This window comes from Phocoena sinus, chromosome X (genome assembly GCF_008692025.1).
Source record: "Phocoena sinus isolate mPhoSin1 chromosome X, mPhoSin1.pri, whole genome shotgun sequence".
In the NCBI taxonomy this organism is placed as follows: Eukaryota; Metazoa; Chordata; class Mammalia; order Artiodactyla; family Phocoenidae; genus Phocoena; species Phocoena sinus.
In genome coordinates this window covers 101838941-101911029 of record NC_045784.1, presented here as the reverse complement: position 1 = coordinate 101911029, position 72089 = coordinate 101838941, and the positions used below count along the sequence as shown (strand labels likewise).

At 42.5% G+C, this 72089-nt stretch overlaps 1 protein-coding gene and 1 non-coding gene across 2 annotated transcripts; one reads left to right on the top strand and one right to left on the bottom strand.

The window, feature by feature from the left end:
• Positions 1 to 4610: 4610 nt before the first annotated feature.
• Positions 4611 to 4754, bottom strand: LOC116748190. Its single transcript, XR_004348201.1, has one exon.
• Positions 4755 to 41623: 36869 nt separating this feature from the next.
• Positions 41624 to 60931, top strand: NKAP (NFKB activating protein). Its single transcript, XM_032621007.1, has 9 exons — positions 41624 to 42161; positions 45119 to 45199; positions 49434 to 49504; positions 49681 to 49818; positions 52342 to 52405; positions 54352 to 54461; positions 54559 to 54634; positions 55993 to 56142; positions 59196 to 60931. The coding sequence occupies exons 1-9, from the start codon at positions 41773 to 41775 to the stop codon at positions 59368 to 59370; spliced, it is 1254 nt and encodes a 417-aa protein (XP_032476898.1). The 5' UTR covers positions 41624 to 41772; the 3' UTR covers positions 59371 to 60931.
• The last annotated feature ends 11158 nt before the right edge of the window (positions 60932 to 72089 follow it).

Genomic DNA, 72089 nt, shown 5'->3' with positions numbered 1-72089 from the left:
TTTGAAAAACACTTTTTATCGTGAAAATATTCAAATATACACAACAATGGCAAGAGTACTGGAACGGACTCCCATAAAAACCATCATCCAGCTTCAGCATTTATCACGATCTTACCAAATTGTTTCATCTATCTTCTTTCCTTGCTCCCTCCCTCCCTGCTTCCCTCCCTCCCTCCCTTCTTTCCTCCCTTCGTTCTTTCTGTCCTTCTCTCTTCCTCCCCTCCCCACTCACTCTCCTCTTCTTGCTGTGCTGATTTAAAAGAAACTCAAGACAACTTGTGTTTTCATCCCTGTATCTTTATGTGTATATGCACTTTCTAAAAATTACAGTCTTTTTTCCTACATAACCAGAGTGCCATCCAGGCGCCTGAATGGTAATACTAATCCGTTGGCGCCATCACCCAGTCGCTTGTATTCTGAATTCCCTGATTGCCTCAAAAAATGACTTTTTACAGTTGGTTTTTTTAGGATATAAGTTTTTCTGTGTCTACGCTGATAAAATAAAAGGAAAACTTGAGGGGGTGGGCATTTGCATATCTAATCCCAGCCTTAGAAAGCGGAGGAGGAAATTAAAGACAGCCCTGGATATATACTACTGCTGGTGGTTGTATGTGGCAATAAAAGTGATTCAGTGTTTGCATTCACTGCCCTATCTCAGGACAGCATGGACCCTTTGGGTTTGTTCCAAATCATTTGCAGACTAAATCCCAGTCCAGACACTGGGACAGTGCATCCCTTTGCTGTAACCAGGCATTAAGGGTAAAATTGCATGATTTTCCTTTAAATTCTGCCGGAGATATTAGGCCATTATGAGCAGCAAGCTTGTAGAACCACCACTGTTCGTGGCTCCATGTGGTGAAGCATGAACCAGGCGTCTCGCTAAGGATGTCTTTACCTTAGGCAGCCTGGGCTCAAGCCTCAAGGGCTGCTCCCTGTAGCCACATTCTCTGCGGGCATCCTTCAGAGGGAAACCTTACATGACATTCTTGAGCCTTGCTAGGACTGGGAAAAGCTATTTGCTTTTTATTTATTTATTTATTTTGTTTGGCTGCATTGAGTCTTCGTTGCTGCGTGCGGGCTTTCTCTAGTTGCGGCGAGCAGGGGCTGCTCTTCGTTGCAGTGCGCGGGCTTCTCATTGCGGTGGCTTCTCTTGTTGCGGAGCATGGGCTGTAGGCACGCCGGCATCAGTAGTTGTGGCACGCGGGCTCAGTACTTGTGGCTCGCCGGCTCTAGAGTGCAGGCTCAGTCGTTGTGGCGCAGGGGCTTATTTTCTCCGCGGCATGTGGGATCTTCCTGGACCAGGGCTTGAACCCGTGACCCCTGCACTGGCAGGCAGATTCTTAACCACCGTGCCACCAGGGAAGCCCAAGCTATTTGCTTTTAGTCTACTCAATGGTAGAAGAAATGCAACGTGCTAATTCCTGTCAACTTTCAGATTTTTCAAGTTCTAGCTCAATCCCCATCTCTTGGAGGAAGCCACAGTACTCTCATCTTCTGAGCTCTTACTGCTCTTCAAATGGGACCAATTCATTGGATCCCTATCACACATTGCTTCCATTGCGAGTCAGTCTTAAATGTATGGAAGCATGAACGGTGTATGTATGTGTGTGTGTGTGTGTGTCCATGGGTGAATGTAGTATGTATGTACAGGTATGTGCATTTTGTAACTTCTCAGTTACGGTGTAAGCTGGCACTTGACACACTTGTTAGCATTCCCCATGCAGTACCCCAGAGCAGTGCTGTGTACATAGCAGGCATTCAGTAAGGACTTGTTGATTGGTTGAAAGTGAATATAGAAGAAGGGTGGATGGCCTTGACTAAGGCCACTGAGCCTGGGGACTTTTACTAGCTGAGCTTGTCCAGTGTTGGCTCCATTCTCTTATTTTCCTCCCAGCCCATCTGGCAGTCCTGAATGACAGACTCTGAGGTAGCAAAGATCTTCCCAGAAAGGCTCTAGCACTTAGCTGGTGGCCTTCCATGGGGGTGGAGAAACAGATCAGCAACGTGCTCTCCTCTGTGTCTGAAGCACTGTGTGTGGAGCTGCCCTGGAAGTCTGAATTGCAAAGGCTCTTCTCTCCTCTTTCTCTCTCCTTCCTCATAGTTATCATCCTTTTCCTCCCTATCATTAGTGTGTGTATGTGTCTGTGTGTGTGTATAATTTTTTAATTCATTGTCCATGTACTATAAATGAGGGCCAAAGAAAGACATAAGCAAGTCATGGAGAGAAAGAAAATACATGAGTTAAAGTCACATATATTCTGGAACAAGACAAATGCCACAGGTGAGTAACAAGCAGTAATATGGGAGTTCAAAGACGGTAGATGTTACTTTCAATACAAATCTGGAAGCATACTTGAAGAAGTGGACTTAAAGATGACTCAGGTGTGCGTGGGAGTTCTTATTTGCCTTCCCCAAAGAAACACTCAAGAACAAAAGTAACAGATTACCATTGTAATTTACATGGAGATGATGAAGAAAGCAAAACTGAAACAAATTAAACTGAACTATAACCTTGTCTAACATCCAAGGGTGATAATGAAAACTACCTTTTCAGTTTCTTATCCTATAATTTCTTTTACAAGTACTATATTCCACATACTGTAGATAGTGTGCAGAGTCCTGCTCTTTGTATAATTTGAATTCATGCTAGATTATCTTGGCACTCACAGGTAGAAGTTTAATTTCTAGGACACCAAAACTTCACAGACAGTAACTATACCCACCACTTAGCTCAATAGCTGATGGCGTGCAGGGAAAAAGGCTTTGTAGCCTGGTTCCCAAGCCCTGGGCAGCAATTACATAAATGTTGATGCAAATGAATATGAAGAAGGCATACAGACAATGAACTTAAAATGTTTGTACACCTTTTAAGGACCTATTCTTTTTTTTTTTTTTTTGCCTTGTACACTTTTTTAACGTTTTTATTGGAGTATAATTGCTTTACAATGGTGTGTTAGTTTCTGCTTTATGACGAAGCGAATCAGCTATACGTATACATATATCCCCGTGTCTCCTCCCTCTCGCGTCTCCCTCCCTCCCACCCTCCCTACCCCACCCCTCTAGGTGGTCACAAAGCACCGAGCTGATCTCCCTGTGCTATGCGGCTGCTTCTCACTAGCTGTTTTACATTTGGTAGTGTGTATATGTCCATGCCACTCTCTCACTTTGTCCCAGCTTACCCTTGCCCCTCCCCGTATCCTCAAGTCCATTCTCTAGTAGGTCTGCGTCTTTAGTCCTGTAAGAACCTATTGTTGAGCAATTGACTTCATATGTGCTTGAGTAGATGGATAGAGATCCATAATCAAATGTATGTATATAGGTATAGTTTATACAAAGGTGTATACATATATATACACACAGATATATATATGTGTGTGTATATATATACATATATGTGTGTGTGTATATATATATATATACATATATATATATATCTTTGTATAGACTCTACCTATATAAACTTATACATTATATGTCTCTGAATTCTACACACACACTCACACACACACGTTCAATTCCTTCTAACACTGGCATCCTTTAGGTACCACTTCTGTGTGGAGTCACACTGAGGTTAAGTCTGAAGTGGCAATTATTCAAATTAATGCACCGAGGAGCCCAACTATATTAAGTTATTTAAAACCAGGCATAAATGCTTTGCATAAGGAGTGAATATGTGAATACTTAGGCATTAGAGTGAGGGGATAATTCACACTCAGAACACAACAGACGAGCAACTGATGTATGTTTAGTGAAGGTGACGCTGATGCGGAGGGGAGAGCGTAGAGTCCAAGTCTGCTCCTCCCGCAGCTGTTCTTTTGTTATCTTTTCCACAGAGAGTGGTTTCTTGCTTTTAGAACAAAATAAGATGCTCTCAGAACTTTGGTTAGCAAAGAAAATACTTTTAGGTCTTTAGAATCTTTTAGAACTTTTGTAAAACACCATTTTGTCAGCTGATGAAGGAGGCACTTGAATGTCGAACACTTTCCAGAGGCGAGGGCCCGGGCTGGGTGGCACAGCTCACAGGCTTTGGGTCCCCGAGCTGTCCCACTGGAGGCAGCTCGCTGCCTAGGGCAGGGCTTGAGCTGCTGCCAGTGTGCTGAGGGGCAGGTCTGACTTCCTTGCCCTGACGCCCGCGGTGCCCTTCTTCTCCAGCACCCACTCAGGGCTCTTCCTCGCCACCCCCGCCTCACAATCCTGCACGGGACCCTGTGCAGGAGACACAGCTGGGGGCTGAGGGCTGGAGCGGCCTGGCTGGCGCCCAGGTCAATCCAGGCAGGGAAAACGGTGAGCTTCCCCCCAACTGAGGTGGCCTCAGATGCCCTTCTACAACAGCCTCCGTGCCTGGACCCCGTTCCAGGTGACATCCGCTGGGAACAAGCAGTTGTGTCTAGGAGGGCAGGAGGTTGAGAGGCCCCCTCACTGGCGGGTGTCTGTACAGTAGGTGATCACTTGTTGGGGGTGCATACGTCCTTGCCTGGGGACAACCTAGGCCAGGATCAGCCCATGAGAGCCTGGCAGTGTCCTGGGAAGGAAAGCCAGAGGCCCCATGCCCAGTGCTGCCACGTAAGGCCCAGCCTGGTGTAGACCAAGTAGGGGCTCCCAGCAACTACAAACGTCTGAGGTCGGAAAACAAGGCTGCCCAGCTCATGGCAGCCCCGTCAGGGATTCCCCCAGGGCTGATCTGCGCTTCCAGCCCAAGGGCTGAGGAGAAGAGGTCCCCTCCACCCCACACACAGCCCCATGGGAGAGAGGCCCTCTCCTGCTGGAGTTTCTAAGTGTTTGGTAAAGTAGTGGAGAGAGTGGCAGCCCTAAATCCTCATTTTCTGGAATTCTTTGATATGCCAGCCTGAGAGCGTTGCTAACATAGTAGGTTTTGCATTATAGTGGAGGTGGGAGGGCGAGTTGCAACCTTTGAAATATGTCTAAAGAACAAAACAAACTAAAACAACAATTTCAAACAAAGTTTCACCGACCTGAGAAAGGTGGAAAAGAGTTATACAGAGTGGAACGTACGCCATGAGGATTCCTTACAGCTTCAAAGTTTTGAGACAACCAAATGCATTCGTGAATAGTCTCTTGACGAATTTCTGACACCTGAGGCTTTTCTTCCTTTTCGTGGTACTGTTAGGAAGAGATGGGGTGTGTGGAATTTGTTGGTAGTGGAGGATGACTCTTAGCTCAGGCAGGATTCTTACCTGTGGTAAGGTGAAATACTTATGCTCTTCCAGTGATGAGTAGTTTGTGAGTCAAAGGATCAGGAGTGATTTTTTGAGACTATAGAAAAGCCTAAGTTAAATCAAAGGAGTATTTGTGGGGGGAAAGAAGAAGAAAAGAAAGAAAGAGAGACAAAGAAGAATCGGGATGGGTTCACTAGCTTTGCTGCAGAGAGCGTGTGTGAGGGCAGTGATGGACACGGGCTGCAGAGCTGGTGGTGGGGTCTGGAAAGCAGTGCTGACGGCCTAAGGCCACGGGCTGGGTTCACAGTCAGGTCTGGCCAGGGCTTGGGAGGCGCAGACCTCTGCTTTCTCAAGCAGGCAAAGCAAGCTCAGAGGAAAAGAAAAACTGAAGTTTTGGTGGCTTGCTTCTCCTGGGTTTACGTAGTGGTCTCTTAATGGAGTTCTGAAGGCAAAAGGAGCAACAAGAAACACATGAAGAAGACGGGAGAATGTTTTCATCTATTTCCAGACTCTACAGCATGAGCGTCCCAAAGAAACATTTAATGGACACCCTCCCTTGGTTTGCAAGGACAGTAGGAGTTGTTTTATGAAACCAGTATTGGAAATATGGAAGTAGTGTCAGCCTGAACCTCACATAGCCAGCTTTGCACATTGCTTATATTTATGCAGAGTTGACCATTGGTACACTCGAACCCCCCAAAGTGAGCTCTATTACACTGGCTTTTCTCGACTACATATTCATGCAGCAGAAGGACCCAAATACTAAGATGGGAGAGGGAAAATGGGGCGACAGAGAGAGGAGGCCCTTGGTCTCATGTAAAATTTGCCGCGTGGAAACATCCAGAAATCTAAATATGGCATAATTCCATTAACTGAGATGCTGAGGGAGCAGTGCAGCCCCCAGGACAGGTTTTACTTCCAGTTGTTAATAGTTGGCAGATGTTTAGGGGGGAGCCGTTTTGTGACCCCTCACTCACGTGGTTGTCGGCTGTCTTCCTAAAATGCAAGTTGCGCCCTCTTGACTTAAGCCTAAGGGACAGGATGGGGATCTCCTGGTTGATTAGCAGCTCCTAGAGGGCGCAACCTTGCTGGGCACCAGAGGCTCTGGTCCAAGGCCCTGCAACTGTAGCCAGAGCGGAGTGAGCTGACCTGGTCCTGAGCCCAGGAAGGTTTGGAGGGTGGGGCAGGTTGGAGAGTGCAGAATTGACAGAGGTGACAATGGTATGCCTCTTTCCCCCCAAACTCTTGTCTGGGCAAAGATGTTAAGAGTTTTAGTAAATTTGGGCTGAGTTCGTCTAAGCATTTGTTACCCCTATAGTCTAATATTAAGGCAGTGTCCAGGGCTTCAGTTCCGCCGGTGTCCAGCAAGACAAGCCACAAAGTCGCTGGGCCCCCCATGACCAAACCTCCCTCACAATACCATCTCCATCTTTTTAACCATCCCATGGTTCCAGAGGATGAATGACCCTTTTTAGACATCCTCGGGGAAAGCTTTTGTTTAAAAATCCAACCCACTCCTATTGATTATTTACTGTAACCAAAGATGGGTTTTTCAAAATGGGGACCATTCCCCTTAGTATGATTTTAACAGGCACCTACTCTTTCCTATGCTCAACTTCCCCCATAACTAAGGTGACACCTGCCCAATGAGTAGGGATTAGTGGCAGCTGGAGCTGACGGTCAGTTGTCAGGACGCAGACCTACCAGGCATAGTAATAACAGCAGGGACACAGCGCAGTTGGTCAGCTCCACCCGCATGTAAGAGTGGGGGAAATAATAGTAAAGGTGGGAGGGGAGAGACAAAGCCATATGCCAATCCAGAGCCTGGCACATAGTCGGTGCTCGCTCTTTGGGGGGGAGGGTGGCTGAAGGGAGCGCCTTCAGCTACATATCCTAAGATACTTTAGCAAGAAGGAAATAGCTTCTCCTGATGCACTTTCAAATCTTCAAGGCACCAAGAGCTCCCTGCTACAATTTTTCATGTCTGACATGAAATGCTCAATATACTAATCAATCCCTTTTTCTCTCTGCTTGAAGGTTTGGTTTAAGAGTAGAAGGGCCAAGTGGACACATCGGAGACATCAGTGGGCAGTAATGCTCAGAAACGTGCCCCACGTGCCCCTGGTCCTCCCTGCTGTCATCAGCCTGTGTGAACACTGCCGTGCCATTCTGCTTCAGGAGCTGGATTGGGTCCACGTTTTTGTGGAGCAAGTGCCGCTGGAGCTGCCTCTGCTGCCCATGCCGCCCATGCCACCCATGCCGCCCATGCCACCTAACCTGCCCGTGCCACACGTGCAGCCTGAGCCACCCAGGCCGCCCATGGCACCCTTTCCTCCTATGCTGTTGCTTCCTCCGCCCTGTCATCTTCCACATGTGCTTCACTGTAGGTGTCCTCATGTGGCATGGCGTCATTCCTTTCCATTGGAGATCCTTCAGCTGCCCCAACTTTCTATTGAATTGTGTCTGTGACAGTTTTTTCCAAAGGGCCTTTGAGGCAGTTTCAAATTCTGCATACCTCACCACCAAGAAGAGTTCCCCAAAGGCCTGCAAAGTATATTAATTAGAAGTAGAATCCTTGACCCACTGTTTTAGGGCATGTTTTTCTATTTTCAATAAAGTTGTGAGTTCTCTGCATAGTTGGTCTCTGTGTCACATGGAGTTAGTAAATTTGATGGAAATTGCTAAGCCAGCGCCATTCAGACCGAATGCCCAGGAGGCCTCCTTTCATGCAGTAACAGCCCTGAGTCACCATCATAGGCCATGCACATCTCAGAAGTTTGCCAGGTGCCCGTGAGGTGTTTACACAGACCCACCTGTTCTCTTCTACCCTCTCCCCCAGCACCCATGCTCCCCGCACCCTGCCCCATTGGGACCACCTAAATGTGCAAGACGGGTGGTGTGAGTCTCGAATGGGAGAACAGTGTGTTTCAAAGCAGGCCTGAGGCCCATTCATGGTGACCAGATCAGGTACAAGGAGGACTCCAAGGGACACTTCTGCAGTGACTACTCATAGGGCTTTACGGAAGAGAGGGAGTGGGGCATCGTCTTGTCTCTCCCAGTTCTGTTCACCACCTTCCCTGTTGTGGAGGGCACGTGTGGGGAGAAACCACGCTAGCCCAGGTGGAGGGGCCTACCTCTGAGAAGGTAACACAAGAGGAGACTGTCCAGGCCTGCATGCGGCTCTTCTCACCCCCTCTCGCCCACCCCCAGGTACGGAAAGCATATCGTAGCTCCTTCCGCAGCTCAGAGCTGACGGATGATGTGGCCTTCAACTGTATTTTGTCACCTTCAACATCCTTGGGAGAACCCTGGTTCCAGCTACTTCAACACTGAGAGGGAGCCTCTTGGGTGAGTGTTGCCTGAAGCCAGGAGGTGGTGGTCCCTGAGCACTGATCCAGGATAATCACTTTATTTAAAAGAAGCAGGTAGGGCTTCCCTGGTGATGCAGTGGTTAAGAGTCTGCCTGCGGGAAGGTCCCACATGCTGCGGAGCAACTAAGCCCGTGCGCCCCAACTACTGAGTCTGTGTGCCACAACTACTGAAGCCCGCACACATAGAGCCCGTGATTCACCACAAGAGCAGCCACTGCAATGAGAAGCGCCGCAACTACACAAAGCCCGTGCACAGCCACAAAGACCCAACATAGCCAAACATAAAATAAATTCATTTTAAAAATAAAAATAAATAAAAGCAGCAGGTATGGGAACATATGTATATGTAAAACGGATCCACTTTGTTATAAAGCAGAAACTAACACACCATTGTAAAGCAATTATACTCCAATAAAGATGTTAAAAAAAAGTAAAATGAAAAATAAAATAAAAGCAGCAGGTAGACCTTACCTTTGCTCATGGGGCCTTCTTCAAATGGAAGTGTCAGGTAGAAAACACACACACACACACACAGATACTACACAGGTATGCACCCTGTATCACATGTCTGTGATAGAAGCACAAACATACCCAGAAAATACCCGGAACACAAGCAGAATTGGCTTGTGTTATTAAAATAACCCTTCTGAAATGTATCTAGTGGCCTGTTGTCCTTGCCTTCGGTTATCTCAGCTTCGATGCTGGGAAAGAACGTGTGTCCTCGTCCACCCTGGCCTTGCGGACGGGGAGGGGCTCATGCGGAACTGAAGCAGTGTCCATGCTGCATCGCCAGTTTATTTACACAGGCACACACAACTCTTCTTGTTGGTAGGACGACCCCAGCCTGAGGAAGAATTTTTCTGACGGAACAAAAACCGTTTCCACGGCTAGTCAGGTTTGGGCCGTAGCACTGCAGAGGGTTCTTGGAACCTAAGATCTTCTCTGAGATCGGAATCGCCTCCTTCTTACGCTGTAGCGATGGTTTCAGCATCGTGCCTCCGGATGGAGAAAAACATAGCCTTTCTTTGAAGTTCCCCAAGCCCAGCAGAGTCGCAGGCTCCACGCTTAGGCAACACTCTTGCTCCCATTCTAACCTCAGGCCCGAGACCTGGATGGCCTCAGCCATCAGCTGTGTAGGCTTCAGCCCAGGCTCCCGAAACCAATCCTACAGCTCCTGCTCAAGGTGTCACTCTCAAGAGCTGTCCTGGGCACCATCTTCCTTTGTGACTCCAGGATACTTCTGCGCAAATGGCAAGTTTTGAAACTGCCTCTTGGTACGTTCCTTGATGGAGGTCTTGCTATTCTTTTCCTTTGTGCATTTTAATAGTCAGGTGCTAGAGGGAAACTGGCTATTTTCATTTATTTATTTTATTTGGGTGGGATAATGACATCTTTATTTTGGACTACCTCGTAAAGAAATGTAGCATTTCCTTCCTCCCCCCAGTTTTATTGAGATATAATTGACATACAACACTGTATAAGTTGAAAGTGTGCAGTATAATGATTTGACTTACATACATCATGAGATTATTAGCACAAGTTTAGTGAACCTCCATCATCTCATATAGATACATGAATACATAGAAAAAAAATTTTGTGTGTGATGAGAACTCTCAGGATTTACTCTCTTAACTTTCATATGTAACATACAGTTGTGTTAATTGTATTTATCGTGTTGTGCATTACATCCCCAGTGCTCATTTGGCTTATAACTGGAAGTTTGTATCATTTGATCGCCTTCATCCTTTCCCCACCCCACCACAAATCAGATCTCTTGTTCTATGAGTTTGTGTGTTCCTACAACACTCAGTTCTTCCTATTACATAGTGAGTGGCTATTTCTATCTATTTCAAAATGATTTCCACGATAATTCTAGTTATGATATGTCACCAGAGATATCACATAGGTATTGATTATATTCCCCACACTGTACATTTCATACCTGTGACTCATTTATTTTGCAAGTGGAAATTTGTACCTCTTAATTTCCCTCACCTGTTTCTTTCCTTCTTCCACCCCCTCCCCCTCTGGCAACCACATGTTTGTTCTCTGTATCTGTGACTTTGTTTCTGTTTTGTAATGTTTACTCACTTGTTTTGAAACCAAGCCTCTGCGTTGAAAGGCAGATTCTTTACCACTGGACCACCAGGGAAGTCCCCAGTATTCTCTCTTTAAGTTTTGCCATTTTTATGACAATCTGTATTGCTGTGGTCCTGTTCGGGTTGATCCTGTATGGGACTCTATGTGCTCTCTGGACCTAGATGTGTGTTGCCTTTCCCAGGTTAGGGATGTTTTCTGCTATTATGTCTTCAGATATGTTCTCTGCCCCTTTCTTTCTCTCTCTCTCTTTTCTGTCTGTGACTCCTATAATGTGAATATTAGTATGCTGGACATCTCTTAAACTGTCCTCATTTAGTTTTATTCTATTTTCTTTGTTCTGTTCAGCTTCAGTGATTTCCACTACCCTGTCTTTGCATTCACTGATCTGGAATGTAAAGACAGGGTAGACTGTTGATTTCTTCTAGTGTATTTTTCATTTCAGTTATTATAGTCTTCATCTCTGTTTTGTTCCTCTTTATATTTTCTAACTCTTTGTTAAAAAACTTCTAATTTCTCACAAACTGGCTATTTTGAATTGTAACAACTGGCTTCATTGGTCCTCTGGCTTTGATTGCCTCATGACTATCCTAAGGGATTTAACTACTGTGAGCCCTCAGAGGGAATGCTGCCATGACATAGGTCACGTTTTTAGTGCCCATTTAAAGCCTTACTTGCATCATCTGTATTAATTTCAGTATAAAAACGTAAGTCCAAATGTAGCATATGGTTTTAAGCTCTTACCTGACCTTGAAATCTGGCCATTAGATCTCCGTTTTCCATAGATAAAAATATCATCAAGCATCTCACAACTCAAAAGTTGACACAAATTTCTGAAAGAATTAAAAATATAAAAGGACTAATTACCTAATTTTAGATGTAGCCCCTTTATACCTGAAGGCTTTTCTTCTCAATATTTATTCTGCTATCACCAGGTGCATCCAAGAGGACAACAATAGGTGCCCAAACAAACAAACAAAAATAAGAGTTAATGAGAGTGGGATTGGGTTAGGGGAACACCAATACATAAAAGAGGCTTAGGACAGTCAAACTGACGCCTTGTCCCACGTCTTATTCCACTCATACCCTTTATCACAGTCTATCCACAACAATTATTTTCCTCTTATATCATTTTTTAGAATTGTGGTAAAATTCAAATAATATATAATTACCCGTTTTAAAGTGTATGGTTCAGTGGCATTTAGAACATTCACAATGTTCTGCCACCATCACCACCATCTAGCTTCAAAACATATTCATCGGGACTTCCCTGGTGGTCCAGCGGTTAAGCCTCTGCACTCTAATGCAGGGGGCCTGGGTTCAATCTCTGGTCAGGGAACTAGATCCCACATGCCCCAATTAAAGATCCTACACGCGGCAGCAAAGATCCCGCATGCCGCAACTAGGACCTGGTGCCGCCAAATAAAAGCAGACAAACGTATTCATCACCCCAAAATGATACCCCTATTTATTCAGCAGTCATTCCCCAGTCCTCCCTCCTCCAGCCCCTGGCAACCACTAATCTGCTTTCTGTCTCTGGATTTGCCCACTCTGGATATTTAATACTCGGGGAATCATACAATATGTGACCTTTGCTGCCAGCTTCTTTCACTTGGCATAATGTTTTTGAGGTTCATCCACACTGTAGGAGGTGTTAGTATCTCATTCTTTTTTTCTCTATGTGCCATTATATGTTAAGATTTATAGGTGACAAAAGAACTGAACGGGGCCCTGGGGATTTACAAATTTACAAAATATACATGTAAAAAGTATAATAAAATATTTAAGTTTAAAACCAAACCAAGCCAAATCATTCTAAAAGGAAGAGAAGAAAGTGCTTTCAAATCTCAGATTTCTCTTACTAGATCAATAAACTGGACTTGATTTTATAGTCACTAATGTTAAAAGAATAATATGGATGTATAATTTTTCATTTTCTGATAACATATCACTTTAAATGAAAGAACTGTACCCTACACCCAGGAGACTAGGGTCAAGCGATAATCATCTGGATCATTATGTAAGTACCTTCAGTGAGTCAGAGAACAGTAAAGTCAAGTCCTTTTTATAAAATAGCCAACATGTGATAGAAACTATTTTTTCCGTTCCACAGATGAGGAAGTTGAGTCTCAGGTGTGTAAAGCCATTTGCTGGGAATTCCCTGCCGGTCCAGTGGTTAGGACTCGGCGCTTTCACTGCCAAGGGCCCTGGTTCAATCCCTGGTCGGGAAACTAAGATCCCTCAAGATGCACGGTGTGGCCAGAAAACGAAACCAAACCAAACCAAAACACTCACTTGCTTAAATCAGTAGGGGAGCAGAAAAACCAAGGGTAGGATTGCAGGCTTGCCTCTGCATGTTCTGGGTGTTGGGGCTTGGAGAAGAGGAACTTTGGGGTTTTTCTCTGTATTATCAAAACTTTTGAAATAAGATGTACTGATGAATTAATTATGTCATAAAAAAAAACTAATTCAGCTTCTAGAATACACTTTGTAGATAGTGGGCCACAAAACAAATCTAAGCTATCACTCTGTAAGTAGCCGAAACAGATTTGGACAGGTGGCTGCTTGTACTCATGATTTAATCATCAAACAAGTACCTATAACGCATGATTACTGTTAGGAATTAAAATGATACTATCATTTCTCCTAACTAGCTATAATCTATTTCTAGATAGAGCATAATGTTACATGATTCTTTGTGGTGAAATACAAGTGAGCCAAAGATAAACTCTGTATATTGGTTCTATATTGTTTACTTCTTCACAGCAGACCAGGACCCGTTAGCTCAAAGGTACCTATCCAACTGGTGTAAATATAGCCTAAATAAGCAGACACTTATAATATTGTTAAAATGGCCACACGACACAAAGGAACTGACAAACAAGCCGTAGAGTCTGCTCCGCAGTTGGAGAACGCATTAAACAACCTCCTGCAACACGTGAAGGCCTCGGCTTCTAAAAATACAGAAACCAATCTCTCATGCTTCATGAAAAAGTTTCTGGATCAACAGACCAGGAACATAAGCTATCTGGAACACCAGCATAACTATCCCAAGGACTTAGAAAAGGCAGCCCAGAGTGAGGGACAGCTTGAAAAGGCTGCTAAAGCATCTGAAGCATCAGGTAAAGAGACAACATCTGAAGGCAACACAGCAAGTCTTCCCGCCCAGCAGGTCCCAAAGTCAGCTACTTAAGAATCTTGATCTTCTTCTCTGTTGGACAGAAGTATTGTTTCCTTTTCATCTTGGATCCTGATCCTCATAGTCGTGCATGCCGATAAATCTGTTTTGCATTATAAAAGAAAGGCAGTCTACAGATTCAATGCAATCTCTATCAAAATACCAACGGGATTATCACAAAACTAGAACAAATAATTCTAAAATATGCATGGAAACACAAAAGGCCCCAAATAGCCCAAATGACCTTGAGAAAGAACAAAGCTGGAGGTATCATGCTCCCTGATTTCAAACTATACTACAAAGCTACAGTCATCAAAACAGTACAGCACTGGCATAAAAACAAACACGTAGATCAATGGAACAGAACATAGGGCTCAGAAATGAACCCACACTTAAATGAGCAATTAATCTATGACAAAGAAGTCAAGAACATACAATGGGCAAAAAACAGTCTCTTCAATAAATGGTGTTGGGAAAAGTGGACAGCTACATGCAAAAGCATCAAATTGTACTACTCTCACACCATGCACAAAAATCAATTCAAAATGGATTAAATACTTAAATGTAAGACCTGAAACCATAAAACTTGTAGAAGAAAATATAGAAAGTAGTCTCTTTCACATTGGTCTTAGTAATATTCTTTGGACATTTCTCCTCAGGCAAGGGAAACAAAAGTAAAACTAAACAAATGGGACTACATCAAACTAAAAAAGTTTTGCACAGTGAAGGAAACTGTCAACAAAACGAAAAGACCACCTACTGAATGGGAGAAGATATTTGCAAACAAATACCTGATAAAGGGTTAATATTCAAAGTATACAAAGAACTGCCACAACTCAACATCAAAAAAACAAACAACCTGATTCTAAAATGGGCAGGGGGTCTGAATAGACATTTTTCCAAAGAAGACATACAAATGGCCAACAGGAACATTAAAAGATGCTCAGCATCACTAATCATCAAGGATATGCAAATCAAAACCACAATGAGATATCACCTCACTCCTGTCAGAATGGCTTTTATCAAAAAGACAACAGATAACAAGTGTTGGTGAGGATGTGGAGAAAAAGGAACACTTGTGCACTGTTGGTGGGAATGTAAATTGATACAGCCACTATGGAAAACAGTATGGAGATTCCTCAAAAAATTAAAAATAGAACTACCATATGAGACATGCCTTGGTATTTATCCAAAGAAAACAAGAACACTAATTAGAAAATATATACATACCTGTATGTTCATTACATGATTATTTACATTAGCCAATATATGGAAGCAACCTAAGTGCCCATCAATAGATGAATGAAGAACTTGTATATTATATAAATACAATGGAATATTACTCTGCCATTAAAAAGAATGAAATATCACCACTTGTGACAACATGGATGGACCTAGAGGGTACTATGGTACGTGAAATAAGTCAGACAGAGGACAACAAACACTGTATGAGTTCACTTATGTGTGGAATCTGAAAAAGAAAACAAGTGAATAAACATTACAAAACAGAAACAAAGTCACAGATTCAGAGAACAAACATGTGGTTGCCAGACGCGGAAGCAGGTGGAAGAAGGAAAGAAACAGGTGAGGGAAATTAAGAGGTACAAATTTCCACTTGCAAAATAAATGAGTCACAGGTATGAAATGTACAGTGTGGGGAATATAACCAATACCTATGTGATATCTCTGGTGACATATCATAACTAGACTTATCGTGGAAATCATTTTGAAATAGATAGAAATACCCAATCACTATGTAACAGGAACTAACTGAGTGTTGTAGGTCAATTATACTTCAGTTCTGCATGAGCCTCTCAACGTCCCCAAGACCAGGGTGGACAAGGACACACGTTCTTTCCCAGCATTGAACCTGAAATAACCAAAGGCAAGGACAACAGGCCACTAGATACATTTCAGAAGGGTTATTTTAATAACACAAGCCAATTCTGCTTGTGTTCAGGGTATTTTCTGTGTATGTTTGTGCTTCTATCACAGACATGGGATATAGGGTGCACACCTGTGTAGTATCAGTGTGTGTGCGTGTGTGTTTTCTACGTGGCGGTTCCATTTGAAGAAGGCCCCATGAACAAAGGTAAGGTCTACCTGCTGCTTTTATTTTATTTTTCATTTTTATTTTTTTTACATCTTTACTGGGGTATAATTGCTTTACAATGGTGTGTTAGTTTCTGCTTTATAACAAAGTGAATCCGTTTTACATATACATATGTTCCCATACCTGCTGCTTTTATTTATTTTTATTTTTAAAACGAATTTATTTTATTTTTGGCTGTGTTGGGTCTTTGTGGCTGTGCGCGGGCTTTCTGTAGTTGTGGAGCTTTTCATTGCAGTGGCTGCTCTTGTGGTGGAGCACGGGCTCTAGGTGTGCGGGCTTCAGTAGTTGTGGCACACGGGCTTCAGTAGTTGTGGCACACAGGCTTAGTAGTTGTGGCGCACGTTTATAGTTGCTCCGCGGCATGTGGGATCTTCCCGGACCGGGGCATGAACCCCTGTCCCCTGCATTGGCTGGCGGACTCTCAACCACTGCGCCACCAGGGATGCCCCACTACATGCTTTTTAAAAATTAGAATCAGATCTGAGTAACATAAGCATAATCCTCTGAAATGTAGCCTGTCCAACTATGCTTTCTGTCCAATCGATCTGTTAGATTCTAGCAATCTATGAAATGCTACCAGAAATTTGTTTCTTTCACTCAAACCATAGTACCAGATTGACAGACCATTGATGACATAATTGCCTGAGAGTTGCAGTAGTGAAATGTTGGAAATATTTCTACTAAAAGGCATATATATCTAAGTTGACTCTCGGATATCACCAAATTTTGAGCACTTTCTCTAGCTATCCCAAAAATTGAGCCTAAGCATCCTTAAATTTGGTGGACAATGAACTTAAAACATAATTTACTTAGGGACTTCCCTGGTGGCGCAGTGGTTAAGACTCCACGCTCCCAATGCAGGGGGCCTGGGTTCGATCCCTGGTCCGGGAACTAGATCCCACGTGCATGCCTCAACTAAGAGTTCACATGCCACAACTAAGGAGCCCTCGAGCCACAGCTAAGGAGCCTACCTGCCGCAACTAAGACCCGATGCAACCAAATAAATAAATAAAATAAATATTAAAAAAAACTTCCTATTAAAAAAAACCCAGAAAACATAAGTTACTTATATTTTACAATGAAAAAAAAACTAAAATAGAAATCAAAGACATCTGGGAGATCTATAACAAGTCATTAAATCTTCTTTCATGACATAACATACACAAGTACGTAGCACAATGTCTAGCCACAGAAGAAGCCCTCAGAAATGTTCACTACTGTTACTCCATAATATATCCTTATCATCACGGTGTATTACCTGTGGCATATTTGGCATAATGGAAAGAGGCCTGATTAGGAATCACACATTCTGGTTCTTTAAGAGACACACACTGAAATATTTACAGGTGAGATGATGTCTAGATTTGCATCTAAATAATCAAGGGGCAGATGCAAGTGTGTTGGAGAACTGGTTAGGGTGTTGATGAAACAACGTTGGTGATGGATAATTGTTGATACCGCGTGAGGAGTACATGGAGTTTATCCTAAGATTCTCTCTGCTATTATTTTGAATAATAAAAAAAATGTTTTTAAATGAAAGTCAAGAACTTTCTCTGCCTGGAGGCAAGAGAGGTGTAGCAGATAGAGCAATTGGAGAGTCAAAATGTAAGAGGAACTTGGCCAGCTCTTGTTGAAGGAAGGCCACATGAAAGGCATGAGAAGGGAGACTTCCCTGGTGGCACAGTGGTTAAGATGCTGTGCTCCCAATGCAGGGGGCCCAGGTTCGATCCCTGGTCAGGGAACTAGATCCCACATGCATGATGCAAGTAAAGAGTTCTCATGCCACAACTAAGACCCAGTGCAACCGAATAAGTAAATAAATATTTAAAAAAAAGAAAGAAAAGCATGAGAAGGAATGAGGGCAGTGTCTAGTAGCAAAAACTGACTCCCAATAGACGGACAACAAGGAAACGAGGTCCTCAGTCCCACACCACAAGGAACTGAATCTGGCTAACAATCTGAACGACCTTGGGAGTAAATTTATCCCCAAAGCCTCCAGGAAGGAACGCAGCTGACACCTTGATTTCAGCCTTGTGACACCCAACAGAGGATCTAGCTGAGCTACATTTTACCTGGGCTGCCAACCCACACAGAACTGGGAGAGAATAAATTTGTGTTACTTTAAGTGACTACGTTTGTGGTAATTTGCTATGGCAGCAATAGCAAATTAATACACAGTGTTCAGGAAGATTCTGAGGCTATATCTGGGTACTGTGGGAAAGTGCTCAATGACTAATCAAAGATATGCGCCAGGGAAACAAGAGAGAGGTGACTTATACGGTCTCCATCTGTGACCCATGATCTCTATGCTCTGCTCAGGGGTAGAAGTCACCTAGCTATTCCTTCTGCCTGCAACGCCTTCCCCCCAGATATCTGCAACGGCTTGCTCTCTCGCCCTCTTCAGGACTTTCCTCAAAAACAATTCACCAGGGGGCCTTTTCTGCCCACCCCAACTAAAATTTCATCCCCTACCCCCTTCCTGGAAACCTTTTACACCATGTCCCTGCTCCATTTCTTCTCTTTAGCTCTCCTCACTTCATAATGTCCTTATTTATTTTGCGTATTCCCTGCCTGTATCCCCACCAGCAGAATGAAAGCTCCATGCAGAGGTTTTTGTGTCTTTTGTACACTGTTGTATCCCCGGAGCCTAGAAGAGTGCCTGGCATATTAATCTCTGTTGAAATAAAATTACCATTAAAATGAAGAGGCTTTTATCCTGGTTTGTCAAGTTCACACATCCCAACATCTTATAAGGAGAGAATCTCCATGTAATTGCAGCTGGCACACATTCCCACGGTGGAGCCTGGCCTCCTATCACAGCCGGGAGCAAGTCACCACACCCCTCATCAGGTCCAAGGAGGACGGAAGGAGAAAATGGTCATAAGTTGCAGATAATTCTTCCTACACTAGTTCTTTAAACTAGGAGGAAGCTGAACAAATAACAAGGTTGGATGTCAAGTCATTTCAAATACACAGGAACAACAACGCCCTGGCACAACTTTCACCTGTATTTCAAAAATTTTTATATGTTGTCATATTTGCTTTCTCTGTCTGTCTCCTGAACCTTGCAAAAATAGTTACAGTTGTCATGACATTTATAACTCTAAAAAATTCCACTATACATCTCCTTAAAAAAGAGATGTTCCTACATAACCACAATGCAATTACATCTTAATAAAATTAACAATAATGTAATAATATTAGCATATATCTAGTCCATATTCCAATTTCCGCAATTGTCCCAAATGTATTTTATAGCTATTTTTAGAATAGGTATCTGTTTCATGCATTGCATTTGTTTTGCATTTAGATGCAAAGAAGCTAGTGTTGAATGATTTTACAACTTCCTGGATTCATCAGCTTTCTTAGTCACCTCTAGTTAACTCTAGTAAAGTAGCTGTCTAGGTATTACTAGTTATCTCTAGTACTAATATTTCATTCCAACAAGAAATATGAATTTAGGGTTGAGAGGATGGTGTCTTTCAGCTTGGGGACTTTAACTTATGTTATACAAATGAGCCAAAAATGGCCTCTGTCTATTGGCCGCTAGGTGTTTATTTCTTCACTGGAGGCTGAGACCCATTACCTCAAAAGCCTGCTGGAGCCAAACAAATTTTTACACATCCAATTGTTTAAAACATATCCAAATTAACCATATTTTTATCCATTTAGAGCCTGGCTGTTTTACCTTCCCCATGAAATTGTGCCTAACATCTGCTAGCTATCAGTAAGATGAGCCCTGGGCCAATAAGACCACAAGCCACTGCTGCCCTTTGGTGCTCTCTGACCCAGATACTCTCTATGGTGCTGCAAAACAACATCTACAAGTCATCTTTCTGGTTTAGTCTAGGTAGCTCTAGTTAACAAATTACCTAGATTCCACTGGATATCTGTACAATCAACTCGTTATTAGAACAAGGAATAAGAATTTAGACAGAAGATTGTGCTCTTCACCTTACTGGTTTGGACTGGTTATTCTAGTTATCACTAGTTATCTATAGCTAACAAATCATCTAGGTCCCCTTACATATCTATGGTACTGTGGATGAAAACTGTCGCCTGCCATATCAGTAAACAAGGGATGTTGCAGCCATCAAGCCAGCAGCCACTACAGCCCCCCATAACAGTGCACCCTGAGGGGATTCAGGATGGAGAAAAGCAGGAAACTGGCCCTAGATCGCTAAGGTGCCTATCGAAGGAATGACTTCAATGAGCCCAGACTTTTACATCTTCCCATACAGAGAGAAGCGCATCTCAATAACTTGCGATGTATGGTTTCTTTAATTAACAGTAATCTTTTGATGTTCTGACTACCTAGTTTTTGTTGCAAAAACCCCTGTATATCCTGGCTCCTCCCTTACCTCTTTGGAGTCAGTCCCTCAGAGCAGTCTGAGAAGCTGCCTTCTGGGCTGAAGTCCTCAGTTTTGTCTACCAAATAAAACATAATTCTCAACTTTTAGGTTGTGCATTTTTTTCAGTCAACAGTACTAACTCATTATTCCAAAAGAAAATAAGAATTTACATTTTAGAAGAATGTATTTTTCAGCTTTCTGACATCAATGAGTATTAGTAGTTATCTCTAGATATCTCCTGTAAACTAGTTATCTATGTACCACTATTTATCTCAGACTTAGGAGTTCTTTCAACACGAAATATAAAGTTAGATTGAGAAGGATATGTTTTCCAATTCAGGGCTTCAACTCCATATACTAATATTGTTTAGGTAATTAGTAACCTAAGTTCTATTATTTAGCTATATTATTAACTCATTAATCTACCAGGAGAAAAAGAATTTAGGGTCCAGAAGAACATACATTTAAGCTCCTAACTTCAACTACTTATTCTAGATATCTCTAAGTAACTAGACACCTAGTGCCAATGTCTATAGTACGAAATCATTACTGCAACAAAAATTAAGACTAATCTGATTCTACTGCAATAAAATACACATAAATAAAACTTACCGGGCTTCCCTGGTGGCGCAGTGGTTGAGAGTCCGCCTGGCGATGCAGGGGACACGGGTTCGTGCCCCGATCCGGGAAGATCCCACGTGCCGCGGAGCGGCTGGGCCCGTGAGCCATGGCCGCTGAGCCTGCGCTTCCGTAGCCTGTGCTCCGCAACGGGAGAGGCCACAACAGTGAGAGGCCCGCGTACCGCCAAAAAAAAAAAAAAAAAACTTACCATCTTAAGCATTTTTAAGTGTACAGTTCAGGGGCATTAAGTACATTCACATTGTTGTGCAGCCATCACCACCATCCATCTCCAGAATTTTTTCACCTTCCCAAACTCCATACCAAAACTCCCAAATACCACTTCTCCCAGCCTTTGGGGACTATTGTTCTACTTTCTGTCTCTATAAATTTGACTGCTCTGGGTATCTCATATAAATGGAATCATACAATATTCGTCCTTTTGTGTCCGGCTTATTTCGTTTAGCTTAACGTCTTCAAGCTTCATCCATGTTGTAGCATGTGTCAGAATTTCATTCCTTTTTAAGGCTGAATAATATTCTATTGTATGTATACATCACATTTTGTTTGCCCATTCATCTGTCGATGGACATTTGGGTTGTTTCCATCTTTTGGCTATTGTGATTAATGCTGCTATGAATGTGTATTCAACTCCTTGCTTTCAGTTCTTAGGGAACTGCTGTGGAATTGCTGGATCATGTGGTAATTCTATGTTTAATTTTTTTGAGGAACCACTATACCTTTTCTCATAGTGGCTGCACCATTTATATTCCAACCAGTAATACACAGGGTTTCAACTTCTCCACATCTTCACCAACACTTATTTTCTGTTTTGTTGGTAACAGCTATCCTACTGGGTGTGAAGTGGTATCTCATTGTAGTTTTGATAAGCACTAACAGTTAAGAAGAATGTTTTTAGCTTTCTGGCTTCAAATTTTTATTCTGTTTTTATATGATTATCTCTATTTAAATCTTACCTAAGCAACTGTCATTTTCTACATTACTAACTGAATATTCAAAACATAAGAATTGAGCAGAGTGCTTTCTAGCATCCTAGATTCAAACTGTTCTAGATATCTGGTATATTACTTACCTGGTTACTAATAGTTATCTTATTACTGATGCAGCATTTCAATGAGAAATGAGAAGTTTGGGTTGAGAAGATTGTGTTTTCCACATTCTGGCTACAAGTACTTATCTGTAGTTGTCTGTAGTTAGGTAGTTACCTCGTTACCAGTAGTTATCCATAGTACTAAATCTTTATTCCCACAAGAGATAAGACTGTGCTGTGAGGAGTGGTTTTCAACGTTCAGATTTATACAGATTCCTGGTTTTCTCTAGCTATCCATAGTAGGCAAATTACCTAGGTACCAATAGTTATCTATAGTCTAACTCAGTACTGCAACAAGAATTAATATTTAGTTTTGAGAGAAATGGATTTCAGCTTCGTGGCTTCAAATTATTCTTCTAAGGAATATCTAGTTTCCCCTAATTAAATAGATAGGTACCACTACTCACTGATAATACCCATTATTATCGTAAGAAATAAAAGTTATATTTCAGAATAATGTTTTTCTTTTTCTTTTTTTCTTGTTTTGGTCGTGCAGCATGTGGGATCTTAGTTCCCCCACCAGGGATCAAACCCGTGCTCCCCACGGTGGAAGTGCGAGTGCTAACCACTGGACCACCAGGGGAAGTCCCAGAATAATGTTTTTCTTAACAGCCTCATCTAAAGTATTTATTCCGCTTGTTTCTAGTTACCTTCATTTAACTAATTACCTAGGTACCACTAGATAACCATACTCTTTGCTCATTTTTCCACAAGTAATTTGTATTTAAATTAGGAAAAAAGATGTGTTTTCCAGGTTCTGGACATCTATAAGTTTTTCTACTTATCTCTACCTGTTTCTAGTTATCTAGCACCCTAGGGACACTCAGTTATCTGTAGCGTTATCTGACTTTCCCAACAAGAAATAAGCAGGTAGAGCTGAGAAGAATATGTTTTTCAACTTCCTGGATTCAACTAACTATTCTCCCTATCACAGTCATCTTTAGTTTACTTGTAGGAATCCTGGAAGTGAAATAGTGGAGCTAAAATAGAGTTCTTCACTGGATTTCCTGACTGGTAAGCCCAAGTTGGTCTCATTTGACTTCCCGTAGCCCATGACATGGACTGGGGTTCCCAAAACCTTGAGTGGACACCTCAGGAGTCAGTTGCTATGATAACATAAACCTCATGACATACCCCTCATCCTGAGAATGCTGTAAGACATTACTTTTATTTTGGGATTCATTTGAGACTTTCCACTCCCTCCCATTAAGCCAAAGCAGTAGGGTGTCCCAGTGAGAGTGAATCCTTACCTTCGCCAGCTCATCTTTCTTAGCAGGCATATTCTCATTTTCCTTTGTGGAACCCTTACACAAGATACCTTTATTCGGCAAAAGAGACAAATGTTCACAGACCCTGCAGGAAAAGGCTGGCAACCACAGAGAACCAGTCCCATTGGGTCATGTGGCTCTTCTAGGCAAAGTGCCTTTGTTTTCTGTACCTAGCTTAAAGGAAGAGACCACGGTGGTCTCCACACTGCAAGGGACTTTTGGGGTCATCCACTTCACACCCTTCATTTTACAGATTTGGGCCATAGGCTCAGAGCAGTGGAGTGGCCAGCCCAAAAAAGCACACAGAGTTCATCCCAGAGAAGACCAGGCTTTTGGTGGCCATGCCTTCCACTGGGCCTTGTATCATCCAGCTACGGGCAGTGCACATCAGCGCAGGTTCATCTCCTCAGCACTTAAACCTCCATCCTGCCCAAGAACTCTCTTCAAAGGACTGAAGACTCAAAGCTCCCACCAAAGCCTGATTACTGAGCCATTTTACCTGTAGGAAAAGGAATCAACCTCCCCTGCAGAGGCATTCGGCCTCCTGATGTCCACAGTTTCAGGCCCTGAGAGTGATGAAATTTATACCCTCCTCACAAAAGGCTGAGTGTGCTTCCATTACAACAGCCCTCATTTCTCCCAATGTCCTTGCAATGCCAAGTCTGCCAAGTCTGCCAACTAGTGGCATGACCCATGATCAAGACCCAGCCCTAAGCTTGTGTTGAATTCGCTTTTTTAGGAAAGGATGATAATGGAAACTGTCACTAGGCAATTAATACTCACTTTGAAGTTGATAATTTATGGTTTGCCTTGATCAATGTCACACTTGCTTCTTCTCAGATATCAGCATGAAGCTATGGGGCGGGGACCCTGGGTGCGATCGTGTAAATATAATTTTCAACTGCAGTGAGCTGTCTCCACCCACCCACGCCCCCCCACCATGCCAAGGGTAGGTCTTAAGGTAAATGTCTGAATTCCTAACATTTACATGCCAATATTTTAGACTCCAGACGTACAAAACACGTCTCCTACCCACAAGCTTGCTTTCAAAATCAAGGGACACAAGACACTGAAGTAGTGGCATTCAGGCACGGGTATGTAATTGATATGCCTAGACCCATTTGAAGCACGGCCCCAAGACAAAATTAGAGCTGCTATTGAGAATTGCAGGTTTGGAGCACCACCTCCTCCTATTCCAGGCCCAAGAATCTTGGTTTAGGAAAAAAAAATGGAGACAAGGTAGAGACCAAAGAAAAGTCTCTGTCCACCTCTCCCTTGAACAAGAGAGACAAAGGGTGAAACAAAGGATATTTTTTCATAGTAAGTGGAAAGGAGGCTCTAGGGGAAAAAGAAATCGATGTCAACAGCTGGGCCCAGAGCTATCGATCCAGTTTAGGGAGCTGGGTATTGAGGGGGGCTGGCAGCTCAGCACGTCCTCTGGATAGTAGTCGGTGGTGTACAAGGAGATGGCTCTGGCTGGCTGGGCTTTCTAAGAGTAAGGAAAAACAGGACTCAGGTTCATGTGCAGATGAGTTCCTTGCATCCCCTTCCACAGCCCCCATCACAAGGTCAAGCAACAGAGCTCTTTTTTCTTTTTTTCTCTCTTGCCTACCTTCCTTTTAACGCAACTGGTCACCTTAAGGGATTTCACCAGGACTGAAATATTCATAAGGAAGGAGGGAAAGTCAAAACGGGGGCGCTGTGGGGGCGCTCACTGTGACTGGCCCTAGCCCAGGTCCCCAAGCCCAGCACCTCAAAAAACATCCAGAATGGTCCTATTTCTTCATTTTAACAAGAAGAAATTCCTAAGAATATCCAATTAGGGAAGTCCCTGGTGGTCCAATGGTTAGGACTCTGCACTTTGACTTCTGGGGCCTGGGTTCAATCCCTGATTGGGGAACTAAGATTTGTAAGCCACCTGGCGTGGCCAAAAATTTAAAAAGAATAAAAAATAAAGAATATCCAATTAATTCTGTGGGCCCACCCACCACATCAAAACCTTAACTCCAACAGGGAGTCAGACAGAAATATTGCCAGGTGCTAAATCGGTTCTGTTACTTACTTAACATAGAAACTTAGACTTCAGGGGTCTCTGTGACCAAACCTGGCCTTCCATTAGATGAATGCATTCTATAGTTTCAAAACTCTGCTTAACACTCAGTTTAACAGAGTGTTGGGCTTCCCTGGTGGCACAGTGGTTGACAGTCCACCTTCCGATGCAGGGGACACGGGTTCATGCCCCGGTCCGGGAAGATCCCACATGCCACGGAGCAGCTGGGCCCGTGAGCCATGGCCGCTGAGCCTGCGCGTCCGGTGCCTGTGCTCCGCAACGGGAGAGGCCACAACAGTGAGAGGCCCGCGTACTGCAAAAAAAAAAAAAAGAGAAAAACAAAAACAACAGCTACAATTTTCTGAGGGCTTCACGTGTACAAAGTACTGTGCTAAGCAATATGCATGAATTATCATTGTTCTGTTTTGCAGAGGAGAAGACTAACGCAGAGAGAGGTTAAATCAGCAGTCCGCAACCTTTTTCGCACCAGGGACTGGTCCTGTGGAAGACAATTTTTCCATGGACTGGGGGATGGGGGCGGGTGGGCGATGATTCAGGTGGTAATGCGAGCCATGGCGGGGATGGGGAGTGGCAGATGAAACTTCCCTAGCTCACTTGCTGCTCACTTCTTGCTGTGGGCCTGCTTCCTAACAGGCCTCGGGCCGGTACCGTCCTCGGCTCAGGGGTAGGGGACCCCTGGGTTAAATAATATGCCTAAAGTCACACAGCTGACAAGTGGCTACAACAGAATTCATTTAATCAAATATTCAATTCATTTCATTAAATTCTTTGAATTTGAGAGAAAATGCACTAGGGCAGCGGTCCCCAACCTTTTTGGCACCAGGGACCAGTTTCACGGAAGACAATTTTTCCATGGATGGGGGAAACGGGGATGGCTCAGGCGGTAATGCGAGCAATGGGGAGCGATGGGAGCGATGGGCGGGGGGGGGGGGGCTGGGGAGCTGCAAATGAAGCTTCACTGGCTTGCCCCTCGCTCACCTCCTGCTGTGTGGCCCGGTTCCTAACAGGCCTCGGGCCTACCAGTACCAGTCCATGGCCCCGGGGGTTGGGTCTCCTGCACTAGTGAATGTTTTCCCATTTCTTTTTTTTTTTAATTGATTAATTTATTTATTTATATTTGGCTGAGTTGGGTTTGTTGCTGCGCACAGGCTTTCTCTAGTTGCGGCGAGCGGGGGCTACTCTGTGTTGCGGTGCGCGGGCTTCTCATTGCAGTGGCTTCTCTTGCTGCGGAGCATGGGCTCTAGGCGCGCGGGCTTCAGGAGTTGTGGCACGCGGGCTCGGTAGTTGTGGCTCGCGGGCTCTAGAGCGCAGACTCAGTAGTTGTGGCACACAGGCTTAGCTGCTGTGCGGCATGGGATCTTCCCGGACCAGGGCTCGAACCCGTGTCGCCGGCACTGGCAGGCGGATTCTTAAGCACTGTGCCACCAGGGAAGCCCTTCACATTTCTTTTCGATAGGACAGATGGAAATAGACAAAAACCATAGGTTCTGTGTTCATTCTCAGTTCATCATAACATTTCATCGACCAGAATAACCCCGTACCTTAGCCATTCTGCTGAATTAAGGATTCACTTTAATATATCACCATGCAATGCTTCTGGATAAAAATTAAGCAGATTAAACCACTGGGCATGAACCAGGTACTTCTCACTTATTCTTGTACCTGCATCAGTTAAATGAGTTCCCTTTACTTTAAACTATCGTTTTTTGTTATTCATTCATTCATCCATTTATTCTCTGTCTTAGGATTTAAGGCAACATATAAGACATACATACAATAAGAAAAGAAAAATGAAAAGTGGTGGTTTGTTTAAGTTAGTGGATTAAGCTGTTATTTTTCAAAGAAAACACAATGCCCCTTTCCCTATGTCAACGGTAAGCAGTGTGTGAACACACAATACCATGGAAATATAGAACTCTCACACTTCAAAAAGCAAGATAAGAACTTCCAGTGTCCAGCCCCAAATGTAAAGGGTATGGAAGTCATTCTCATCTTCACAACAAGAAAAAAGTGAACAAACTAAAAACATCTCTTCTTAGATCAGAGAATTGAAGTCACAGGGCACTGCTGCCCTGAAAACTTGAGAGACAGACGGAGAAAGAGAAACACAGTTGACCAGGAACAGAAGCCCAAGAGCAGAAACCCACAGTTGGAGCCAGTATGAGTAGGGACACATTACACTGTAATTGAGGAATTTCTAGAAGCTCGGTATGGACTACCTTGAGAGCTAACACTGAGGGCAGAGTTCCTTAAGGGGACTCCACACTCTCATGACTTTTACCTCTAGGAACCGCCACCAAGTGGTCACTGTAAAGATTGGAGAAAAATCCCCTCTGGCTTACAGCAAGGGGAGAGGAAAACTAACCTTCTTTTTTTTTTTGGCTGCACCCCTAGGCTTGTGGGATTTCAGTTACCCGACCAGGGATGGAACCCAGGCTCTCTGCAGTGAAAGCAAGTAATTCTAACCACTGGACCACCGGGGAATTCCTGAAAGGTAAGCATTTTGAAATATGTCCAGAGCTCTGTTTTCTTCAACAAAGACTTGCCCTGAAGGGAAGTTATTTTACCAGAGCCTAAGTGACTTGCCTTTCACCAAAGCCCAGCTGACCAGGGAGCAATGAAATACCCAATTCCAGCTCCTTCTAGCCTTCCTGTCTCAGCTAAAGGGAAGGGTGGGAAAGCTGAGAAGCACTTGTAAAGGTTAACAGCTGGACCACCAGGGAACTCCTGAAAAGTAACAATTTGGAAACATGTCCAGAGCTCCGTTTTCTTCAACAAAGACTTGCCCTGAAGGGAAGTTATTTTACCAGAGCCTAAGTGACTTGCCTTTCACAAAAGCCCAGCTGACCAGGGGGCATGGAAGTACCCAATTCCAGCTCCTTCTAGCCTTCCTGTCTCAGCTAAAGGGAAGGGTGGGAAAGCTGAGAAGCACCTGTAAACGTCACAGCCCAGGGAGATAGGCTCACTAAAAGACTGAGATCTAATCATAGGGCTATAGACTGCCTCCCCTCTCCACAACCTTACCACCACATCAACTGTGCTCCTGTATCACAGTAGATGGTAGCTGAAATAAACTGCAAGCATCAGACTCTATTTAAGAATTAGCCTTGAGGGCCTCCCTGGTGGCGCAGTGGTTAAGAATCCACCTGCCAATGCAGGGGACACGGGTTCGAGCCCTGGTCCCGGAAGATCCCACATGCTGCGGAGCAACTAAGCCCATGTACCACAACTACTGAGCCTGCGCTCTAGAGCCTGCGAGCCACAGCTGCTGAGCCCGTGTGCCACAACTACTGAACCCCGCGCCTAGAGCCCATGCTCCGCAACGAGAGAAGCCACCGCAATGAGAAGCCCATGCGCCGCGAGGAAGAGTAGCCCCCGCTTGGCACAAGTAAGAAAGCCCGCGTGCAGCAACGAAGACCCAACGCAGCCAGAATTACATAAATCAAATTAATTAATTAAAAGAAAAAAAGCAGAAGCCTCGGGACTTCCCTGGTGGTGTACTGGTTAAGACTCAGTGCTCCCAATGCAAGGGACCCGGTTCGATCCCTGGTCGGGGAAGTAGATCCCACGTGCATGCTGCAACTAAAGAGCCTGCCTGCCGCAACTAAGAAGCCCACCTGCCCCAAGTAAGACCTGGTGCAACCAAATAAATAAATAACTCTTAAAGAAAGAAAAGAATAAGCCTCTAAGGAAACTCAAAGATGACAGGGGAAACAAAACAAGGACACTAGTGGAAATTTTAGCCTCTGACACCTACTACTAACAGTAAACACAGCCTAATTCCTAGCCAGATAAACACAAAACCTCACACCAAAAGACCATCTACTTCAGTTCTTTTATCCAATACATCATGTCTGGCTTTCAACAAAAAATTATAATGCATGCTAAAAATTAAAACAGAAAACATATTCTGAAGAGCTAAAACAAGCATCAGAACCAAACACAAACATGGCATAGATATCTGGAATTTTTTGATCTAGAGTTTTCTTTCAATTTTTTTTTTTTTTTTTTTTTTTTCCACACCATGCAGCTTGTGGAATCTTACTTCCCCGACCTGGCATCCAACCTGCACCCTTGGCAGCGAAAGCGCAGAGTACTAACCGCTGGACCACCAGGGAATTCCCTGATCTAGAATTTAAACTAACTATGATTAATATACTAAGCGCTGTAATGTAAAACGTGGACAAAATGCAAGAACAAGTGTGTAATGTAAGCTAAGAGATAAAATCTCTAAGGAAGAATCAAAAGGAAATGATAGAAATCAAAAACACTGTGACAGAAATGAAGAATGCCTTTGATGGGCTTATCAATAGACTGGACAAGACAGGTAAGAATCAGTGAGGTAGGGCTTCCCTGGTGGCGCAGTGGTTGAGGGTCCGCCTGCCGATGCAGGGACGCGGGTTCGTTCCCCGGTCCGGGAGGATTCCACATGCCACGGAGCGGCTGGGCCCGTAATCCATGGCCGCTGAGCCTGCTTGTCCGATGCCTGTGCTCCGCAATGGCAGAGGCCACAACAGTGAGAGGCCCGCGTACCCCCAAAAAAAAAAAAATCAGTGAGGTAAAAGATATGACAATAGAAACATCCCAGTAGACAATAGAAACATCCCAAAATGAAAAGCAAAGAGAAAAAAGAATTTTTTAAAAAAGAGAACAGAGGGCTTCCCTGGTGGTGCAGTAGTTGAGAGTCTGACTGCCAATGCAGCAGACACGGGTTCAAGCCCTGGTCCGGGAAGTTTCCACATGCCGCGGAGCGAGTGGCCCCGTGTGCCACAACTACTGAGCCTATGCGTCTGGAGCCTGTGCTTCGCAGTAAGAGAGGCCACGACCGTGAGAGGCCCGTGCACTGCAATGAAGAGTGGCCCCTGCTTTGCACAACTAGAGAAAGCCCTCCCAGAGAAACAAAGAGCCAACACAGCCAAAAATAAATAAATTCATTAAAAAAAGCAGAACAGAATATGCAAGAACCGTAGACAATTTAAAAGGTATAACCTAGTGTAATGGGAATACCAGAAGGAGAAGCAAGTGAGAAAGGAATGAAAGAAATACTTTAATACTGGCAGAGAATTTTTCCAAGTTAATGGCAGACACCAAACAACAGATCCATGAAGTTCAAAGAACATCAAGAAGGATAAATATCCAAAAAAACTACACTGAGGAATTTCATATTCAAACTGTAGAAAATGAAAGACGAAGAGAAAACCCAGAAAGAAGCCAGATGAAAAAAATATTCCTATGGAGGAGCAAGGAGAAGCGTCACATCAGACTTCTTTTCTGAAAATATGCAAGCAAGAAGGGAGTGAAGTGAAATATTTAAAGTGTTGGAAGAAAAATACCACCAACTAGAACTCTGTATCCATCAAAATTATCCTTCAAAAGTGAGGAGAAATAAAGACTTTCTCAGACAAACAGCAATTGAGGCAATTTGTCACCAGTATACTTGCCTTGCAAGAAATGTTAAAAATGCTTCAGACAGAAGGAAAATGATAAGGGTCAGAAATTCAGATCTACATAAAGAAAAGAAGAGTGTTAGAGAAATAATAAATGAAGGTAAAATAAAATAATTTATTTTTCATAGTCTTAATTGATCTAACAGATACAGGTTGCTCAAAATAATATTAACAAAACTGTATTCAGTGATCATAGCATATGGATAAGTGAAATGAATGACAGCAACGTTATAAAGTACAGGAGAGAGGAATTGGGAATACTATGTATAAGGTACTTGCACTACCAGTGAAGTGATATAGTGTTATTTGAAAACGGACTTAGGCTCATTGTAAATGTATTTTTCAAATTGTAGGGCAACCACTAAAAAATTTCCTTAAGTATAACTGATATGTTAAGAGAGGAGAGAAAATTGAATCATAATAAAAAGCTCAATTAAAACCAAAGAAGGCATGGGAATTCCCTGGCGGTCCAGTGGTTAGGACTCCAGGCTTTCACTGCTGAGAGCCTGGGTTCAATCCCTGGTTGGGGAATTAAGATCCCACCAGCCTTGTGGCCAAACAAAACAAAACCAAAGAAGGCAGAAAAAGAGTGGAAGACAAAACGGAAACCAAGAACAATGACAATGAATAGGAAACAGTTACAAAAATGGTAGCTATTAATCCAAATATATCAATAATAATTTTAAAAGGGAGTGATGTAAACATGCTAATTAAAAGACAGAGAATGTCAGATTGGATTTAAAAAAACAAGACCCAACTATATGTTGTCTATAAGAAACCCACTTGAAATATAAAGACACAGATAGATTAAAAGAGACAGAGAAAAATATACCATGCTAACACTAAACAAATAAAGTTGGAATAGCCATATTGATTTCAGACAAAGCACACTTCAGGACAAGGAAAATTATCAGGGATAAAGAGGGGCATAGCATAACAATAAAGGACCTCAATTTTCCAAGAAGACATAATAATCCTTAATATATACGTGTTTAACAACACGGTCAAAATACATGAAGCAAAACCTGACAGAACCCCAAGGAGAAACAGACAAATTACTATTGTACTTGAAGACATCAACACCCCTCTATTAGTAGTTAACAAATACAGCAGGTAGAAAATCAGTAAAGATATAGTTGAACTAATTGCACCATCAGTAAACTGAATCTAATTGACATTTATAGACTACTTCATCCAACAATAGCAGAATGCACATTCCTCTCAAGCTCACATGGAACATTCACTAAGATAGACGACATTCAAGGCCATAAAACAGACCTCTAAGTAACACATGGGTCAAAGAAGAAATCTCAAGAGAATTTGAAAAAATATTTTGAACTAAATGGAAATGAAGTACAACTTGTCAAAATTTGTGGGATATAATGAAATCAGTGCATAAAGGGACATTCATCGTACTGAATGCATATATTTTTAGAAAAGAAGATCTAAAATTAATAATCTGAGTTTCCACCTTAGGAAACAGAGAAAGAAGAGCAAATTAAATCTAAAGTAAGCAGAAGGAAAGATATAAAAACCAGAGCAAAAATTAATAAAATTGAAAACAGGAAAACAATAGAGATAATCAATGAAACAAAAAGTTGGTTCTTTGAAAATATTAATAAAAGTGACAAATCTCTATTCAGGCTAATGAAGATAAAAAGAGAGAAAGTATAAATGGCTAATATCAGAAATGAAAACGGGGGACTTCCCTGGCAGCCAGTGGTAAGACTGCATGCTCCCAATGCAGGGGGCACGGGTTTAATCCTTGGTCAGGGAACTAAGATCCTTCATGTCGCATGGTGCGGCCAAAAAATAAATAAATAAATAAATAAATAACAGGGGAGGTGCTATCAAGTACTCTTACAAAAAAAAATAGAAAGGGGGCCATCACTAATGATCCCATGGATATTAAAAGGACAATAAAAGAATATTATGAACAACTCTATGGCCACAATTTGCTAACTTAGAAGCAATGGACCAAGTCCTTGAAACATACAATCTACCAATACTCCTACAAGGAGAAATAGACTATCTAATAAACCTAAATCTATTTTTTAAATTGAATCAATAATTAATAACCTTCCAAAACAGAAAGCACTAGGCACGGATGGGTTCACTAGGAAATTCTACCAAACATTTAAGGAAGAAATGATACCAATTCTCTTCAATCTGGTCTACAAAATAGAAGGAGAGGCAAAGTTTCCTAACTCATTCTATGAGGTAAGCATTACCCTAATACCAAAACCAGACAATAAATTACAAGAAAGGAAAACTGAAGACCAATATCTCTCATGAACATAGATGCAAAAATATTCAACAAAATATCAGCAGGTCAAATTCAACAATGTATGAAAAGATTTATATTCAATACATGATGACCAAGTGGGATTTATCCCAGATATGCAAAGCTGTTTCACACTCAAAAGTCAATTGTTGACTTTTGAGGCTAAAGAAGAAAAATCACATATTCATATCAACAGATGCACAAAAAGCATTTGACAAAATCCAACACCAATTCATGCTAAATACTCTCAACAGGGAATTCCCTGGCTGTTCAGTGGTTAGGACTTGGTGCTTTCACTGCCGTGGGCCTGGGTTCGATCCCTGGTCGGGGAAATAAGATCTCACAAGCTGCGCGGGGCAGCCAAGAAAAAAAAATACTCTCAACAAACTAGGAATAGAGGGGAAGTTCCTTAACACAATAAAGGACATCTATAAAAAACTAACAGCTATCATCATAATGGTGAGAAACTAGATGCTTTCACCTTGAGATCAGAAACAAAGCAAGAATGTCCCCTCTAACCACTCCTATTGAAGAACATACTGGAAGTCCTAGGTAATGCGCTAAGACAAAGTGAAATAAAACGTATAGGGGGCTTCCCTGGTGCCGCAGTGGTTAAGAATCCACCTGCCAATGCAGGGGACAGGAGTTCAAACCCTGGTCCGGGAAGATCCCACATCCCATGGAGCAAGTAAGCCTGTGTGCCACAACTACTGAGCCTGCGCCCTAGAGCCCACGTGCCACAACTACTGAGGCCTGCGTGCCTAGAGCCCGTGCTCCGCAACAAGAGAAGCCACCGCAATGAGAAGCCCACGCACCGCAACGAAGAGTAGCCCCCACTCACTGCAACTAGAGAAAGCCCGTGCACAGCAATGAAGACCCAACGCAGCCATAAATTAATTAATTAATTATTTTAAAAAGTTCACTGTTATTTAAAAAAAACAGGTATAGGGACAGGGAAGGAAGAAATAAAACTGTCTTTGTTCTCAGATGACATGACTGTCTAGGTAGAAATTCCCAAGGAATTGACAAGAAAAAAAAACACAAAAAAACCCTCCTGGAACCAATAAATGATTATAGCAAGATTGCAGGACACATTCAATCATTTTCCTATATACCAGCAATTAGCAATTGGAATTTGAAATTAAAGACACACCATTTATATTAGCATGCCAAAACTGAGATACTTATGTATAAACCTAACAAAATATGTGCAATATCTCAATATCTATATATGGAAAACTATAAAACTCTGATGTAACAAATCAAAAGATCTGAATAAATGGAGAGATATTCTATGTTCATGAATAGGAAGACCTGATATTGCTAAGATGTCAGTTCTCCCCAACTAGATCTATAGATTGAACATAATCCCAATCAAAATTCCAGCAAGTTACTTTGTGGAAATTGACAAACTGATCCTAAAGTTTATATGTAAAGGCAAAAGACCCAGAATAGTCAAATTAATACTGAAGAAGAACAAAGCCAGAAGACTGACACTACCAACTTCAAGACTCACTATAAAGCTACTGTAATCAGGACAGTGTGGTACTGCCAAATGCATAAACAAATAGATGAATGAAACAGAATAGAGAGTTCAGAAATAGACTCACATAAATATAGTCAACTGATCTTTGACAAAGGAACAAAGATATTACAATGGAGAAAGAAACAACTGGTGCTGGAACAACTAGACATTCACATCTCAAACAAACAAAAAAACAAATCTCACATCTTTCACTTCTAGAAGATAATATAGGAGAAAAATCTAGGTAACCTCAGGTTTGGCAATGGGTTTTTAGATACAACACAAACAGCACAATCCATGAAGAAAAACTGATAACTTGCACTTCATTAGAATTAAAAATGTGTGCCCTGCAAACGTTGTTGAAAGAATGAAAAGACAAGCCACAGACAGGAAGAACATGTTTGCAAAACACGTATCAGATAAAAGACTTGTATTCACAATATATAAAGAACTCTTAAAACTCAACAAAACAAACAATGCTATTTAAAAGTGGGCAAAATGTTTGAACAGATAACTCACCAAAGAATATAAAAAGTTGGCAAATAATATGAAAAGATGCTCAATATCATTAGTAATTTGGAAATTGAAAATTAAAACAAAATTTCACTACACACCTATTAGAATGGCTAAAATCCAAAACACTGACAACACCAAATGCTGACAAAGATGTGCAGCAACAGGAACTCTAATTCATTGCTGGTGGGAATGCAAAATGGTTCAGCTACATTGGAAGACAATTTGGCAGTTTCTTACAAAACTAAACATACTCTTACCATACGATCCAACAATCCCACCCCTAGATATTTACCCAAGTAAGTTGACAATTAATGTCTACACAAAAAAAATTTCTCTTGAATGTGTGTAGTAGCTATTCATAATCACCAAAACCTGGAAGCAACCAAGATGTCCTTCAATAGGTGAGTAGATAAACTATGATACATTCATACAATGGGATATTATTCAGTGAAAAAATGAAATGAGCTACCCTCCTACACTGTTGGTGGGAATGTAAATTGGTACAGCCACTATTGAGAACAGTATGGAGGTTCCCTAAAAAACTAAAAATAGAGCTACCATATGATCCAGCAATCTCACTCCTGGTCATATATACAGAGAAAACCATAATTCGAAAAATGCATGCACCCCAATGTTCATTGCAGCACTGTTTACAATAGCCAGGACATGGAATCAACCTAAATGTCCTTCGACGGATGAATGGATAAAGAAGATGTGGTACATATATACAGTGGACTATTTTAGCCATAAAAAAGAAAGAAATAATGCCATTTGCAGCGACATGGATGGACCTAGAGATTATCATACTGAGTGAAATAAGTCAGATAAATATCATATAATATTGCTTATATGTGGAATCTCAAAAAAAATGGTACAGATGAACTTATTATAAAACATAAATAGAGTCACAGATGTAGAAAACAAACTTATGGTTACCAGAGGGGGAAAGTGGGGGAGGGATAAATTGGGAGATTGGGATTGACACATACACACTACTATATATAAAATAGATAACCAACAAGGACCTACTGTATAGCACAGGGAACTCTACTCAATACTCTGTAATGATCTGTATGGGAAAAGAATCTAAAAAAGAGTGGATATATGTACATGTATCAATATAAGTGATTCACTTTGCTGTACAGCAGAAACTAACACAACATTGTAAATCAACTATACTCCAATAAAAATTAATTTTAAAAAAGGTAAATTAAATTTTAAAAAAAGAGCTACCAAGCCATGAAAAGACATGGAGGAACTTTATTTTTTTTAATATTTATTTATTTATTTATTTGGCTGCGCCGGGTCTTAGTTCTGGCACGGGATCTTTTAGTTGCAGCATGCAGGCTCTTGGTTGCAGCATGCGGGATCTAGTTCCCTGATCAGGGATCGAACCCGGGCCCCCTGCATTGGGAGCACGGAGTCTTAACCATTGGACCACCAGGGAAGTCCCGACATGGAAGAAGTTTAAATACATATTGCTAAGTGGAAGAAGCCAGTCTGATTCCAACAATATGACAATCTGGAAAAGGTACAACTGTAGGGACAGTAAAAATTTCAGAGGTTGCCAGGGATGGGGGGAAGGGGAAGAGAGCAAAGGAGTAAGAATGAATAGGTGGAGCACAGGGGGTTTTTAGGGAAGTGAAACTATTCTGTATGATACTGTAATGGTAGATACATGACCTTAAGCATTTGACAAAATCCATAGGAATCAGGACACAAAGAACTGAACCCTAATGTAAACAACAGGTGTTTGTTAATTACAATGCATGAATGTGGTTCGTCAACTGTAACAAATGTACCAATGCAAAATGTTAATAATAGAGGAAACTGGGAGGGCCGGGAGCTAGCTAGGGTGGAGTGTGAGTGTATGAGAACTGTCCGTACTTTCTGCTCAATTTTGCTGCAAACTGTCTAAAAAATATAAAGTCTACTAATTTTTTTTAAAAGCAAGACAAGATCAAAGCGTGAATATTGCTAGCATCTCTGCTTGTTTGAATCCAATGTTTTCAAGATGTGCCTATTTTGGATTTTCGGTTTCTTGGTGTAGTTTATCTGATAATAGATATAAAAGTACTTCGTGTGGTGGTGGTTAAATTTTGCAAAACCTCATTCTGGGAAACTCGTGTTCTTTCATTTTTAAAGCAAAGGAAGGAGGAAGGGAGATGTGGAGAAGGAGAAGGAAAGAAGAAAAGAAGACGGCAGCCGGAGGAAATCAAATACCATATTTAACATTTGCCCTTAAAGGAAAAGCAAATGTGCAGCACATTTATCTTTTAATATCATCACAACCAAAGTTTTATACCTTAAATGCCACAAAGACATCAGTGAATTGGAATTAAGCAATGCAGGAGTGGAGGGCTGTATCTTCTTTGCCTCTGTATTCAACCGTCTTTCCCTTTTCTCCTCTTTCACACAGAGATGTGAATTGATAGTTGTTTAATTTTATTTGGAATCTGTGATACCACAACCATTGGCTGTGCTTCAGGATCTGAGTTATTTGCCGAGTTTTGCGGCTTCCTCAGTCTCCACCCTTCTCAGACATTGAGGATGAGCTTTCCCACGCTCAACACTAGCCTCTAGCAAAGCTGGTCAACATCCTATTCCCCTAGGGGCCTGGTGGGCAGCAAAACACTCAAATTCTCCATCCAAGCCATGCTCTGTGCAGTGTATTATTCATTCTTTCCTCTATCTTTTGCATACACACACACAGACACTTTAGCTCAAATGTATCCTGCAATGGTCACATCATTCCATTTCATCCTGTGTTAAATTGGGCCATCAGAACACTCCCATAAGCTCCAGCTGCTTTTCTACCTGTTGGCAGACATAGCTCCTCCCAGTGAGGGTAAGCTAGAGATAATTGTCCATTTACGGCGCAGTTTTCCAATATGAAATTTATATTGGCTGACCCAAGAGTTTGATAAATTTACCATACATCTAGAGGCCTAATATCGTCAAACTCCTTCCTATAAATGGAGCATCAATTCATTATCAGAGAAGAAATCCTGGTGTTAGAGGGACTGACAAAGCTGGCACCATAGCAGAGTTACTAGAGACCACAAGTATGTATCAACCAAGAAGTATTTGGGAAGAAAAAAAATTTTAAGTACGTAGTTCAGCTTTTGAGCCTGTAAATCCTTTCAAAACAGATTAGTAATTTAAAACTTTGTTTTAGTCTTGGAACTTCTTAAACAATCGTTGGTATAATTGGAAAGCACCTACAAATTCAAATGGACGCAGACTACAAAAGAGTCCCCCTAACTTGTACCACCTCAACCCCCATTTCCACAACCCAGATCCCAGCCTTAGTGCTCTGGGTGGTAGTCATGAACCCGTCCAGGCAACTCAGATTACGAAGAGAAGTAGTTAGCGAAAGCCGAATGCCCTCACAGCCCATAACACACAAATGATTTAACTCCTGTAAAGAACGAATCAATGTGAGTGTGAATGATTCCTTGTCTTGGCTGGGCTGGGCTTCCACGGGACTCAACATCTGCCTGACTCCATTCACTACCTACACCTGCCTGTGTGCTCTGGCTTCCTCCTCACTTCCTAGTCAAAAAACACAGGCTGCTCCAAGGAAGCTGAACAATAAGCGTAACATGCAAATCAGAGGTGTAGGGGTAGGATTTCTCATTGGAACTAAAATGCATGCCTACCAGCCATTGGGCAGGTAGACCAAGCACTGTTCGAAGTTGGCTTTTACAGGTAATTGATGTGAAAGTGTACAGCCAGGTGTCACAAAAGTTAGGCATAGGTTTTCCACTGAAAACTGTCTTATTAGAAATTTCCCTAAATCCCCATCCCAAATAACATAACTTCTCTTACTCAATTCAGTTATTGGTCCTCACCCCATGGCTAAATGTAGTTACATAGAAGATATCCAGTAGTGTGGTCTGCTTTTTCCATTTAACATTATATTGTACATCTTTCTCTTAAATTCCAAAAAAAGGAGATTTCCAATAATCAATGGCATTAGTTTTCCTGGTCTGATAGGTTACTTCTTAAGAGGAAAACCCCAGAGGCCATCTAACTACTGATAGACTGGATTCAGACTTTCCACAGCAGTGGCAGGTGAGGGGCAGGGCAGGGAACTGAGTATAGGACGGAAGAAGACAGGGAGGGCGGAAGAGAGATTGATTGAGATTAGAAAAGGGAAAAATGTTCTACCACCTTTCACTGACCTCTAAGAATCTGGGCTTTTTAGATATCTTGGTTTGCACCTCAGCTCTGCCATTTACTTGATTTATGGCACATTGTCTCTCTGAGACTAATTTTTTAAAAACATTTGAAATGTAGAATATTAACTCTGGTTGTTATGCGGAATACAAATAATACATGTAAAGTGCTGTGCACATAGAATGTGCTCAATATAATGGTGTCCATTACTATCATCATTATTGATTTCCTACCATTAAATGTACTTTACAACTGGAAATAATTTTTTAAAAATAATTTCCAGAGCAAACTCATTGTGCCTTCAAAAATTAAGGTCAATAGAAAGGAAACCATCAACAAAGTGAAAAGACAACCTACTGAATGGAAGAAAACATTTGCAAATTATATGACCAATAAGGGGTTAATATCCAAAATATATAAACAGCACATACAACTCAATATCAAAGAAACAAACAACCTGATTTTAAAATGGGCAGAGGGGGGCTTCCCTGGTGGCGCAGTTTTTAAGAATCTGCCTGCCAATGCAGGGGACATGGGTTCGAGCCCTGGTCCGGGAAGACCCCACATGCTGCCAAGCAACTACGCCTGTGCACCACAACTACTGAAGCCCGCGCACCTAGAGCCCGTGCTCTGCAACAAGAGAAGCCACTGCAGTGAGAAGCATGGGCACTGCAACGAAGAGTAGCCCCCGCTCACCACAACTAGAGAAAGCCTGTGCAGCAATGAGGACCCAATGCAGCCAAAAATAAATAAATATTTTGGAAAATGGGCAGAGGACCTGAACAGACATTTTTCCAAAGAACACCTACAGATGGCCAACAGACACATGAAAAGATGCTCAACATTGATAATCATCAGAGAAATGCAAATCAAAACCATGAGATACAACTAATATAATATTGTAAATCAACTATATGTCAATAAAATTTTTTAAATAAATTTTAAAAATTAGTATAATTAGTGTCTTAATGCTCTTTCATTTAAAACAGTATAAAATGAATAGAAATAATGACCATTAACCATGTATTGCTGAGCTAGTATATATCGACTGAAGAAAAACACACAACCCAAAAGTTGCCAGTTATGTTTCATTTGGGGACCTTACTGAGGGCTATAGCCTGGGAGACAGCCTCTCGGAGAGCTCTGAGGAACTGTTCCGAAGTGGTAAGGGAAGAGGCACCATTTATAGGAGTTTTTGCTGAAAAACAAAAACAAAAAACCTGTAGTTGAACATCAAAAGATTACTGCTAATCACAAAACAACCAGACATCTCAAGTTAATGACTTTAGTGCTTTTCTCTGTATGGGAAGATGCCAAAGTCTGGGCTCATTGCAATTATTCCTTAGATATGCATCTTCCCTATCTAGGGCCACTATCCTGTTTTTTCAACACCCTGAATTCCCCTCAGGGTTAGGGTGTGGGGGTCAAGGCGGCTGCAGCGGCTGGTGGCTTGAGGGAGGGCAACAGTCCTAGTTTATTGGTATGGCAGGCAACACTTTTTTTTTTGTCCTCACATATGATGGTACTAGTTTAAGGAGATAGACAAGGAGAGGATTATAAATTCCTTTTGCTGGAGCACATTGGTGGCGATGGGTGGCTGAGGGGTAAATATGCAGTTTTCCTCTGTGCTGCGAACCTAACTGGAATGTTAACAGGCTCAAATCAGTAATACAGAATTTGTGACCTCTAAGCTAACTGGCCAATGTGGGGCTTAGACATTGTAGCTCTCCACCAATTTAGATAAACCCCCTTTAATTTGCTTGGAATTGTAAAGAAAAAAGACGTGTGTGTGTGTGTGTGTGTGTGTGCACGCGCGCGTGCACGCGCACTTATACATACATACATAGACACATTTACTTATTTAGTTACAACGTACTTATTGTTCATACGGCCGCTCAGTGACATGTGTCCTGTGGCCTGTCGTCCTTCCCTTCAACTATTTCAACTCAAAGCTGAAAAAAGTACAAGGTCTCGGGCTTCCCTGGTGGCGCAGTGGTTGAGGGTCCGCCTGTCGATGCAGGGGACACGAGTTCGTGCCCCGGTCTGGGAGGATCCCACGCGCCGCGGAGCGGCTGGGCCCGTGAGCCATGGCAGCTGAGCCTGCGCGTCCGGAGCGCCTCTCACTGGCCGCAGCAGTGAGAGGCCCGCGTACCGCCAAAAAAAAAAAAAAGTACAAGGTCTCCAGTAGAGCTTAGATTTGAGCAGCCTCAGTCGGAACCCGAAGGATGAGCCGACCTAGTTGCCCCACCGGCTTCTTTATACGGATACACACATCCCGTCCCATTGGCAGGACCGCCTACGTCCGGGGAAGGAATTTGCCGACGTACTCGGAACTGTTTCCAAGGTTTTCTCGGGCTCGGTTGGTGTCGCGCCTGCTGGTCCTGGGAGCCAAGGCAACGGATATCTTCCCAGCTCGCGAGAGCGCCCCCTTCTCCCACGGCTTCGGGGACCCAGCAACAGCTATGGCTCCGGTGTCTGGCTCCCGCAGCCCGGAGTGGGAGGCCTCGGGCTCCGGGGGGAAGAAGCGTCGCAGTTCTTCGAAGAGCCCTAAGCCTAGCAAATCCTCTCGCTCCCCGCGGGGCCGCCGCTCTCGCTCGCACTCTTGCTCTCGGTCCGGGGACCGGAATGGCCTTAGCCATCAACTGAGTGGCCCCAACCAAGGCTCCCGAAACCAGTCCTACCGCTCCCGCTCGCGGTCACGCTCTCGAGAGCGGCCCTCCGCGCCGCGGGGCGCCCCTTTCGCTTCTGCCTCCTCGTCCGCCTATTATGGCGGCTACTCACGCCCCTACGGGAGCGACAAGCCATGGCCTAGCCTCCTGGACAAGGAGAGGGAAGAGAGCTTGCGGCAGAAGTGAGTGAGACGAACGTACCTTATCTTTCGTGAGCCCACCAGCCTTTAGTGTCCGATTTATCGTTCATCTTGCTCCCGACTATACCCATTTCGCTCTCTCTCCCTGACTTGCGCCCATTTTCATCCCTTCCTTCAGTCCACCCACGATAACAGCTTATTCGCCTTTTCTACGCTAGGTTTTCATTCATCCCCGGGCCCCTTCATCTAGTGCGCTGGCCTCCCGCAACCCCCTCCTGCCTCCTGGCTTGTAGCGGACATGGCCAAGAGCCTCAGACGTCCCGGAATTATAGCATTTACTTGGTGTGTCGTTATCATTCGTGAGCATGTTTTATTCCCCACTAGACTGAGCTCATGGAAAGTAGGAGCCCGGTTTTATTGATCACAAAATTCACAGTGCCTAGCACTTTGTAGGCGCGCAACTTTTGCTTGTTGAATGATCGAACAGGTTTGAGATGATAGGGTAAGTGAGTGGAATTGTTTTGTAGCGATTTGGGGAGGGTTGAGATTAAGGCTTAAATTGGAGGGGAGGAAAACCTCTGAAACAAGATGTTTGAATAAATGTAGAAAAAGTGACCTGCTAAACTGTAGATTGGACTACACTAAGAAAGATCTTGTTAAGTGGTCTCAATCTTGACCATGAGAAATTAGGTCAGGGTGAGATCAGATCTCCTCTAATGAGACTGAGTATTGGAGTGGAAAATGAATAGTTTAAGAAGGAGAAAGGAGAAGGGTTATAATTATTGCTTTGTAAGTTAAAAAAATTTTTTTTTACTTTTTAAAAATTGAATTATAGTTGATGTACAGTGTTTTAAGTTACAGGTGTACAATATAGTGATTCACAATTTTTAAAGGTTATACTTCATATATAGTTATTATATGCTTTGTAAGTCTTAATATCTAACACTTATTGGTTGTTAAATTGTGTATCAGTTACTGTACTGAGTGCTTTACCACACTGTATGTGTTTTTTAAAAACCAAGAAATTAAAAAGTATAACAGGCATTTAGGAGCAGGTTAAGGTTCCAACAGGTGAGAGATGTCTTCATGAATCTTTTTCTTCCAGGAGTGGGAGGTAGTAAAATGTAGTGATGAAGAGGACAGGCTCCAGAATCAGACTGCCTGAGTTTGAAGCCATCCTTTGCTGCTTAATAGTTGTGTGACCTTGGGCAAGGCACTTAACCTCTCTGAGTTTCATTTCTTCACCATTTAAAAGGGGATAAAATAGCACGAAAGCTTTTTAAGAGTTGTAATGACTTAGTGCCTGGAACATAATAAATACTCCTTAAGTGTTAGCTGTTAGTGTTCTGGGCATGGGAGCAGAAACAGTACAAACAGTCCTGAGTTAGGTTGGAGACCTACTTTTCCAAATTAGAATTTCCAGAAAGTTACCCCCAGGCTGTGTCGATCAAAAAGCATCCAGTTTTCTTATTAGACATTCTTCACCAAAAGATGTCAGAATTCCTTGGATGAAATTTGCATTTGTACATTTAGAAGATAAATAATTTATCTTAAGAGTACAGATGAAGTCAGGTGGTGGGAGGGATAAGAACTTGATTGCTTGCTTTTTTCAGCCTGTTAGGCATTCTTTGTCCTATATGTATATATTCAAAATTTGGCTATAAGTATGTCCCTTATTAGATTTTTTTTAATCTTTATTGGAGTATAATTGCTTTACAATGGTGTGTTAGTTTCTGCTTTATAACAAAGTGAATCAGCTATACATATACATATATCCCCATATCTCCTCCCTCTTGCGTCTCCCTCCGACCCTCCCTATCCCACCCCCCCCATCCCATCCCTCTAGGTGGTCACAAAGCACCCAGCTGATCTCCCTGTGCTATGCGGCTGCTTCTCACTAGCTATCTGTTTTACATTTGGAAGTGTGTATATGTCCATGCCACTCTCTCACTTCGTCCTCAAGTCCATTCTCCAGTAGGTCTGCTTCTTTATTCCCGTTCTGCCCTTAGGTTCTTCATGACCATTCTTTTTTTTTTTTTTTTTTTTTTTTAGATTCCACATATATGTGTTAGCATACGGTATTTGTTTTTCTCTTTCTGACTTACTTCACTCTGTATGACAGACTCCAGGTCCATGTTACTTCAAGTGGGAAACCTGAGTCTGACTCTGCCTGATTACACCTTTTACCCTGAATAAAGAAGGAAAATAATTTTTTTTAAAAAAATCAAACCAATTATATTTATTTTGTAAGGTTTTTTTTAAACAAGTAGCATCACAGCAGCTAAACTTTGAGGAATTAAGCCTCAGTTGTTTTGTGTTTTGTGTGTGTGTTTATAAGTAATATCAAAAATTAAGAGAAGAAATCACAAACATAAGACAAAACAAAAAATTTTGTGTCTTCCAAGAGTAGATAGAGGATTTACTCCTTTTTGAAAAAGGAATTAAAGGGAAATCAGAGAAAACAAGTGCTGTATCTCATTGAGTACAGTTTTTGTCAAATAAAACTTTTCTTTCACTTTCAGAGCTCCTTTTATTTTCTACTTCTAATGCTTTGTTGTTATTTTCTTCATTAATTCCTGAGTTTCTGAAAACAGAAGTTTTGACCTTATCAAAAGTAGAGAATTCTCTTTACTTTCATAAGGATACATAAACAAATGAAGTTATTTCCAAATGTAAGACTGTCTCTGTCACATATTGTAGAAGGTGAAAGGAGCAATTAGGAGCTATGTCATGCATGCGGTGGAAGGGACACACTCGACAGCCTCCCAGGCTGAATTTCTGGCCTGGCCTGTCAGGCTGTCTGCAGTCTGTACCATTTGATAGTACTGTCAGAACATCAGATCCTAAGTGTTGAGTTTACATTTAAACCAAGTTTTTATTAGTTTAAAGTTTAAACTGTAAAGGGAAAATGGAACTTAACTGGACTCCTTTGACTTTTATTATATATTTAGGAAACAGTTTAGCCATGGTGTTATAATTTACCTGCTTATCTCTTCTAGGAGATTAAGTGAGAGAGAGAGGATTGGAGAATTGGGAGCTCCTGAAGTATGGGGACTTTCTCCAAAGAATCCAGAACCAGAGTAAGTGATTTAAAAATGTATTTTTTAAATGCAACATTTGTTTAAATCCAGAGTCTATTGTCAAATTTTTTGTTAAGAACTTTAAACTACTGCTCTTTTTTTTCCTCTTTCTTGTGATTTATGCTATTCTACTCCTTAAGTTTTAAAAAAATTGAACATACCTAAGGATTAAAACATGCTCCTAGTGGATTTTAGCATGCTAATTGTTCTCTTTAAGCTGTAATTCATGAGGTGCTAATTTCCTATTCATAGAAGGGTTCAGTGTTGAAACAAATACATTTATATTCTTTTGAATTATTTTTTCGCAATCCCATAACTGATTGCATGTCATACATTAGCATTACAAAGCGTTTTTTTAATGAAGATACTGATATTGTTTAGTTTCCTGCATACAGTATTGTTGAAGGCCTAATGCTTTTTCTTTTTGCCTATTTTTTTTCTCTTTGGTGTTGTTCATAAGCTGCTTCTTCCCTCTCCTTTATTTCTGTGTTTTCTTTAGATTGAGTTGAGACAATGTGCTTGACAGGTAAACCTGTTATTTGTAACAGGGTGATAAAGCATTATTATCTGAAAGTTCTTTTTTCTTCTTAAAAAATTATTTTTCCCACCACCTGTTATTTTTTTTATTGAGGTATAATTGACATACAGTATTAGTTTTAGGCATACAGCATAATGATTTGATATTTGTATATATTGCAAAACAATCACCACAATAAGTCTAGTTAACATCCATTACCATACATAGTTATAAAATTTTTTTTCTTGTGATGAGAACTTCTAAGATTTACTTTCTTAGCAACTTGCAAATATGCAATACAGTATTATTATTATTTTAATTTTTGGCTGAGTTGGGTCTTTTTTGCTGTGCATGGGCTTTCTCTAGTTGCGGCGAGCGGGGGCTACTCTTTGTTGCGCTGCGCGGGCTTCTCATTGCAGTGGCTTCTCTTGTTGCAGAGCACAGGCTCTAGGCGTGCGGGCTTCAGTAGTTGTGGCTCACGGGTTCTAGAGCGCAGGCTTAGTAGTTGTGGTGCATGGGCTTAGTTGCTCCACGGCACGTGCTTCCCGGACCAGGCTCGAACCCGTGTCCTCTGCATTGGCAGACGTATTGTTGACCACTGCACCACTAGGGAAGCCCCAGTATTATTAACTGTAGTTGCCATGCTATACATTACATCCCCAGGACTTATTTATTTTATAACTAGAAGTTTGTACTTTTTTATACCCTTCACACATTTTACCCATGCCCCACCCACTGGCAACCGTCATTCTGTTCTCTGTATCTGTGAGCTTGCTGGTTTTTTGTTTTTTGTTTTTTAGAGTTCACATATAAGTGAGATTATATGATATTTGTCTTTCTCTGTCTGACTTATTTCATTTAGCAAATGCCCTTACAGTCCATCCATGTTGTCTAAAATGGCAAGATTCTTTCCTTTTTAAGGATGAATAATATTCTACTGTGGTGTGTGTGTGTGTATATTTCTCACAGTTCTTTTTTATCCATTCATCTGTTCATGGATATTTGGTTGTTTCTATATCTTAGCTATTGTAAATAATGCTGCAATGAGCATGAGAATGCAGATATCTCTTTGAGATGCTGATTTCATTTCCTTCAGATATATATCCAGAAGTGGGATTGTTGGATTATATGGTAGTTCAATTTTTAATTTTTTGAAGAACCTCCATACTGGATTCTATAATGGCTGTACCAATTTATATTCCCACTAACAGGGTACAAGTGTTCCCTCTTCTCCACATCCTCACCAACACTTGTTATCTCCTGTCTCTTTGATAATATTCATCCTAACGGGTGTGAAGTGATATTTCATTTTGGTTTTGATTTGCATTTCCCTGATCACTAGTGATGTTGAGCATCTTTTTATGTACCTATTGGCCATCTGTGTGTCTTCTTTGGAAAAATGTCTATTCAGATCCTCTGCCTATTTTTAAATCACATTGTTTGTTTGTTTGCTATTGAGTTGTATGAATTCTTTATATATTTTGGATATTAACCCCTCATCAGATATGATTTGCAAATATTTTCTCCCATTCAGTAGGTTGCCTTTTCATTTTGTTGATGGTTTCCTTTGCTGTGCAGAAGCTTTTTAGTTTGAGGTAGTCACACTTACTGATTTTTGCTTTTGTTACCATTGCTTTTGGTGTCAAATCCAAAAAATCATTGACAAGACCTATGTCAGGGAGCTTACCACCTATGTTTTCTTCTAGGAGTTTTATGGTTTCAGGTTTTACATTCAAGTCTTTAATCCATTTTGAGTTAATTTTTGTGTAATGGTGTAAGATAGTGGTCCATTTCATTCTTTTGCATGTAGCTATCCAGTTGTCCCAGCACCATTTATTGAACCGACTGTCCTTTCCTCATTGTATATTATTGGCTCCTTTATCATAAATTAATTGACCATATATACATGGATTTATTTCTGGGCTGTCTGTTTTGTTCCATTGATCTATATGTCTGTTTTTATGGCAGTACCATACTGTTCTGATTACTGTAGCCTTGTAGTATAGTTTGAAATCAGGGAGCATGATGCCTCGAGCTTTGTTCTTCTTGCTCGAGATTGCTTTGGCTATTCAGGGTCTTTTGTGGTTTCATGCAGATTTTAGGACTGTTTGTTCTATTTCTGTGAAAAAATACCATTGGAATTTTGGTAGGGATTTCATTGAATCTGTAGATTGCTTTGGGTAGTATGGATATTTTAACAATATTAATTCTTCCAATCTGTGAGCATAGAAAATCCATTTCTTTGTGTCTTCTTCAATTTATTTCATCAATGTCTTATAGTTTTCAGTGTACAAGTCTTCCACCTCCTTGGTTAAATTTATTTCTAGGTATTTTTTTCTTTTTGATGGAATTGTATTCTTAGTTTCATTTTCTGATAATTCGTTATTAGTGAATAGAAATGCAACGAATTTCTGTGTATTGATTTTGTATCCTGCAACTTTACTGAATTCATTAATTGGTGCTGACAGTCTTTTGGTGGAGTCTTTGGGATTTTCTATATATAATATCATGTCATCTGCAAATAAGGACAGTTTTACTTCTTCCTTTCCAATTTGGGTGCCTTTTATTTCTTGTTCTTGCCTAATTGCTCTGGCTAGGACTTCCAATACTATGTTATAAAAGTGGTGAGAGTGGATATCCTTGTCTTGTTTAGCTTTTCACCATTGAGTATGATGTTAACTGTGGGCTTGTCATATATTGTTTTTATTATGTTGAGATACTGAAACTTGTTCTAACAGATGCCTTTAAAATACTCAAAGAGGGCTTCCTGGTGGCGTAGTGGTTAAGAATCTCCCTGCCAATACAGGGGACATGGGCTCGAGCCCTGGACCGAGAAGATCCCATGTGCCGCAGAGCAACTAAGCCCGTGTGCCACAACTACTGAGCCTGCACTCTAGAGCCCATGAGCCACAACTACTGAAGCCTGCGTGCCTAGAGCCTGTGCTCTGCAACAAGGGGAGCCATCACAACGAGAAGCCCGCACACCACAACAGAGAGTAGCCCCTGCTCGCCGCAACTAGAGAAAGCCCGTGCGCAGCAACAAGACCCAACGCAGCCAAAAATAAAAATAAATAAATAAATTTATTTATTTTAAAAGAATACTCAAAGAATTAGAGTTGAAAGGAATCCTAAAAATAATTTTCTAGGCAATTTCTAAATTATTCCAGGTGTGATCTTCAGAGGAAAAGACTGTGATATGGAAATTCCCTTTTTAAGCTATTGTAGAATGTTAATAACACTCATTTTCAGAATTCTCTTACAACAGGATGAAATCTCTGTAGCTGTAGTGTGTTAGATTCTTGCTCTGGGGAGACAGAACAGTTGCTGCTCTACCGTATGTCTGTTCCACAGGTAGAATGAAATTATGAAGTCTTGCCTCAGCCTTCTTGTCTCCAGTTTCTCTCCTCTTCTCTTATGGTTCCTGTTTCCCTGCATTTGCCTTGTGGTTTCTTCGAAAATATAAATCCTTCATGCTGCTTTCAGTGTGAATAGCATTTTGTTAACTCGAAAGCTTTATGCAAATGTAAATGATTATTCTACTATTATGAAGGTGGTTGGCCGATAAGCTGTACTGTTACAAAAGCAGTCCGGTGCTGGCTTTGAATGGTTCTTGGACAATCAGTTTGTTACTGAAAATTTTTAAGTATGTATTTTTATACTCCGTGGTCCATATTTTATCACTTTCCTGATTCTTACTACAGTTTTCTTTAAATTCAGCTCTGATGAACATACACCAGTAGAGGACGAAGAGCCAAAGAAAAGTACCACTTCAGCTTCTACTTCAGAAGGTATTTTTTAAATATAGGACTTTTTTATTGAGAAGTTTAAAAAATACGTTTATAAATAGTTGAACATTAGACTTAAATCGCCTGTCATCAATGCCTTTTCAGTATTTTTAATACAATAAAATTGATGCTCAGAAATACTTCTTTAGAAGTTAGTTTTTTATTTGTATTTTATGTAGAAGAAAAGAAGAAGAAGAAGTCTAGTCATTCAAAAGAAAGGGCCAAGAAAAAGAGGAAGAAAAAATCATCTAAAAGAAAACACAAGAAGTATTCTGATGATAGTGACAGTGACTCTGATTCTGAAACAGACTCCAGTGGTAAGAAAGCCAACATCCTTCTGTGAGCCTTGCTTCAAAACTAGTTGTACTTCTTGAAAGCTTATTTTAGAAGCAGGTTCTTAAAAACAATGATAGCCAAGAGTTTTGAACACTCACTGACTTTGTGTTGGGCACCCTGCTAAGTGCTTGATATGCATTATTGCTATTTAATCCACACAGTCACTGTAGGACACATCTTAGAGATGGAGAAATGGAGGCCCAGAGCAGGTTATAAGTACCGCCCCAAGGCCACACAGTTGGGATTCAAACCTAAGCCGTGTGACTCCAGATTGGTTGTGTGTAGCTGTACAAGGCATGTGGCACCAAACCATGTTGGGGTTAGTCTGTGAGACGTGTGGTGCTAAACCAAGCCACAGGGGGCTGCCTCAGCCCAGTGGAGCAGCTCTTTTGTGAGATTCTCACACTTAGTGGGCACCTTTGTGCAATTTTCAAAAAGGTACACCATAGGGGACTCCCTCTGGCCAGCAGCTGATTTATGTATCACACTTCCTGTGGGGCGGCACATCACAAAAAAGTCACCTTTTTGTGCCCTCTCCTGGCTGATGACTGACAGAGGGTGCCTCCTCTGGGGACACGTTACTCTAAGGCACCCCTTCCTCTGATGTCACCTGGGTTTCCTGGCCCTCACTGTCACCTTTCTTCCTCACTGCTGGAAGGCTGAGCTTTCTTGAAGCGCAGATCTGAGCATGGCGGTCCCTACTTAAAATCCTTCCGCAGTTCTCCATGGCCTTCAGGGTAAAGTCAGATCCCAATTGTAGAGGAATAACTGAGGACATGGAAAGGAGACGTGACCCACGAACCCCTAGGCAGACCGAGGGTTAGCGAGTAAGCCAGAACTGCAGGCAGTCCTGGATACTTGGGGCGCTGATCCATGAAATGACCTCAGTATAATCAGAATGATGGGAACACAAGGAAATGTCCTTGTGCTACTTTAGTAAAATCAGAATGATGGGAACACAAGGAGATGTCCTTGTGCTGCTTGTGAGCTCAAGGATGAAGCACGGCATGTCTTCAAGAAAGCCCACTGTTGCTTGTCTAATCAATAAAAGCATATATTGCTGCTTTGGCTTTTCTGGAATGTTAAAATTTTAAGTCTTAAGATGTAAACATAGATAGTGCTTAAATAAAGGTCACCACAGCAGGATGAGACGGCGCTGTATTGCCTGAGCGAGCAGCAGCCCTCTACTGCTGTGCTTCTGCACAGTTCGTCTCATGTGATGAGCTGACTTTCAGCCCTGTCATAAGAAAACTGCAACACCAGTTGATCTCTTGCATCACGTACCCTGTGGCTCTCCTGCAGCGTCCTCTTTGGCCTAAGGATGACTTTCCATCTCCTTGATACTGCACGTCCTTTCTCTTGACTCTGTCGCTTGATACAGAGAGTCCGTCTGCCTACAATGCCTAGCTGATGACTGACAGAGGGTGCCTCCTCTAGGGACACGTTACACTAAGGCACCCCTTCCTCTGATGTCACCTGGGTTTCCTGGCCCTCACTGTCACCTTTCTTCCTCACTGCTAGAAGCCTGAGCTTTCTTGAAGCACAAATCTGAGCATGGTGGTCCCTACTTAAAATCCTTCTGCAGTTCTCCATGGCCTTCAGGGTAAAGTCAGATCCCAATTGATCTCTCAAATCACACGTACCCTGTGGCTCTCCTGCAGCATCCTCTTTGGCCTAAGAATGACTTTCCATCTCCTTGATACTGCACGTCCTTTCTCTTGACTCTGTCGCTTAATACAGAGAGTCCGTCTGCCTACAATGTTGGTCTCTCCCTGCACGCGGCTTGGCTTACTCATTGCTATGATGGGCATGCATTACTTTTGTAATGAAACTGATTTTAAAAAGAACTAGCTTAAGAGTCACCTTTTCCTGGTCAACCGTTCCTCAACCACTATCCCCAAATCAGCCTGATTTTGAGACTCCTCTGTATGCCCAGAGCACCCCATGCTTCCCTCTCACTCAGATTCGCCTCTTTCCCTGTGTCTTCTCCACTAGAATGAGCTCCTGGAAAGCAAACCCCCAAACACACACATCATGAAAATATTCAAACATTGAGAAAACTAAAGGGAGTAGTATAATTAATGCCATGTACAGTACTTGTCACTCAGGTTTAACATTTGTTAGCATTTTGACGTATTTGCTTCAAATAGGGATTTTTTTGTTGAGATAGTCAAGGCAAATTACAAATATCACACTGCCACCCTAAATATTTCTGTATACACCTCTAAACAATAAGGACATTTTTGTATCTAACCACAATACTATCATCTCATGCAATAAGGTTAATAATAATACCCTATATAACCAAATGCAACTTTAATTTCTATGTCCCCCGTGCCTAGCACATTTCCTAACAAGTAGAAATAAATGTTTGAATGAATTTGAATGAATTAATTTCTCTGTAACAACAAATGGAAGAGTAGTAATAAGATATTTATCTACTCAAGAGTATTGGGGTTTTAGAGTTAAAAATTTTTTTAATTATAATGTGCTTTAATTTGCAGATGAAGATACAAAAAGGAGAGCAAAGAAAGCCAAGAAAAAGGAAAAGAAGAAGAAACACAGATCGTCTGTTTTTTTCTTTAATTTTTATTATGGAAAAGTTCAAAAATATAGAAAATTATATAAAATAGTGTAATGGACCTCCACGTAACCATCACCCAGCTTGAACAATTATCAACTCATCGGCAGGCTCTGCTGCCTACACCCCCATTATTTGAAACCAATACCAGATATCATTTCATCCATAAAGCTGCGAGTTTCTCTAAAAGATAGGCATTCTTTTAAAAAAAAAAAGTACAATACTGTTAACCCGCCTAAAATGTTTAACAGTAATTGTTCATTCAATTCTCAGTAGTTTTTGGTATAGTTTATTCAAATTAGGATCCAGACAATGTACATAAATTGTGATTGGTTGATATGTCTCTTACATCTCTTGAAATAGATAGCTTCCCCTTCTCTTTTTGTTCCTGCAGTTTTTTTGTAGCAGAAACAAAATCATTTGTCCTGGAGGGTTTCCTGCGGTATGGATTTTGCTGGTTGTATTCTTACAGTGTTCTTTTAACATGTTTTCTGTCCTTTGTATTTCCTGTAGATTGGCAGTTAGGTCTAGACACTTGATAAGGTTCAGATTTGAGTTTCTGGCAGGAATACTTCATAGGCGGTGCTGTGTACTTGCAGCAGGAGGCAGATAATGTCTGGTTGTCTCTTTTTGTCATATTAACTGGCATCACTGGTCATTGTCTAGGTCCCTTATATCATTGCCAAATAGTGATGGTCTACTTCTGGCTTTCTTTCTTCATGTATTAGGTAGAATAATTCTATATGAGAAACCTACCCTCATTAACTATTTGGTTACTCTGAAGTATAGTTGGTATAGTAAGGGCAGAATAATTGCTTACTTTTTTTGTTTTATGAGTTTTCAAATAAATGAGTTGGGGTTTTTTAGTATCATTATGAACCCAAGAATTCAGACATTTGATGTATTTTAATCCATTACACTGAAAATTGTTGATGTTCAAATTGGTAAGAGCTGTTTTTTTTTTAATTTTTTAAATAAATTTATTTATTTTATTTATTTATTTTTGGCTGCATTGGGTCTTCGTTGCTGTGCGCGGACTTTCTCTAGTTGCAGTGAGCGGAGGCTACTCTTTGTTGCCGTGCGCGGGCTGCTCATTGTGGTGGCTTCTCTTGTTGCGGAGCACGGTTTCTAGGCGCACGGGCTTCAGTAGCTGTGGCACGCGGGCTTCAGTAGTTGTGGTTCACGGGCTCTAGAGCACAGGCTCAACAGTTGTGGTGCACGGGCTTAGCTGCTCCGCGGCATGTGGGATCTTCCCAGACCAGGGCTCGAACCCATGTCCCCTGCATTGGCAGGCGGGTTCTTAACCACTGCGCCACCAGGGAAACCCAAGAGCTATTTTTTAAACTGCTTTATTTCTGCTATCTTTCTACAACATGAGAACTGTATTTTATTGTTCCCTTAGGGATCTTCTTTTTTTTTTTAAATAAATTTATTTATTTTTGGCTGCACTGGGTCTTCGTTGCTGCGCGCAGGCTTTCTCTAGTTTTGGTGAGCAGGGGCTACTCTTCGTTGCAGTGCCCGCGGGCTTATTGCGGTGGCTTCTTTCGTTGCGGCTCACAGGCTCTAGAGCACAAGCTCAGTAGTTTTGGCGCATGGGCGCTAGAGTACAGGCTCAGTAGTTGTGGTGCACGGGCTTACTTGCCCTGTGGCATGTGGGATCTTCTTGGACCAGGGCTCAAACCCGTGTCCCCTGCATTGGCAGGCAGATTCTTAACCACTGTGCCACCAGGGAAACCCCGGGATCTTTTTTTTATAGTGAAACATGATTTGGTTAAATAAGTTAGATTTTTTAAATTAAAGTTCTTCTCTAATAAGTTTGAATTAGCTGAGCATCAAGATCATTTCAGTCAGTCCTTCATTGCCTTGAAAAAAATAAGATGCCCTTTAGCATGGGAATATTAAATCAATTTATATCAAATTATAATCATTACAGGAAGAAATATAAGAAAAAGAAGTCTAAGAAGAGCAGAAAAGATTCCAGTGATTCAAGTTCTAAAGAGTCCCAAGAAGAGTTTCTGGAGAATCCCTGGAAGGACCGATCAAGTAGGTTCTTCTGATAGACTTCGACTCAGAACAGGTAAAACATTAAATTAACTGATTAGTCAAAATGTGAATATGTTTCTGAACATCTTTTGTGCAGAGCCTGAAGAACCCTCAGATTTGATTGGCCCAGAGGCTCCCAAAACACTTGCCTCTCAAGATGATAAACCTTTGAAGTAAGTAAGAGTGTGTTTATAATCTCTAAAGTACCTTCCCAAAAGTATGGTCCTAATGTCCTCTTCCAAGCTTATCTTCCTCTACTCCCTTATTTAGACGCCAGGTTCCAACTGAGCTGAACTAAAACTTCCCTGTATTCACTGTGCACTTTCACCTTATTTCTTCCCCCAATGTGCTTTCCCTTCTTTCCCCAGTCCTGATTTCTTTACTACCCCCAATTTCTTCCTGTTAAAATGCTTAACATTCTTCAAAGCCCTTTTCAAAAGGAGGGGGCATATGCTGATTCCCGATATCGTCCCTCCACAGGTAGGTGTGATTCCTACCCCTCTTTATTTTTTATTTCTTTATTTTTTACTTTGTTTTATTTATTTATTTGTTTGTTTCTTTTGGCTGCATTGGGTCTTCGTTGCTGCACGCAGGCTTTCTCTAGTTGCAGCGAGCGGGGGCCACTCTTCATTGCTGTGCACGGGCTTCTCATTGCGGTGGTTTCCCTTGTTGCAGAGTACGGGCTCTAGGTGCACTGGCTTCAGTAGTTGTGGCACACGGGCTCAATAGTTGTGGCTCGTGGGCTCTAGAGCATAGGCTCAGTAGTTGTGGCGCATGGGCTTAGTTGCTCCACGGCATGTGGGATCTTCCCGGACCAGGGATCGAACCCATGTCCCCTGCATTGGCAGGTGGATTCTTAACCACTGCACCACCAGGGAAGTCCTCCTACCCCTCTTTAATCCTTTAGTCCTCATACCGTTTTCTTTCTTTTGTGCAATGTGTTACATATTCTACGTTGTATTAGTGTTATATCCTTGTTAATATGTAAGTGCCATAAGAACAGAGATTATTTTTATATTACAAGCTTTGAGTTTAATAGCTATTCAAGAAGAATTCAATGAATTGAATGAAGCGATGGTAGTTTTCAAAGTCCCCTTGAATGAAAGTTATTTGAGAACTGTTACTGTATAGCATTATTATTGGGTTATAAGTCTAATAAATATGTTAATTTGAGATATATTATTTCTTTACTTTTTTTTTAAAGGGAAAAGGTAAAAGGAGTTCGCTGGAGGCAGAAGCAATAAAGGCAATACCTGTGGGGAAAATTGATCCATAATTGTAAACCATGAATATATGCTCACTAACATCAGTTCTTTTATTCTTCCAAAGTATCTCTGCATTTCTGGGTTAGTGATATAGATCACAGTGCAGTGTTCCCTAGTTAAGTTGAAGTAATTTACATTGGGCTTCCCAGCATGCTGCCCAGCAACTGTTATTCCTACTGTTCTCTGAGAGAAATGGTTTTTTGTGCTCTCTTTAGATGATGAACTTTTTATAATGAACCTTTTCTGAATTCTGTATTACTTTGTAGCTATGGCCATGCTCTGTTACCTGGTGAAGGTGCAGCTATGGCTGAATATGTAAAAGCTGGAAAACGTATCCCACGAAGAGGTGAAATTGGCTTGACAAGTGAAGAAATTGCATCATTTGAATGCTCGGGTTACGTAATGAGTGGTAGCAGGTATGTTCTTGGCATTGAGGTCAGTTTCCTTTCTCACTACCAAAATTATATTTTGGTGACATTTTCATTAAGTGACCATTCCTAATGAAAAGTAAAGTATAAATATTGGCTTAATATTGGTTTTGTTACTATAAATGTAGTTGTCTAAAATTCCAAGTAGGTATGCAACTCGGCTGTGTCTCCAACTTCAAAGAATCAGTCTTTTCAGTGTCCTAATCCATATTTTGGTACAGAGAGTTTATCCTCCGGAGGATGTAGTTAAATTCAGCTATTTATCACTGCCCCACGAGGAATGTGGCATTCTGGTAGTTAGGAAAGCATTTACATAGGACAGTGTTTCCTGTTTTCTGAGTTTGCCTCTAGTTCTCTGTGGAGTCAGAGAACTTGGACTCTCTAGTTCTCTGGACTCTGAGAATGAAGAGCAGAAAAGGATTATGACAGAGATCAGTTTTAGCGTGAGAAAAGGAATACAAAATTGGGAAGAGAAAGCAAAGTCCCAGGAAGAGCAAGGAGAGTGAACTAATAGGGTATCAGTACCAAGATCAAACTGAATTTTGGATTTTTTAGAACTTCATAAACTTTTAAAAGTGGGTAAACATTTTTAAGTGAAATTGGAGGCAAATATTTGTGGAACCCCTGAAGCATCTCCAGAATCTTGGAATTCTGAGGACTGATATTTGAAAACATTATATCTAAGGACCAGTAAGACAAGAAAAAGAAATTAGAGGCATAAGAATTAGAACAGAGGATATAACACTGTCATTTTTTGTGAATGGTATGATTTTTTACATAGAAAATCCTAAAGACTCTTCAGATGAATTACAGATAATAGGAAGGTTTAACAAATAGTTGGATATAATGTTAACACCCAAAAATCAATTGCATTTCTATGTACCAGCAACAAAGAACTAGAAAATGTAGTTAAATAAAAAGAAAACATTTATAATAGTATCAGAGAATATGAAGGACTTAGGAATAAATCTTCACAAAAGATGTCCAAGACCTTTACAGGGAAAACTATAAGACATTATTAAGAGACATTAAAGAAGACCTAAATAAATGGAGAGGTATCATGTTCATGAATAGGAAGGCAATATTGTAAAGTTGTCAGTTCTTCCAAAATTAATCTGTAGATTCAGTGCAGTTCCAATCAAAATCACAACTGAGATTTTCATGAAACGTAATAAGATGGTTCTAAAATTTATATGTTAGACTAGTGGGCCAAGAATAGCCATCTTACTTCTCTGAAGAAGAGCAGGAAGGTGATTTGCCCTACCATATATGAGGGCTTATTATGAAGCTTGCAGCACTTTGGAAAGAGTGGCATTACAAATGAACTGTTCAACGGAATAAAATACAGAGCCCAGGGGCAGAGCCATACATGTATGGAACTTCATTATATGAAAGAGCTGGTATTTTAGATCAGTGGGGAAAGAATGAACTAGGCAATAAATGGAGCAGGAAGAAAATGGTTATCTGTATGGAAAAAGCTGAAAGTAGAACCCCGTATCACCATATTTAAAAATCATTGCAGCTAGATCAGGAGTTAAACATCAAAAACAACTTTAATACTCTTAGTATAAAATATGAGGAGATTTCTATTAGATCTTGGGGTGGGGAAGCATTTCTTAAAGAAGACCCAAAAAATGCACTAACTATAAAATAATATATTGATAAATTTGCCTGAGTTAAAAATAAGAACTTTTGTTCATCAAAAGACATCTTAAAATAAGTAAAAAGACAAGTTCCAAGCTGGGATAAGATCTTGTAATACACACAACTGATAGTTAGTATTGAGAGTATTTAAAGAATATCTATAAACAATCCAAAAGAAAAGTGGGAAAATGACACAAACAGGCATTTGTCAGAAGGAAAAAATATATGGCCTACACATACAAAAAAGATGTTTGTTATCATTGGAAATGGAAATCAACATATGGAAATACCATTTTACAGCCATTTGATAGAGAAAAGTTCAAAGTTCTAACAGTTCCAAGCATTTGAGAGGATGTGGATCCACAGGCTCTCTTAAGTGTTGCCAGTGGTGGTATAAATCGGTACAACCATTTTGGAAAACATTCCGACATTATCTTGGAAAGTTGAGCATTCACATATTTTATGACCCAGCAACTCCATACCTACATATCCAAGAGAATCTTTCCCATGTACTAAGAGATGTGTACATTGATGTTTATTACAGCATCATTCACATGGCACTTTCCGTTCCAGATAAACTACTCACTATACCCTGAGCAACCTAAATACATTGTCATCTCCTTGACTTACCACCTGCCACTCCCCCACCTTCACACTAACCTGAAATGATTCTCCCCTCTTTTCCTTACTCAGTTTGCTCTGTTTTTCTAGGTATAGTTCAAGCTTCATCTTGAATTGATTGTGCAGGATTGGGTACATATACATAAAAGAGGCAGGTTTTCATGAAGTTTTCCTTCTAAATAGGCAGATCTTTTGAAGATGATGTAAAAGTTTCCCTCTGCCTCGACCCCTATACTTTACTGATTTGGTCCTTGTGCTAAAATCCCTTCTTTCTTTTCTTTGAGCTGCAACTGAATTCTAAGGAAGTTAAATCCACCCACAAAACTCACCCAAAAATTCAGTTGTAAATTTAAACCTGGTTCTTTTGGTTGTATGATAAATTAGAACTTTGGAGAAGTTCCACCTGCTAGATGACAACTTAAATCTTATCTATCCTACTATCAAGTCTACATATCACTTAGGAAGTTTAATAATTTGCCTGTTCCTAGTTGTTTTACTAGAAATAACAGAACCAGACTTAGGCCCTTAGTATTTGAAATTAATAACATTCACCCTATTGACAGAACCGCAGAGATCATTATTTGAATACTAGAAATGAATCAAAGGACATGTCAGCAGATAAAGTGAATGATCTTTTGAAAATCTAACCCATTACAGAAACAGATTCTATTTGTCGGCTTTTTAAATAGACTACTCTGTATTAAGAAAGGATTAGTGAGGAAGCACTATGAAAATAATTACTGAGAAATTAAGCCAAAAAATAAAATTATCTCCAGGCATCGCCGAATGGAGGCTGTGCGACTGCGAAAAGAGAACCAGATCTATAGTGCTGATGAGAAGAGAGCCCTTGCATCCTTTAACCAAGAAGAGAGACGAAAGAGAGAAAACAAGATTCTGGCCAGCTTTCGAGAGATGGTATACAGAAAAACTAAAGGGAAAGAGGACAAATAAGGATTTTCTGATTGTTCATCAGACATTTTTAACAACAAAAAAGAAAGTTTGGGTTCCATATATACACACAAAAAGATTACCATGATCTGAAAAAGCTTTACAGTGTGCTACTGTGCCTTCTATTAATTCTTTCAGTCCTTCTATAAAAAGCTGCTTATTGATGTAACTTTAGCAAGCTCTTTGGGTTATTTTGGATTGACCAGAACAACCTTCTGGTTTAAAAATCCAAATTATGAATGAAACTCTACTGTGTTGGGGGAGGTGGCATTGAGAGAAGGTGCTGGTGAGGTGAGAAACTGCACTCTCGCACCACGGGACAGTGCTCCCATCAGCTCTACATGGTGCCCACTCCCCAACCCGTACCAGCTGAACTTGGGAGAAATGATCATTCCTCTATGTTGAAGGTGTTATAAATGGACTTGATAGAAACACACAGGAGGCCACTTTTGTTAACAAAATGAAGGCACGGCTGAAAAAAGCAAATCTGGAATTTGAAGGTTGACTTGTATATTACAATATTATTGTCAGCTCTGGAAGTAATGTGTTTTGATTTTAGTCCCTACCTCCACCCCAAAACCAACAAACCAAAAAGCAAACTAACCCACAGACTTGTTGAATTCTTAATAGGCTAATTAAAAATGGTTATTTCAAATATAAAGTATTGGGAAGTCTCCTGTTGTGCCAGTGTAAGTACATTATTTCCATCTGAGCTGTGTTTAGATCATTATTCGAATACTAGAAACGGATGGGAGTCAACAGTGATCAGGAGTTTAATAAGGAAAAATATAATGAGTCATTGTTTTCATTGTTCTAACTTGGTTGCTTCATAAGGATGAAGCTAAAATGATGTTAAACGTTTTTAAAGTCTGTCCTTTGTAATAAGCAGATTTCATTTTAAGCATTGTTAAACTTTTCAGTTTATTTTTTACATCTGTCATTCAGTTTAATCTGTAACTTCATATAGAACCCATCACTTTCTCACTTTTTTATGGCTACTGTTGGCTTTTAAGTTTGGGGGGAATGGAAAATTCTGGGACTGTGAGATCGTGATCTTTTTCCTTCCCTCCTTTTGTTAAACTTTAGTTGTTAGGACATACGAGCGAAGGGGGAGGGGATAGAAGTTTTGGCTGTTTTTGTTAAGGTTGTTTTGAGCTGCGTTATTATGTGCCTAGGATAAATTTAAATTATCTGAGTGATGGGGAATTTCTGACTTTGCTGTTATAAAATGCCCTCTCTCCTTATAATAGTTTAAAGTTTTTTTTTTAAGTTTTTTCTTTTGAAGAGTACACTGCATTTATTTAACCCCATAAATTATAACATCTTAACACATGTAAAATTTTTGTAAAGTGCTTTGAAAGATATATATTTTTTTTAACAAGTGAAAAATAATGTTCTTTAAAATACATCAAACTTTTAGTGGAAAACGATATTACGAGAAGCATGTAAGGATTTGTTCATCCTCTTCAAGAAATGGGATTTTTATGTAAAATATATATGTAGCACTGAATGCCAAAATGATGGGTATGTGTTATTGGAATTAAAAATGAGACTTGTTAATAAACCCATCGGGATGGTGTCTTAAGTCAAGAACGACCTTGAGAGGGGAGAGGGAGGGGCGTTGGGTAATCAGTGCTTCCGGAGGTGAACTTCCTTGCCTTGTGATAGGTTTGAGTTAGTGGTCAGGACAGCCATTCAGACTGACAGTCCCCCAGACTTCTGCGGCTTCAGTGACAGGGACAGGAACGTGGTTGACTTGAACATTCTTCAGGCAGCCAAAAAGATTTCCACGCAGGAAGCTTCAGGGTTTTCAAATTAGCTGGGACACCTCCAATGTGCAGATGCTCCTGCGTGCGGGCAGTGGGGATGGGGGGTGCCGTCCAGCGGTGGAACTATAGTCTGCGTCCAGTTTCAGGTGCAGGATGTACTGTTTTATGGTGACTGTCACTGAGTGCCACTGTCCGTCACACAGAGATTGCTTTGGTGTGACCGATGTCAGGATCCCACCTGCCTCACTGCCCACAGAGGCTGTGACCTTTCCTGCCTCCATATAAACACATAAGAGCTCCCTGGGTTGACTTCCGATGTGAAATAGAATTCCAGTGAGACTTCTCGGGCGAATGCTGAAAACAAGCTTAAATTCTGGCCCCAAAAGCACGGAGTTAGCTAGGATGACATGACCTTGAGAAAAATAGATGCCTTTCTCCAAAGAGCCATCCAAGCAGGGAGACACCCCAAAGCTTGCAGAAGCGGTGTCCAGGGGTTTCAAATCCAGCTGAAAGTTCCTCAGGCATCCCACAAAGCTGTTTTGGGGGAGGGTCTTTGGTTTTCCTGATGGAGACGATCCCAGGTAAACTGGTGCTCTGAGGCTGACGGTGGATTTTCCGGGCAAACTTCCCTCCCGGGCCCTCAGACCATCCACAACCAGGCGCCCCCTTTCTCCATCTTCCCCAAATGCTACCGTGTGCCACTTCCCATCACTGCACTTTGCTTTTGAGCTTCAGTTTTTTACCTCCTGCGCCCAGTGCAAAGACCAGACGTCCTTTCGAAAGATGAAGAGCCGTAAAGGAGTTCTTAGTGGACGCGGGGAAGATGGCGGAAGAGTAAGACGCGGAGATCACCTTCCTCCCCACAGATACACCAGAAATACATCTACACGTGGAACAACTCCTACAGAACACCTACTGAACGCTGGCAGAAAACCTCAGACCTCCCAAAAGGCAAGAAAGTCCCCACGTACCTGGGTAGGGCAAAAGAAAAAAGAATAAACAGAGACAAAAGGATAAGGATGGGACCTGCACCAGTGGGAGGGAGCTGTGAAGGAGGAAAGGTTTCCGCACACTAGGAAGCCCCTTCTCGGGCCGAGACTGCGGGTGGCGGAGGGGGAAAACTTCAGAGCCGCGAAGGAGAGCACAGCAACAGGGGTGCGGAGGGCAAAGCGGAGAGATTCCCGCACAGAGCATCGGTGCAGACCAGCACTACCAGCCCGAGAGGCTTGTCTGCTCACCTGCCGGGCCAAGCGGGGCTGGGAGCTGAGGCTTGGGCTTCGGTTGGAGCGCAGGGAGAGGACTGGGGTTGGCGGCATGAACACAGCCTGCAGGGGGTTAGTGCACCACGGATAGCCAGGAGGGAGTCCAGGGAAAAGTCTGGACCTGCCGAAGAGGCAAGAGACTTTTTCTTCCCTCTTTGTTTCCTGGTGCGCGAGGAGAGGGGCTTAAGAGCGCTGCTTAAAGGAGCTCCAGAGATGGGCGTGAGCCGCGGCTAAAAGCGCAGACACCCAGCTCGCTTCTAACCAGCGACTGAAGGAGTCGGCTGCTTCTCAATGGCCTCGGGGTTCCATGGGTTCAGTTGTGACTAGGATGGGGCTAGCGGGTTAGAGCCTGGGTGAGGGGTTTGCTAGAAGTTGGCTTTCGGTGGGAGCTAGGGTGTCTCCGCGGTGACAGCATCTGTGGCCTCCGGAGACACAGGTTCAAGACCTGGTCCAGGAAGATCCCACATGTCATGGAGCAACTAAGCCCCTGTGCCACAACTACTGAGCCTGCGCTCTAGAGCCTAGGAGCCACAACTACTGAGCCTGCGTGCCACAACTACTGAAGCCCATGTGCCTAGAGCCCGTGCTCCGCAACAAGAGAAGCCACAGCAGTAAGCCCACGCACCACAACGAAGAGTAGCCCTGCTCACCGCAACTAGAGGAAAGCCCGCATGCAGCAACAAAAACCCAATGCAGCTGTTAGACCCAAACGGTCTACGAGGGATTCCAACTCGCCCAAGAACCGCCAAGAGTCGAGAGCCGCTGCAACACGCAAGAGGTTTATTAGGAGCCGATGCACCGGGGTTCCCTGAACCTCACGCAGGAGGCCGATGGGGAACCCCTAAAAGCGGAATCACATACTTTTTATAGGTTTATTTACTCATAGGGCGGGTATATTCTCACAATGATTGGGTAAATGTGGTGACTTTTGAATTCATTGGCTTAGGAACTTTTGTCCCACCTTCTGGCCGTTATAGTTGTCTGTTCATTGTGGCGGTTAGGGCGTATACCTATTACGGGCAACTGGAAAATTACCCGCTGTCTGGCAAGTCCCCGTCAACTGAAAAACTCCAAGAATTGGTTTCGATAGGGAGAAGGAGTGGCGCACGATAGGGAGAAGAATTGGTTTCGATAGGGAGAAGGAGTGGCGCACGATAGGGAGAAGAATTGGTTTACGGGAACAAGTGAGGGGGTGGAAAGTCCCTAAAGGCCCCACATTCCCCCCCTTTTTTTTTGTAACTAATTTCAATCATGGAATTTCAGTTTCTTTTTGCGAGTTTTGGTATTGTTGCCTTAGCATTAAAACTTGTACCGTACTAATGCGTTCTCTAATAAAGGCTATCAGGCGATTCAGAATGCATGGTCCAAAAGTTAAGAGCAACAATAAAATAATGAGGGGCCCTAACAAGGTGGAAACTAAAGTAGTAAGCCAGGGAGATTTATCAAACCACGATTGAAACCATCCTTTTTGATTTTTCCTTTCCTGTTGTCTTTTGTCCAGGCGCTCCCTAAGTTTGTCCATAGTTTTGGTAATAGCCCCAGAATGATCAATATAAAAACAGCATTCTTCTTTTAGTGCAGCACATAGTTCGCCCTCCTTAAGGAACAGCAGATCTAATCCCCTCCTGTTTTGCATTACCACCTCTGAAAGCGAGGTGAGGGATTCTTTTAACTGAGTTATGGAACTTTCTAATGCCCGGAGGTCAACATCTACAGCTTGCCTTAAGGCATCATAATAGTGGGGTTGTTGGATGAGGGCTGTTGTACCCGTTCCTACCCCGGCTGCCATTCCTAGTCCTAGGAGTACAGCCAGGGTGAGTGTTATGGGTTCCCTCTTAAACCTTCCTCTGCCCTCATATTCATCTAGAAAGGATGAATCTGAATGATAAATGAGTCTGGGGACCAGCTGAACTAACACACAAAAATCGGTTGAAGCTTTAAGGACCTCTAAAGAAATGCAGGGGGTCAATCCTGTGTTACATGCCCACCATCCATCCGGAGGAGGGAGGAGATACCCTGAGCCCTGTGGGAGGCTTAAATTGGCACAAAGATGTCGGTGGGACGAGGGGGGCCTTCCTACACGTGTACCGTTTCCTAATACTGAGGCCAGGGTCAATTTACTATTTCCTTCTTGTTTCCATCGACATTGATCTGGAGTGTTAACATTATTATAATTAGAATTATATCCTATAGCATCATAATAAGGGGGAGGAGCAGCATAGCAAAGCCAACATGATTTGGTAGCCTCCGGGTTTGTGGCATTTAAAACCTCAAAAGCCGCCTGGACCAATGAGAGCATTCGGTCCCGGGGGGTCTTGGGCTTGATTGTTATTCCTTTTGGCTCAGAAGTTTGGTTTCTTATCTCTGGTAACGCTGTGGGAGGGGCCAAAGGTAGCGAAGAGTGCCCTATCTCAGGGTTGGGGCTTATAGGAACTGGAGTAGGGGTTTCAATTTTTAGTTTGATGGTCATTAGTAATCCATCATTATATCCTTCTTTATAAAACCTGATTCCCCATGAATGGCCATTTATCCAGTTTTTATCCTTTTTTCCTGGTTCACTAAAAGAGATCTTAAGGGGATGGCACCATTTAGTACATTCAGGCCTATAAGTTAAGGGGTTGGTTGGGTGTGTATAATTGGCTGTCACCTTAATAAAGTCCCAGCCAGAGGTGGGCTTCCAATAGGTGTCTCCTGTGGTTTCACACCCCCAGCTTTTACAATAAAAATGTTCCTTTCCCCCACATTGATAATTTAGGGACCTATGGCGATGAAATCCCGGGCATACATAAAAGGTAGGGTTGCTAAGTTTCTGTCGCGTACCCGAGTTTTGGCAGCCGTATTGGCCGGCCCGACCGGGTATGGATGGGGCATTTTGACGATCATGGGAGTGTGCTGTGTCCCAATTGGGAGCTCCTATGGCTAATTTACAAACATCGGGGAAAAGGTCTGGCCACCAGGTCCAAGGAGCAGCAGTATGGCTAACAGACCATATTACATCTCCAGTTTGGGAAATTACCTGCCAGGTTAAATGCTGGGGCAGGTGAGGACTAAAATTACTCACAGTCAGTAGGGGTAACAAAGTTAAAGTTATAAATCTGATGATCGCAGAAGCTTGAGCTTGAGCGGGTTGCTGGTCTTTTGGGCTCGCCATTCCGATGTTGCAGATGCTGGTGCGGCCTTCACGTGTGAAGCGTGGATCCACGCAGCGATGCCATCTACCTTTATAGCCGTGGGGGTGGTGAGCAGGACGATGTATGGTCCTTTCCACCGAGGCTCTAGAGTCTGGGTTCGGTGCCGACGGACGTACACGGAATCTCCGACTTGGAAGGGATGAGCCTCTGCTGGTGTTCCTGGTCGGTAAGCCTCTGCCAGCTGGGACCACACCTCCTTTTGGACCAACTGGAGTCCCAACAGCCTAGCATATAAGTCAGTGTTATTATGGCAGTCAGGACTTAATTTCTCCCTTAGCGTAAAAAGAGGAGGTGGGGCCCCGTATAGTATTTCAAATGGAGTAAGATAATAGCGGGAGGGGGTATTTCTAGCCCGGAACAGGGCTAAGGGAAGGAGCACCGTCCAATCTGTACCGCCAGTCTCTATGGACAATTTAGTTAGGGTCTCTTTTAGAGTTCTATTCATTCTCTCTACCTGTCCTGAACTCTGGGGTCTATAGGCACAATGTAATTTCCAATCAGTCCCCAGGTATTTGGCCACACCCTGACTTACCTGGGCGACGAAGGCGGGACCATTATCTGATCCTATTACCTTTGGTGCCCCGAACCGGGGGAAAATTTCTTCTAAGATCTTTTTGGCCACCACAGTAGCTGTCTCCTTCTTCGTCGGGAAAGCTTCTACCCATCCTGAGAAGGTATCTATAAAAACTAGAAGATACCTGTTACCGTACCTTCCAGGGCATATTTCAGTGAAGTCGACCTCCCAATAGGCTCCTGGGCGGTCTCCTCTGAGCCTTTTTCCGATCTCAAGTTTTCCTTTATGGGAGTTTACCTGTTGGCATGGAATGCACTCTCGTGCAATCTGCTCAGCTATTTTGGTTAATCCAGAGGTATCATAACCTGTCTTATGTAATAGGGATACCATCTTCTTGGTTCCCAAGTGTGTCCATCTGTGAATCTGTTGTAGCATGGATTTTGCTTGTTGAGGAGATAATGTTCCTTTAGTTATGGCTGGGGTAATTGTTCCCCTATCATTTGGTTTCCCAGGACTCTCATCTGATAGTTCTAGTATGATTTCCCGTAGAGCCACTTCTCGTGCCACCCTATCTGCCAATTTGTTGCCTCTTGTCACCGGGGTATTGTCCTTCTGGTGTCCGGGGCAATGAATGATGCTGACTTTAGTGGGGAGCATGAGGGCAGCTAGCAGTGCCACTATTTCTTCTTTGTTTTTAATTTCTTTGCCCGCCGAGGTGAGCAACCCTCTTTGTTGGTAAATGGCCCCATGGACATGGGCGGTAGCAAATGCGTATCTACTGTCCGTATAGATGTTTACCTTTTTGTTTTCTGCTAGTTCCAATGCTCTAGTCATGGCGATTAGTTCAGCCCGTTGGGCCGATGTCCCTTGCGGTAATGCGGCTGCCCAGATGACCTCTTTCCCGTCTACCACGGCAGCTCCCGCCCGACGCTTACCTTCCTCTAGGAAACTGCTTCCGTCAGTAAACCAGGTAACGTCGGCGTTGGGGAGGGGCTGATCCATCAAGTCTGGTCTGCTACCGTGTGCTGCAGCCAGTACTTCCTGACAATCATGGATGACGGTAGTGCTTTCCAGGTCAGGGTCGGGTAGCAAGGTGGCCGGGTTGAGTCCTGTGGCTGAGGTAAACTTAATACGATCTGAGTTTAACAGCAGGGCTTGGTAATGAGTCATCCTGGCATTTGTTAGCCATCTGTCGGGTGGCTGGCGAATTACACTTTCTAATGCATGGGGGGCTGTTATCGTTAGGTTCTGCCCCAACGTCAGTTTGTCAGCATCTTTGACCAAAGCGGCCACCGCGGCGATTATTTTTAAACAGGCGGGCCATCCTGCTGCCACAGGATCCAATTTCTTTGATAGGTACGCAACCGGGCGATTCCAGGGGCCCAGTTTCTGAGTTAGTACTCCCTTTGCAATACCTTTATTCTCGGCCACGTACAGATGAAAAGGCTTAGTGATCCTTCCCCCGTTCCTTTTTTTAGGGCATTCTCTTGCCCAATGACCTTTTTCTTTACAGTAGGCACATTGGTCCTTGTCTAATGGCCGCCTTCTATCCGTTGTTCGCCCTTCCTGTCTATTTCTGTCTCTACTGTTTCCTCCTCTGACTACAGTGGCCAGTATCTTACTCAAATGTCTTTCTTGCCTCTTATCTCATCTTACCTCACGAGCCTCTTGTTCCTTCTGCTTTCTTTCTTCTCTTTCTTCTTCTGTCTCCCTCTTATTATATACCTTATCTGCCTCTTTTACTAAGTCCTGAAGGGAGAAACCTTGTAGGCCATCCAGCCTTCGTAACTTCTTTCTAATATCAGGGGCCACCTGGTCAATAAAGGCCATTGCTATGGTGGCCTTATGTTCCTCAGAGGTTGGATCATAAGGAGTGAATCGTCTAAAAGCCTCCATTAAGCGTTCTAGGAACACGGTTGGCGATTCCTGGGGCCCCTGAGTTACCTCTCTTACCTTAGCCAAATTCGTGGGGCGCCTGGCCGCTCCATGGAGACCCGCCACCAGAGCCTGGCGATACATTTTCAGGTGCTCCTTACCTTCCGGGGTATTAAAGTCCCAATTCGGCCTGACGAGTGGAAACCCGGCATCAATCTCGTTAGGCAACTAGGTAGGTTGTCCATTGGCGGCTAACACATTGTTTTTAGCCTCCAGGAGAACCCGTTGCCTCTCCTCAGTTGTGAGGAGAGTCTGGAGGAGCTGTTGACAATCATCCCAGGTGGGTTGGTGGGAGAAGACAAGAGACTCTATTAAAGCAGTAAGAGCCTGTGGGTTTTTAGAGAAAGTAGGGTTATGCATCTTCCAATTATAAAGATCTGCAGAGGAAAAGGGCCAGTATTGAAGGGGTCTATTCCCGTGGTTATCGGGGGGGCCATATTCTCTAAGGGGTAAAGCAGTAGAATCTGGGGAAACAGCCCTCTGGCTTCTGGTGCCCGCCGAGGGACCCCCCCTTTCCGCCATAACAGGTGGCCCTACTGGTGCGGAGGGTTGTGAAGCTGGGGGTCCTAGGGGCGACATGGGATTTAGGGCCGGAGGATAAGGAGGTGGGGAATCTAGAAGAAGCAAATCAGACTGCAGGTCAGGATATATCGCCTTTGGCGGGTCCGGGGCAGCAGATGACTTTTCCGTGTCTGGGGTTTTCTTCAGGGCCAATATCTCCGATTGTGCTGGAGCGCATGCAGACGTGCCTGTTGAGGAAACAAAGGGCCGGACCCACGGAGGCGGGGAGAGAACTAGATCTTCCCAGACCAAGATATATGGTATCTGGTCTGGGTGTCCGTGGGGTCCTGTGTTAAAGACCCTAGACTTGACTAGCCCAACCTTATCTAACAAAAAAGATCCTTCGGGTGGCCACCCTGTCTGAAATGTAGGCCACTCAGAGGTACACAGCGTTTGCCATTTTCCTTTCCTTACTTCTACCGAAAGGTTGTGGGCCCTAGCCCTAACTTCGGTCCAGTGGCTTAGGGTAAGAGAAAGAGGAGTCGTCATAGTTTGTCCCATTGTCGTCCGTCAAAAGAAAGATAATAGTACAGAAAAACAATAAAATTTCAAAAGACACACATTGATATTGCCGCCGCGAACTTAAACCCGAAACCAACTCAAATTCAGATGGCAGCTTATATAACCTGCCAGAACCAGCCGCCGCGAACTTAAACCCGAAACCAACTCAAATTCAGATGGCAGCTTATATAACCTGCCAGAACCAGATGAAGGGGAGACAAAATTTGTTTCTCCTTCCAGATGGACCACCAGGGCGTCCCCCGGGGCCCGTGGACACCAGCTTTCGGCACGTCTGCCTAGCCAGGAGTCCAATACAGATTCCACAGCAAGCCGGTTCGCACGGCTTTTTCCTAATGGCGGCTGGCAACAAACAAACGACAAACAAACAGACAATTGGGCTCGAGCCTACCTGATACCTCCGACTCCCGATGTTCTTGTGACCCGGGGGCGAGTGGGGATCCCGGACGAGCCCCCAAATGTTAGACCCAAACGGTCTACGAGGGATTCCAACTCGCCCAAGAACCGCCAAGAGTCGAGAGCCGCTGCAACACGCAAGAGGTTTATTAGGAGCCGATGCACCGGGGTTCCCTGAACCTCACGCAGGAGGCCGATGGGGAACCCCTAAAAGCGGAATCACATACTTTTTATAGGTTTATTTACTCATAGGGCGGGTATATTCTCACAATGATTGGGTAAATGTGGTGACTTTTGAATTCATTGGCTTAGGAACTTTTGTCCCACCTTCTGGCCGTTATAGTTGTCTGTTCATTGTGGCGGTTAGGGCGTATACCTATTACGGGCAACTGGAAAATTACCCGCTGTCTGGCAAGTCCCCGTCAACTGAAAAACTCCAAGAATTGGTTTCGATAGGGAGAAGGAGTGGCGCACGATAGGGAGAAGAATTGGTTTCGATAGGGAGAAGGAGTGGCGCACGATAGGGAGAAGAATTGGTTTACGGGAACAAGTGAGGGGGTGGAAAGTCCCTAAAGGCCCCACACAGCCAGAAATAAATAAATTAATTTTTTAAAAAAAGCACAGACCCCAGAGACGGGCATGAGATGCTAAGGCTGCTGCTGCTGCCACCAAGAAGCCTGTGTGCGAGCACAGGTCACTATCCACACCCCGTTTCCGGGGAGCCTGTGCAGCCCGCCACTGCCAGGGTCCCGGGATCCAGGGACAACTTTCCCGGGAGAACGCACGGCACGCCTCAGGCTGGGGCAACGTCAATCCGGCCTCTGCTGCCACAGGCTCGCCCCGCACTCCGTGCCCCTCCATCCCCCCCAGCCTGAGTGAGCCAGAGTCCCTGAAACAGCTGCTCCTTTAACCCCATCCTGTCTGAGTGAAGAACAGACGCCCTCCGGCGATGTACACGCTGAGGCAGGGCCAAATCCAAAGCTCAGCCCCTGGGAGCTGTGAGAACAAAGAAGCGAAAGGGAAATCTCTCCCAGCAGCCTCAGAAGCAGTGAATTAAAGCTCCACAATCAACTTGATGTACCCTGCATCTGTGGAATAGCAGAATAGACAACGAATCATCCCAAATTGAGGAGGTGGGCTTTGAGAGCAAGATTTATGATTTTTTTCCCCTTTTCCTCTTTTTGTGAGTGTGTATGTGTATGCTTCTGTGAGAGATTTTGTCTGTATAGCTTTGCTTCCACCATTTGTCCAAGGGTTCCATCCGTCCGTTTTTTTCTTAAAAATTATTTTTTATTTTAATAACTTTATTATTTTTATCTTATTTTATTTTACTTCTTTCTTTTTTCCTTTTTTCCCTTCCATCCCTCCTTCCTTCCTTCCTTCCTCCCTCCCTCCCTCCCTTCTTTATTTCTTTCTTTCTCTCTTTCTTTCTACTTCTATTAATTCTTTCCTTCTACTTTTTCTCCCTTTTATTCTGAGCCGTGTGGATGAAAGGCTCTTGGTGCTGCAGCCAGGAGTCAGTGCTGTGCCTCTGAGGTGGGAGAGCCAACTTCAGGACACTGGTCTACAAGAGAGCTCCCAGCTCCACACAGTATCAAATGGCGAAAATCTCCCAGAGATCTCCATCTCAACACCAGCACCCAGCTTCACTCAACGACCAGCAAGCTACAGTGCTGGACCCCCTATGCCAAACAACTGGCAAGACAGGAACACAACCCCACCCATTAGCAGAGACGCTGCCTAAAATCATAAGTCCACAGACACCCCAAAACACACCACCAGACATGGACCTGCCCACCAGAAAGACAAGATCCAGCCTCATCCACCAGAACACAGGCACTAGTCCCCTCCACCAGGAAGCCTACACAACCCACTGAACCAACTTTAGCCACTGGGGACAGACATCAAAAACAAGGGGAACTACGAACCTGCAGCCTGCAAAAAGGAAACCCCAAACACAGTAAGATAAGCAAAATGAGAAGACAGAAAAACACACCGCAGATGAAGGAGCAAGATAAAATCCCACCAGACCTAAGAAATGAAGAGGAAATAGGCAGTCTACCTGAAAAAGAATTCAGAATAATGATAGTAAAGATGATCCAAAATCTTGGAAATAGAATAGGCAAAATGCAAGAAACATTTAACAGGGACCTAGAAGAACTAAAGAGGAAATGAACAACGATGAACAACACAATAAATGAAATGAAGAATACTCTAGATGGGATCAATAGCAGAATACCTGAGGCAGAAGAACGGATAAGTGACCTGGAAGATAAAATAGTGGAAATAACTACTGCAGAGCAGAATAAAGAAAAAAGAATGAAAAGAACTGAGGACAGTCTCAGAGACCTCTGGGACAACATTAAACGCACCAACATTCGAATTATAGGGGTTCCAGAAGAAGAGAAAAAGAAAGGGACTGAGAAAATATTTGAAGAGATTATAGTTGAAAACTTCCCTAATATGGGAAAGGAAATAGTTAATCAAGTCCAGGAAGCACAGAGAGTCCCATACAGGATAAATCGAAGGAGAAATACGCCAAGACACATTAATCAAACTGTCAAAAATTAAATAC

Excerpts from the sequence above, each read along its gene's own strand:
- NKAP (XM_032621007.1), top strand. The coding sequence starts at position 41,773 with ATGGCTCCGGTGTCTGGCTCCCGCAGCCCGGAGTGGGAGGCCTCGGGC. Across the intron at positions 49,819-52,341 it reads TTCTGAAACAGACTCCAGTG|ATGAAGATACAAAAAGGAGA; the intron begins GTAAGAAAGCCA and ends TTTAATTTGCAG. Across the intron at positions 54,462-54,558 it reads TCCCTGGAAGGACCGATCAA|AGCCTGAAGAACCCTCAGAT; the intron begins GTAGGTTCTTCT and ends TCTTTTGTGCAG.